Here is a 72089-nt window from a genome sequence, read left to right on the forward strand (position 1 = left end):
GCTGATCCCCAACGAGCATGAACCGGCCGGCTCTCATCCTCAGTAGCTGGGCTTCCTCCCGATCGGACGGCGTGGCCTCCGAAAGCAAAAATTCTATTATGGTTGTTCTCCAATCGCTCGGGAATGTGAGGCCTTCCATCCGGTCGATGTGTGCCACCAAGTACACCTGCTCAATTGGTTGTTGGATGATGATCGGTGATATTGAGCTGGCGAGCTTGGCTAATTCATCCGCCGGCTGGTTCTCTGCTCGGGGGATTTTCTGTATGACAAGCTCGATGAAGTTACTTCAGAGCTTTTCAAAGGCCTCTGCATAGAGCCGGAGCCTTACGCTGTTTATCTCGAAGGACCCCGAGAGTTGCTGAGCGGCCAATTGGGAGTCAGAGTACAGTATCACCCGGTGGGCTCCCACATCCCGAGAGGCCTGTAGGCCGGCTATGAGGGCCTTATATTCCTCCTCGTTATTTGTTGCCCGATAATCTAGCCGGACGGACAGATGCATCCGCTCTTCTTGGGGAGAGAGCAGCAAGATGTCGATCCCACTCCCGAGCCGAGTAGACGACCCGTCCACAAATACCTTCCATAAAGCTTCAGGTTCAGGATTTTGTACCTTCGTTATGAAATCTGCCAAGGACTGCGCCTTGATCGTCGAGCGGGGTTGATACTGGATGTTGAATTCACTGAGCTCCGTCGTCCACTTAATGAGCCGCTCGGACGCATCAGGGTTTAGGAGTACTCTTCCCAGCGGGTTGTTTGTCATAACGATGATAGTATGCGCCAAGAAATAAGGACGGAGCCTCCGTGCGGCCAGGACTAGGGCGAACGTGAGCTTCTCGAGACCAGTATAGCGGAACTCAGCATCTTTTAAGATGAGGCTCAAGAAATACACTGGCTGCTCTTCTCCGCCTCCCTTTACCAGTGTCGAGCCGACAGCATGCTCGATTGATGATAGGTATATGCGGAGCGGCTCGCCCACGTTTGGTTTAGCCAATACAGGTAGTGAGTTGAGATAGGCTTTTAGCTCTTCGAACGCCCGGTCGCACTTCTGATCCCACTAGAACTTGGTGGCCCGGCGCAGAATCTTGAAAAATGGCAAGCTCCAGTCGGTTGTCTTAGAGATGAATCTTGACAATGTCGTTATCCGGCCGGTGAGGCGTTGCACTTCCCTTATATTCCTGGGAGGCCGGATGTCTTGCAGTGCTTTCACCTTTCTAGGGTTCGCCTCTATGCCCCGCTCAGTCACGATATATCCCAAGAAGCGCCCGCCTTTTGCTCCGAACAGACATTTTTGGGGGTTCAACTTGACTCCATACCTCCTCAGTGTTCGGAAGGTTTCTTCTATGTCTGTACAAAGATCGGCCGCTCGGAGTGACTTGATTAGTATATCATCCACGTAGACTTCCAGGTTGCACTCGATCTGCTCCCGGAATACTTTTTTATCAGTCGTTGGTAGGTAGCCCCAGCGTTCTTGAGTTCGAACGGCATTACGTTGTAGCAGTAGGTGTCGTCCGTAGTAACGAAGCTCACTTTGTCCTGATACTCCCGAGCGAGCGGCACTTGGTGGTAGCCCTGGTATGCATCCAGCATGCATATCAGCTCGCACCCCGAGGTAGAGTCTACCAGCTGATCGATCCGGGACAAAGGGTAAAAATCCTTTGGGCATGCCTTGTTTAGATCCCGAAAGTTGATGCAGACTCTCCATTTGTTGGTCGGCTTGGAGACTAGCACCACATTGGAGAACCAGCTCGGGAATTGCACGTCCCGTATGTGGCCGGCCTCCAGCAGTTTCTCAACTTCAGCTCGGATGATGACATTCTGTTTAGCACTGAAGTCCCTTTTCCTCTGCTTCACCGGCCGAACGTCCGGTCGGATGTGGAGTTCATGCTGCGCTACGCTCGGCGAGACCCCCAGCAGTTCATGAGTTGACCAAGCGAAGGCGTCGCAGTTTCGTTGGAGACATTCGATCAGCTCCTCCTTCTAGCCTGCCTCCAGGTCGGACGCTATGAAAGTCGTGGCCTCCGATCGGGTAGGGTGGATCTGTACCTCCTCCTTTTCTTCATAAACTAGAGAAGGTGGCTTCTCGATTATAGCGTTTACCTCGACTCGTGGCACTTTCCGAGCGGATTTAGCCTCGGCTCGGACCATCTCTACGTAGCATCGCCAGGCTGCCAGTTGATCCCCTCGGACTTCTCCAACTTGGTCTTCTACTGGGAACTTGATTTTCTAGCAGAAGGTGGAGACGACCGCTCGGAACTCGTTGAGAGCTGGTCACCCCAAAATCACATTGTACGCGGAGGGAGCATCGACTACAATGAAGTTAGCAGCCCGCGTTCTTCTGAGCGGCTCCTCTCCCAGCGAGATAGTCAGCCGGACTTGTCCGACCAGCAAAACTTCATTACCGGTGAACCCGTAGAGGGGGGTTGTCATCCGCAGCAACTCGGCTCGATCGATTTGCAATTGGTCGAATGCCTTCCGGAAGATTATGTTGACCGAGCTGCCTGTATCAATAAAGATGCGGTGAATAATGTATGATCCTGTTCGAAAGATGAATCAACGGACGCTGGGCACGTGGCGCTCTCCGAGTCGCTGATGTAGATCTCCGACGGGTCGTACGAACTTCCGGCGAACCTGCACAGAAGTCGGACCGGGAAGGGGTTCCCGGCGACGACCCTCCGACACTCAAGTCAGGCAAAGCTCGACAACAAGAAAGTGGCTCCAAGAATTGTAGAACGCATACCTCCGGCAAAGTATAAGGCTCCTTATATAGAGCGATGAAAGAGCTCACGCACATCTACCGAGGCAAATACGTGTCCTTAGCCCATACCTTGGTATGTGTTTGTCAGAAAGCTTACTTGACACCATACTGCTATAGTCCAGACACGTCTTCGATGGGACAGCAGAACACCTTGCCACCAGATTTGGAGTATGGCCTAGTCATAGGACTTGACAACTGTCATAAGATGTTCCTTGTCCTTCTCTCCCTACTCCATGCCGGGGCGTCCGGCCGGCCGACACTCATCTCCCGTCCGGCCGGCCGGCACTCATCTCCCGTCTGGCTAGCCGACACTCATCTCACGTCCGGCCGGCCGGCACTCACATCACGTCCGGCCGGCCGACACTCACATCACGTCCGACCCTCCATATGCATCGGTATGCTGGGGAGATCCTCGGTAAGGTGCTATGTGGGGACTGCTAGCAGTATGTTACCTTATGTCTACGACCGAGCATGACTTCCGCTCGGCCCTTCGTTACTGTTCAATCGAGCGCCGGAACCCCGACCCCTGTCGGGGCGCCTTTTGCCATCGGTTATTCACCGGTTGACAGGCCGGGAGGTCGGCCCATCCTTCTCCGGTCGGCCGATCGGTCTGCCCTTCTCCGGTCGGCCACCTGGCCTTTTGACTTCCACGCGGCGTTGACCCCTCAAAATGGGGGTCCCCTGTTCTAACCGTCGGATCAAGTAGTTAGCTATTATCGCTCGGATGATGAGGGCGTCATCATGCGGGACTTCGACTCCCTCGAGGTCCCTAGGCCCAAAGCTGATCTCGGGCCCGTTCGCTCGTTCCTGACTGCAGCTAACTGCATGGATCGTGAGCTGCCTTGCATGCGATTTTCGTGCCCTGTTGGAGTCGCCTCTGGTCGGCCCTCCAGCGATGATGTTGATTTCACCCCTCGACACATTGCCTCTATTCTCCTCCTCCCGAGCGGATGGTCGGGGTCTTTCATGCGATGCCCGAGGAATGACCCTGTGTTGCTGGTTATGTTGTCGCTCGGGCGATCTCCTTTCTGTACGCCGACCAGGACTTTGGTGTTGACGTCGTCGGCTCGGCGAAGGTGATCGACAGCGATAACTCCTTGGTGTAAGATGAGTGATTGGGGGAGGCTCCGACAGTCGCGGGTGTTGTGAGTTGTTGACTGATGGAGTGAATAAAACATGGGAGTCCATACCTTCCCCTTGGGCTTAGGCCGATCGGCCGCTACTTGTTGAACGACATGCGGCCTTGCTTGCTGATGAGGATGGGCTACCTCTGCGCGGGGTCCTCTCGATGGTTGATAATTGGAAGGCGGCTTCTGCTCGGCATGAGCAGGTGGCTCGAATGGTGCTTCCTGTTGGTGCAACATCCCTCAGGTCAAGGTTGACCTGGGTGACCAAGCTGAGTCTTGGTTTGAGTTTAGATGTTTGACAATAAGAAATTGATTGAAGAAGAGTCAAGTAGGTCAAGGTTGACCGGATACTTGACAGGGAAGTCCTGGTGAGTGAAGCCAGGCAGAAGGAAAACCCTAGTGAGTGAAGCTAGGTGAAAGTCCTGGTGAGTGAAGCCAGGCAGAAGGAAAACCCTAGTGAGTGAAGCTAGGCAGATGGAAAACCCTAGTGAGTGAAGCTAGGTGAAAGTCCTGGTGAGTAAAGCTAGGTGAAAGCCCTAGTGAGTGAAGCTAGGCAGATGGAAAACCCTAGTGAGTGAAGCTAGGTGAAAGTCCTGGTGAGTGAAGCCAGGCAAGGGAAAATCCAAATGGATCAAGGATGATCGGACATCTGGTGTTGGGAAGTCCAAGTAGGTCAAGGGAGTGACCAGATACTTGGCATGAATAGAAAAGTCTAAGTGGGTCAAAGGGATTGACCAGACACTTGGTGGGAAGTCCTAGCAGGTCAAAGGAGTGACCAGATGCTAGACATGATGTACCAACAGGTCAAGGTTGACCGGATGTTGGTTTGAGAGGCTTGGAACTTGGTTTTGGGCAAAAACCAAGTGTTGGATCGATCAGTGGATCGATCCAGGAGCTGGATCGATCAGTGGATCGATCCAGGCTTCTCCTAAGCGAACAGAGAGCCTCTGGATCGATCCGTGGATCGATCCAGATGTTCCAATCGATCAGTGGATCGATTGGGACGCGGCTGCTTCGCGCGATAAGCGCTGGATCGATCCGTGGATCGATCCAGAGCACAGAGGCGCTCTGGATCGATCCGTGGATCGATCCAAAGCCTCCCCGATCGATTGGGAACATTCGAATCGATCGGGATCCGACCGTTGGCGTCGATAAAGGCCGCAGGCGTTCATTTCCTTCGGTAGATCTCTTCTCCGATTCACTCCAGATCTTCGCCAGCTCCTCCACAGCACTCTCAAAGCTCGTGATCGCCAGTTCTTGAAGGTTCTTGGAAGCTCTCCGAGTCAAGAGGCGGATCAAAGGCAAGAAGAGAAGCTAGGGTTAGGGTTTTCTGCATTCATTGTAAGCTTTGTGCTTGTATTTTGTTTCCCTTTCCTTCTTCTTGTACCGAGAGTCTTGTAGGGCTTCTCCGCCCTCGGTAGTTACCGAAAAGGAGTGTTTCATAGTGGAGGGTGCGTGCGTGGTGTGGATCCTTGGATTAGTCACCTCCTTTGGAGGTGGATACCAAGTAAAATCCTAGTGTTAGCGTGGGTGTATTTGTTTTTGTATTTTCCGCTGCATATTCTTGAAGAAACAATCAACGCCAAGCAACGCCAAGCACCGAGCGAACGCGACGAGCTATTCACCCCCCTCTAGCTACTTTTGGTCCTAACAAGTGGTATCAGAGCGAGGCCGCTCTTCACCGGAATCATCGCCGGAAGGGTCAAGCATAACAAGAAGAGCTAGAGGGTGAAGAAGTTGAAGCAAAGTTGTCAAAGTCAAAGAAATTCAAATGCTCAACTTCTACAATGGAATTCCGAGATGGGCTCGGATTCGACACGAGGGTGGCTCCTCCATACACTTCCACGAGCTTCGATTCTTGGAAATCAAGAATTGAAAATTTTCTTATGATGGAGATAGAGCAATGGTTTGCTCTTATGGAAGGCTTCAAGACTCCAACAAACTCAAAGGGCAAAGTTCTCAAGAGGAGCAAGTGGAGCCAAGAGCAAGTCCAAAGGTGCGAGGCCAATGACAAAGTGACCAAGCTTTTGGTAAATTTATTGTCAAGCACCATCCTTTGCAAAATTGGAGAATTTGAAGATGCAAAGGATTTATGGAGCAAATTGGCCAAGCTTCATGAAGAGATCCCCTCCACTGTACAAGAGCAAGAAGTATCCAGAGAGGGTGACTCTTTGGAGCAAGACCAAGAGGAGGACTCCGAGGTTGAGAGATGCTCAACCTCCGAAGAAGAAGTCCAAGAAGAAGCTTCATCCTCAAGGGAATGCATCGAAGGGAACAAGGAGGGAGCATACTCCTTGTTTCATATTCAAGATGATGAAGCCTCCACCTCTAGGATTGAGGGGGAGCAATCCTTGGTGACGCCGGATGAAGAAGAAGGAGAAGCTTCTACATCCGGGTCAAGAGATGAAGAAATTGAAGAAGCTTCTACCTCCACGAGTCAAGAAAAATCAAATGGAAGAGAATCAAGATCGGATCAAGAGGAAGCTTCTACCTCCGGATCCAAAGGGAAAGATGCCACCCCTACAAGCAAAGGTATAAATATTTCAATTAAAAATAAAAATCATATTATATGCTTTGAGTGTAGGGAACATGGGCACTACAAGAGCAAGTGCCCTAAATTGGCCAAGAAGACGGGCCAAGTGGCACAAAAGGGGGGCAAGGCGAAGCCCAAGGAGACCATCCCCGGAACAAAGAAGAGCAAGGAGCACATTGTGTGCTTCTCTTGCAATCAAAAAGGGCATTACCGAAGTCAATGCCCCAAGGGGAAGAAGATGGTCAAGGCTCAAGGAGGCATTCGTCAAGGGGGAGCCTCCAAGGTAAAGAAGAAGGTAACATTTATTGAGCCTACCCCCTTACATTATGGTGAAAAACATGATAGTTCTAACTTTTATCATTTTAATGCAATTTACCATAAGAATAGAAAGCATGAGGGCTTTAAGGAAAAACATGTGGCCCTACATGCCAAAACTACCCAACCTAAGGTTAGGAAGGTAGATAGACACTTGGGCAATAACTCTAAAGATTTTAGATACAAGCCCAAAAACAAATATGCTCATGAATCAAATGAAAAATCTAAAACTAAGGACTTAGTGATAGAAAATCAAGTCTTGAGGTCAAGACTTGATAAAATGGAAAAGACCCTAAAAGGATGGAAAATATCCTATTAGGGCAAAATGAGCATAACCTAGGTTTAGGGGTACAAAAGCCATCCAATGGCCATAGAGGTTTGGGATACAAACCAAAGGCTAAGAAGGATGTGCCCTCTTACCATAGAGTTCCATATAGTTATGGAACAAACCCTAGGTCTAGTGGTCAAGCCAAAAATACTAGGGAAGTCATCCCTAAGAGTATTTTTACAATAAATGTGACTAAGACTTCTAAGAAGTCTAAGAAAGTCACAAACAAGGTCACAAGGGAGGTTATCCCTAGAGTTGACCTAGAAACTGTGACCAAGGCTTCTAAGAAGCCCAACAAGGTCACTAGGAAGGTATCTAGGGAAGTTATCCCTAGTGAGTACCTAGAGCATCCAAGGAGCACCAATAGGTGTTGGGTTCCTAGGAGCATCTTCTCTACCCCATAGATGGGTTAGAGAGTGTCAACTCCGATTAGAAGGGTAGTTAACCCAACTTTGAGGAAATTGACACTCAAGGAGTATTTTCAAGGTTTTAGTTAACCTTTGAAAATGAAATGGAATCTTTGTTTACTCCTTGAAAGAGTAAAATGTGCCTAATGATGGAAGAATTGATTTTTATCTTAAAATGGCACAAATTGGGAAAACCTTGAGAAATACCAAGTTGGGATTTTGGTATTCTCTTGGAAATTTAAGGCAATCCGGACCTTGATTTATGTAATCACTCTTGTGGAAAAATGGAATATGCCAACATTTGAGGACATGTTTATTTTCAATTGGCATACATTAAATCAAGGAAATTAGAAATGCCAATTTAGGCTTTGACATTCTCTTGAAGCACTTTAGGGCAATCTAGGTTTAAGTTGTAAGTTTAGCTAAGAGTTTAAGAATACTTAGATAGTTAATCTAGGTATATTTTATTTATGCTAAATCTTGTCATGATTGTTTGCCCATCATATGCCATGACATCATGTCTAGTTTTGCATTCATGTTTTATTATGAAAAATCCAAAAATACCATGTCATGACATTCATACATCATGTAGTAATAGGATATTTTCTTTTGAAAATTATTTTCTTTTGATGTATGCCATAACATAATCATGCATTAAGTTTAATTCCTTGTAATTAAGGACAAATGGCATTTAACGACACTTATTGACAAGTGACATCCTAGGTGGATGTCTAATATTTCTAAAATGCCTAGATAGATATGCATGATCCCTAGATTAGGGCAAAAACCAAAATCTACATCTCACAAAGACTATAAGGTGACTTGTATGTGATTAGTGCACATTAGATACAAGTGAGATGTTAGGAAGATGAACAAAACTCAAGATGTTGATTTAGTGCATTCTTTTGAGTTTTAGGTTCATCAAAACACATAGTTATGTGTTTTCCCATCATTGGGAAAGCTAATGTACAAGTCATGTGCATTATGCCCAAGGAACATGATGGGATATTGGTTTTGAAAATGTTTTTAAAATGTTTTTGGAAAACCTTGGTGAAGGCTATCTTTTGATAGTAATCACCATTGAATAGTTAGACACAAACTTGAAGAAAAACACTAAAGTTTTTGCAAGTTTTCAAGTTTGTGTCAATCTTTGAAAATATGATGTATTTTCATAGAAATCTATTTTTCCATGATTAAGTATGTCCTAAATAATGTCTACACGAAATTTCATGTTTTTTGGATTTTTGTAGAATTTTCTAGGGGTTTCTGAAGTTGACTGAAATGGAATTTCAGCAACTATCAGACCTCCGATCGATCCATGGATCGATTGGAGTGCCCGAATCTATCCGTGGATCGATTCAGAAGGCAAGTCTCCCGCGAGCAGAAGCTCTCTGGATCGATCAGCCGATCGATCCAGGTAGTCTGAATCGATCAGTGGATCGATTCAGAAAGGTTCAATCGATTGGAACCCAACTCCAATCGATCCAAGTTGCTGATTTTGGCTGGGAAGGCTTGATTTCAGCATCTTTGAACCTCTTTAAGTCTAGGTAACCATTCCAAACCCCTAAAATACATTTGTATACATACAAAGGGTGTTTTCATGTGAAAACAAGGATGGATTGGTTAAGGAAGGCTTCATTGAAGTTTAGGTTGAGATTTGTTTCAAATTTTGAGTATTTGAACCTCAAAACTTCTAAATTTGGGTTTCCTAAAGGTTTAGGGATTCCAAGTCATTGTTGGTGCAATGATAGAAGTTACCACCATGTCTTTAAGGGGAGGGACTCTTTAAAGACATGAAAAATTACTTTTCATGAACCTTGGAAGGTGGTTAACCTTCTTTAAAGAAAATGCTCATGTATGAGCCTTTGAACTTGAAATGGGGAGTGGATATCCTCATTATTTCAAGTGGGAACTCAAGTGGTTAGATAATGCTCAAGGTTGGGTATTTGTCTACATTGAGGGAGAAGTTAAGGATAAATGAAGGGTATGGGACCTTCATTATCGTGTTGATCACAACGAGTGATGTTGTGAACAATGTTGAGTAACTCTTCAGGGGGAGAGTCGTCAACAAATGGATTTGTTGATGTGTACCCAAAATTGAGGCATGGGTTGATGTGTGCCCAAAGATGGGTTGATGTGTGCCAATAGGGGGAGAATGAAAGGACCTATGAATGGGTGTAAGTTAGGCTTTCATTACCTAGAGGGAGTGTGCCCTCGTAGGGGGAGAATGAAGAGCTTAATTTATATGTTCATTACCTAGTGGCATGAAGATTGAGGCTATAGGATTAGCCTAACTTACATGTGGTATTGTAAGTGTTATTGTGGTATTGTCAAACATCAAAAGGGAGATTGTTGGTGCACATCCCTCGGTCAAGGTTGACCTGGGTGACCAAGCCGAGTCTTGGTTTGAGTTTAGATGTTTGACAATAAGAAATTGATTGAAGAAGAGTCAAGTAGGTCAAGGTTGACCGATACTTGAAGGAAGTCCTGAGTGAAGCCAGCGGAAGGAAAACCCTAGTGAGTGAAGCTAGGTGAAAGTCCCGTGAGTGAAGCCAGAAGGAAAACCCTAGTGAGTGAAGCTAAGTGAAAGTCCCGTGAGTGAAGCCGGTGAAAGCCCTAGTGAGTGAAGCTAGGCGGATGGAAAACCCTAGTGAGTGAAGCTAGGTGAAAGTCCCGTGAGTGAAGCCGGTGAAAGCCCTAGTGAGTGAAGCTAGCGGATGGAAAACCCTAGTGAGTGAAGCTAGGTGAAAGTCCCGTGAGTGAAGCCGGGCAAGGAAAATCCAAATGGATCAAGGATGATCGGACATCCGGTGTTGGGAAGTCCAAGTAGGTCAAGGAGTGACCGATACTTGGCATGAATAGAAAAGTCTAAGTGGGTCAAAGGGATTGACCGACACTTGGTGGGAAGTCCTAGCAGGTCAAAGGAGTGACCGATGCTAGACATGATGTACCAACAGTCAAGGTTGACCGGATGTTGGTTTGAGAGGCTTGGAACTTGGTTTTGGGCAAAACCAAGTGTTGGATCGATCGTGGATCGATTCAGAGGCTGAATCGATCGATGGCGATCCGCCGGATCGATCGTGGATCGATCCAGCTTCTCCTAGAGGAGCAGAGCCTCGGATCGATCCGTGGATCGATCAGATGTCAATCGATCGGTGGATCGATTGGGACGCGGTTTTGCGCGATAAGCGCCGGATCGATCCGTGGATCGATCCAGCGCTTCGAGCACGGGCGCCGATCGATCCGTGGATCGATCAAAGCCTCCCGATCGATTGGGAACATTCGAATCGATCGGGATCCGACCGTTGGCGTCGATAAAGCCGCAGGCGTTCATTCCTTCTGCATCTCTTCACCATTTCATCTCGGATCTTCGCCAGCTCCTCCAAAGCACTCTCAAAGCTCGTGATCGCCAGTTCTTGAAGGTTCTTGGAAGCTCTCCGAGTCAAGAGGCGGATCAAAGGCAAGAAGAGAAGCTAGGGTTAGGGTTTTCTGCATTCATTGTAAGCTTTGTGCTTGTATTTTGTTTCCCTTTCCTTCTTCTTGTACCGAGAGTCTTGTAGGGCTTCTCCGCCCTCGGTAGTTACCGAAAAGGAGTGTTTCATAGTGGAGGGTGCGTGCGTGGTGTGGATCCTTGGATTAGTCACCTCCTTTGGAGGTGGATACCAAGTAAAATCCTAGTGTTAGCGTGGGTGTATTTGTTTCTGTATTTTCCGCTGCATATTCTTGAAGAAACAATCAACGCCAAGCAACGCCAAGCACCGAGCGAACGCGACGAGCTATTCACCCCCCCTCTAGCTACTTTTGGTCCTAACACTTCCTTTTTCCTCGCCATCTGAGCTTCCTCCACATTGACGTACTCGTTGGCCTTGTTCAACATGTGGTCGTAGCTGCGAGGCGGCTTTTTGATGAGCGAACGGAAGAAATCCTCGCCCATGAGCCCCTGTGTGAACGCATTCATCATGGTTTCTGAAGTGACCGTCGGGATATCCATGGCCACCTGATTGAAACGCTGGATGTAGGCTCGGAGCGACTCCTTCGAGCCTTGTTTAATGGCGAACTGACTGGCGCTGGTCTTCTGATAGCGCCTGCTGCTCGCGAAGTGATGGAGGAAAGCCGTGCGGAACTCTTTAAAGCTGGTGATCGATCCGTCCGGCAACCTCCGGAACCATCGTTGCGCCGATCCCGAGAGGATGGTGAGGAACACCCGGCACTTCACACCATCCGTATATTGATGCAAAGTGGTTGTGGTGTCGAACATACCCAAATGGTCGTCCGGGTCGGTGGTTCCGTTGTATTCCTCGATCGCCGGGGGCGCGTAATGCCTTGGTAGCGGATCGCGCAGGATGGCCTCAAAAAATTGCCTATTGATCCGCTCGGGGGACGAGTCTGTCCGTGGTGCCTTGCCCATTCTTGTGTCGCGAAGGGGCGCCTCATCAGACGAAGAGCACCGCTCGAGGTTGGCTTGCGCAACTTCTGAGGGAGTTTGGAATAAAGCCCGATGGAACGGTATCGGGGCAGGTGGGGCTTCCACCTGAGTGTTGGTCGACCCTTTGTTCTGGCCCCATATTGAGAGCTGCTCCGGCCGGTCATCTTGTGCCGCCCGACCGCCTGATGCCGACATTGCCTGTTGTGCCATTCACTCGGCTTGAGCTTTCTGCTGTTGCTTGACCATCTTGGCTACCCGCGCTTGGATGAGCGCGTCTAGTTCTTCGGGAGAGAGTGTCACCATGAGTTGGCGTCCAGCTTCTTCCATCGTCTATGCTCGGATTCAGGAAGGTTCCCAGAGACGGCGCCAATTTGATCCTGTCTGAGCGCTGAGTCGACGGACACTGGGGGCGTGACACTTTCCGCTGTCTCCAACTGGCGATATGGATCTCCGGTGAACCTGCAAAGAAGCCGAGCCGAGAGGGGTTTCCCGGTGACGACTCTTCGACGCTCAAGTCAGGCAGTGAAGAAGGAGCAATGTAACGCTACTGTGGCTACAGTGACGAGAATCACATACCTCCTTATATAGGACCCTGGGAGGCGTGGGCACGCTTCTCGATGCATGCACGCTTCCCCAAACATACCTAGGTAGGGTTGTGTCAGAAAAGCATGCCTAATGTCATTCCGTAATTGTTCGAGTATATCCCTGATATGACGGTGGAAACTTCCACCGTACTATACTCCGTCCGCTCCGGCCGCCAGCCATGCTGTTTGTCGGCGGCAGGCATCTCGAGGATGATGTTACCAGCTGTCTCTTTTGTCTCCTTGCGCTCTTACCTGTTCCCGGGTCGACCGAACCAGCCGCTCGGCGCTCATGACCTCCGGAAATGCGCATACCTCGGCCCGGGCGGGGAAGCCGTGCTCATGTGCTCGGATGGGATTGTGCCTTATTGCCCTGTGGCTTGGTCGAGCGGCCTGTCCGCCCGGCCCATAGACTCTTTCTCCTTGAGCATCGGAAACCCGACCCCTGGTCGGGCTGTCTCTCGTCCGGTCTGGGAGACCCTTGGCCGGATGTCCGGTCGGGCGGATGCTTGGTCGGCTTGCCACTCCGCTCGGCACGACCTCTATCCGCTCGGCATGACCGTGGGGTTGATCCTCTTGACCATTGACCTCCACGTGTCATTGACCTCCCGTTAACAAGGGTCCCCCGTCCTTACCACCGGATCATCGTGGTTTTTCATTTTCTGTCCGATCGTGTGGAGGTCGTTGAGTAGATCTTGGATTGGGTGTATGGTTAACTTGCCGATTCGGCATCCTACATTTTGATGTTATACAATTTATTAAGAATTAAATCTCTCTTACTTACCTTAGTGTCGGAGGTGCCCTTGTGCAGCTTGATCAGCTTTTGTCATAACTCCTTGGCGTTGTTGAAGGGAACGATCAGGTTCAACTCTTCTTTGGTTAATCCACATTGGAGGGTCTGAGTTGCTTTGGCGTCAGTCTCGATCTTCTTCATTAGACTTGAGTCCAAGTTTTCGCACAATATTGGTTTTCCATTGCCGTCGAGTGGAAGCGCAGAGCCGGTTTGGATAATGATCCACATTTCGACTTACATTTTGAGGTGAAACTCTATTCGGCTCTTCCAGTAGTCGAAATCTTCGCTGGAGAATAATGGTTGACATGCAGTACTATAGCCTTCTTGGTAGGCCATCTAGAAAAAGATTCTTGCAAAGACAAAAAATGATGAAACTTATTCCAAGACTTAGTCTTGGATTAGTAGTGCGATAGGAAAATAAGGTGATAAATCGGCTCGAATGGTATTGTACCAATTTTGAGAAAAAATTCAACGAATCAACAAATTTGTTAGAAGAGGTTATTAGACCAATTCTGACTTATAGCAAAAATTTAAAAATAGAAAAAAGACGTAAGAATTTATTTTAAAAGAAAACGGACAAAAAAGCGATAAAAAATGTTCGAACGGTAATTGTACTGATTCAGAGTGGCCCTGCTTTAATACCAATTATTGGATCGAGACGTGCTAGAGGGGGGGGGGGGTGAATAACACTCATGGTTTTTTCACATTTTTTAGAAAACAAAGAATAACGTAGCAAAAATGGAAGAAAGGAAAAGGCAAACAAATTTTGACACTTTTGGTTTACTTGGTTCGGAGCGTTTGACGACTCTTACTCCAAGTCTCGCAATCGTCGATCACTTTCATTGGGCAATCCACTATCAGTTCGAATATTACAAGTATATTGAATTACAACTTTGCATTAAGTAAAATATACAAACAACTTAAGGATCTTGAAAGTCGTGCTTTCAGTCATTGGAGTTGCGTCGTAGAGTCGTAGGATCGTCCTTGAACTAGTGCACAAGTGAAAGATTGTAAGAATGAGTTGTTATCAGCCCTGTGCTCAAACTAGCCTTTTATGGGTTGTTGAAGGTGTCTTCGACCCCATTGAAGGCATCTCCAGCTTTGCAACTTATCCCCATCTTCTCGGTATCAATAAGCTCCGTAGCTTGCACTGTTTATCCATCTGAAGGTGTCTTCCAAGTCCATCCCAGCTCCAAGGCGCATTCAGTCACACGGAAGGTGCCTCCCCGCCTCTCCACGCGAGCTTCTAGCCAAGGTGCTCGAGGCGCCTCCTGTAAGGAACTAGGGCACTAAACACGTAAAAATACAGCGAAAAACATCTAGTTCTTCTCCAAAAGATCCATGCGAAAGGAAACATATACTAAGTTTCTACATGAAGTAGGGAGTTATACCTTTGGTGCGTGCACACGATCTCCCGATAGTTAGGATCTCAGTACGATCATGTGTCCATGCCTCTAACAGTATCCACACGAACAAGCATTCGTTTGTCTCACAAACTCACAAAGTGGAGAAGGCAACCACCTAAGGTTGTGCTAGCAACCAAGATAGGAGGTTTCGGCCAAGAGAAGGAAGAAGATGGAAGAAGACTAAAAGTTTTTCATCTAATGAAAATTTTATCCATAAGTCATATTTATATCCATCTCATGAATACTAAAGGGTTTTGCCCTTTGGTCCTCCAATCCAATGGTTCAAAATTGACCATTCAATCCAATGGTTCAAAATTGACCATTCATTTCTTAGTTGAATTCAAGTTCACCTAATGAGTCTAACTCATTGAACCATCACCCAATGAGTCTAACTCATTGAATCATATCAATTCAAATTGGCTCCATGAACATCAATCCAAATTGGCTCCATAAATCTAATTTGAATTAGACTCAATCCAATAATTGGATCCAATTGAGTCTAACTCAATGAGTCTAATTCAGATTATATTTAATCCAATAATCAATCATATGAACTCATCTCCAAATCAACTTATTCTTTGTGTGTGACCCAATAGGTTCTCGTAACGTTGGCAATGTATCCAAATCAACATTTAGATACATAAGTAATGAGTGACATCTAGCAAGATATCATTGCTACCCAAGTGACAAGAATGTTGAGATCAGACTTAACCTTTTTCGTGTCTATTATCTTGTATAACTTGGTCCTTCTATCCTTGATATCTAGATTGATCAATGAGACATAAACCGTGTCATCCTCTTATTAATTTTTGTGTTTCTTGATCTCCAAGTAGACACACTAAAATAAATAAGCTCAATATTACATATTGACTCATTTGAGCATGGTCATGGATTCTTGCGCCCTACTAATCAAGTGACCCACAGATATTGCTTCCGTCATATGGAAGAAATAGATCTCATCTATATCACTTACATCCCTCTGCATAACTCATTGCATACTCAGTGATCGAATTTATAGTCCACCCTGTTACAGGTGACGTTTACTGATACCAAAATATACAACGTCTTATGTAGGAAACTGTAATGATTTCAGGTATAAGGACTATTCATACCAATAGTTACATGAGAATGTTTATGACACATATAACGATCCATGAAATATTCTCATAACGGGTCATTCAATATATATTCTCTAATATATACTCATGTGTCAACCTGATATCTTATATCCATAGCTTGTGAGATTAAGTTATCCGTTGACCTACATGCTAGTCTCAACGTATTAATATTGTCATTGCATATTAATGTTTAACTAAGAATAGTTAAGAGTAATGTTCTATGTATATCTATAATATCTCACTATCAATTCAACCAATTGATATGTTGTAGATTAGAACCTCCTACTCTAGGATATTATTATACTTATTAATTTGGCATTGAATTGAAGTAAATATAATAACTAACTTTACCTTTATTAATAATGAAATATGATACAAAAGGAGCACTTTACAATCATCTCATAATTAGTACTAGGGCTAATACTAACACCTCCAACCTCCCCGGAGGCGCCATAAGCACTGTTCATCTGAGTTTATTTTGTTCTTTTCACTCCCTGCAAGCCATGTTAGTCCAAAATACAAAACATACCTTGCAAGATAAAGTTAGCACAATGAAATGTGAATAAAAGAACTTCTTGACAATCTCTGAATTGTCCGATTCTGACTTTCATATTTTCCAAAAATCGTAGGTCGAACCAACGCCTACTGTTCCCTCAATGAAGAACGCGTCCTCACCTACTCCTCTTAAGAGAAATTACCTTTTGCCAGATCGGTCCTCCAAACCGTCTAGACTTTTGCTCAGCGTTTGAGACGTCAGAACTTCATGTTGAACATCCGATCCCGACCCTTCAAGTCTTCCACCTAGTGTCTACGACCCCCAAGATTTTCACCTAGAATCCTCGACCCTAGGATTTCGCTCAATGTCCTCAACCCGCTAAGGCTTTGCTCAGTCCCCCGAACCAGGACTTCGCTTCCTAACCGCAACTAGGACTTTCCACAACCTAGGGTTACCACCTCCTAGGACCTAGAGTTACCTCCTCCTAGAGTTTTCCACCTACCTAGAATCTACTAGGACTTTTGCCTAAGAACACTTAGGATTTTTCTGCAAGCTCAGTCATACTTGTTAGATTACAAGACATCTTAACTTTTGAACCCTTTGTCATAATCAAAACTCAAGTTTGATCGTCTGGTGCTCCCTACACCAACACCTTGAACTTTCATCTTTCGAAAAATATCAATTTTTTTATTTTCTAAATGGTGAAGGTTTATCAACCGGTTTCATCCAAAAGTGACTGATAGATTTAGAGAACTCTGATCACTTTGGATCAAGATCGATGTACTCATCTGAAGCTCCTTAATATATCCATGCTCTTAAATATCAATGTGTATACTATATTAAGAGTAGTTATTTTTTCAACTCATTCCAATAATTTTGTCAAAGGTTATTATAAGGGTACAACGATGATACTCATTAACTAACGCCACAAATGAGTTCAATTAACTTCTATCTTTCAGAAAATATTAAAATTTTGATTTTATGAATGACGAATATCCATCATTCGATTTCATCCAAAAGTAGTTGATAAACCTAGCTAACTTAGAATCACTTCAAACTTTGACTGATGTACTTGTCTAAGGCTCAATAATATATTCGTGTTCTCAAAAACATCAATGTGAGAGTAGTGATTTTTTTCAACTTGATTCAAACATAAGAAATTTTGTTAAAGGCAAGTTATAAGGGTTACGATGATAATACTCATTAACAAATATCATAAATAAATTCCTTGAACTCTCCTTTTTTTTAAAAAAATCAAAATTTTAATTTTCTAAATGATAGAAGTTTATCAGTCGATTTCATCCAAAAATAATTGATGGATTCAGAAAACTTTAAATCACTTTAAATCAAGACATATATACACACCTAAGATTTTTTTAATAAATTTATGTCCTCAAATATCAATGTAATACCCCATATATATATTCATGCTCTAAATATATAACGTAGAGCAAATATCTATTTACAAAAGTACTCATGTGATAAAATATCAACAAAAATCTTTTTTCAAATAAAAAAATAAGATTATTTTATAACATATCAAATATCAATTTACTATATACAAACTAGAATTTTCAACCAGAAATTAGGCACATTAATTTTCAACAAAAAAAAAGAACAAAATTTATAACACAGAAAAAGCATCAATTTACAACTGTCATACCATAAAATTACACTAACAACAAAAAAAATTTTCTTCGGTATGTATCAAATCAACCAGGTTGTTGCAGGTATAATATATCCACTTAACACAGATGATTGTGAACCCCCAAGAATTGATGAGAGAGTAAATTCCAGCTCTAGTCACAACAAATATGTTAAAAACATATATCAAAAATCAATTTTCAATGGTCGACATGTTAATTTGGTTGTGAAATAACCTTTTAGTAGATTAATGAGATGTGTTAGAGGTGATTCGTTTAGTCTTAGTATCTCTGTTAATCTATTCCTAAATTAATATGGAAAAAATAAATCATGAATGACTGCTAATCATTAGTACAGATAATCAAGACATACTCAAAAACATTAAGTTTCGACCTTAAAATTTTATATAGTAATATCTCATACCTTAACCATTACATCGTCCCAAGAGAATAATACACCGATTGATGATAGTAAGACTGGTGAGTTCAACTATGTCCTGCAAAATAAAATAATTTTCAAACCAAAATATAATAACAACACAATAAATATCAATTTACAACCAACAAATTACAAAATTTAATAACAATAATAATTCAATAAAAACATGAATTTAAACATTAATTTCCAACCCAGATACCAAGATCTATAACAAAAAAAATATCAATTTATAACAAATATATTATAAAATCTCAATAACAACATCAAGCAACAATCCGATAACAACTAACAATTTATACAAAATATTTTGCAAACCAAAATACAAGAACAACACAACAATTAACGGTCTACAATAAACATACAACAACAATCAATAACAACAAGAATTTAGATAAAATAATATTCTAAATCAAAATACAAGAACATGAAGCACTGTCGGCCCCCATGAACGCGGATGCGGATGCAGATATCGACCCCATGAAGCGCTGTCGGTCGAGGAGGAGGATGGGCTTGGAGGCCTACACACAGAGGATCTTCGGCTTCATCAGCTGATAGGCACGCCATTCAACTTGATCAGTATATGCCCGTGCTTGCATTAAGAGGACAAAAAGCATTAATGTTTTCTAATTTCTTCACTTGTCGGATATCCTGCTGCAGTCAATCGGTCTTTTCTTACAAGAGGAATACACATGGATCACAAGAAATGCTTTGAATAAGGATGCAAACTCACAAAGTTATCAGTTTATGCTCGTGTATACCACAACAGTTACTTGAGATAGTTTCACTTCCCCATGTACTTTTATGGTCTGTTTGGGAGGAGTTTGTGAGGAGGTGAGGGAAGGGGAAAGAAGGGGAAATAAGGGGAAGGAAAACTTTGAACCTCGTTTGGGAATGAGTGAGGAAAGGGAAGGAAAGGTAAAGAAGGGTAAGCTTTAACCTTTGTTAGTTGTTACCTATGGAAAGGGAGATTTTCTTACACCCCGAATTGGGGTGTAAGGAAGGGGAAGGGAAAATAAAATATTTTTTATTTCAATTTTATCCTTGTTCTTAATAGTTTAAGAAATATTTCAATTTCTAATTTTACTATGTCGCCGGAGTTCAATTTCCTCGCCTTCTTCACAGTTCGCTTGTTACTAGATTATTAGAAGAGGGGATTCGACACGTCTTCTAACTGAATTGAAGGGAGAAACTATTTTTATCGTCAAAATTTAAGAGGATATCTACTATTTTTTAATTTTTCCATCAAAATTTAATAAATTTTCAAAGAATAGGAATTATCGTTATCCGTGTTATCTTTCAAATTTTTTTATTTAAGATTTATAAAATCATTATTTTCATTATTTCTCATTTAATTACTTGATTATCGATAATTCATTATTTTGTTATGAATAGTATAAAAAATTAATTTTTTATTAAAAAATAGCTAATTTAAATGATAATATAAAAAATTAATTTTATTATTAAAAATATCTAATTTATATTTATAAAATAAATATTAATATTATAAAATTTTTCTAATTTTAAAAATAAAAGTATTTTTGTAACTTTATCTATTTAACCTTCATTCCCCTTCCTTTCCACCCAAACAAAGTAACGCATGTTACGTTAATGAACCTTCCATCTCTCTCAAACAAGGAGAAGTTAAATACTTTACTTCCTCTCACTTTTCCTTCCTTCCCCTCCCTTCCCCTTCCGTTAATAAACCTTCCCTCACTCCATCCAAACAAAGGGTTAGGATAACAATCGAGAACCCTATATTCCTAGGAGTTAATAAACTACCTAGGACCAGACGCTGATCAACGTAGTTGAAACGAATTAAATTTCACAAAAATCCTAGACTTAGTAAATTGTGACTATGGAGTTGAAACTGATTGATCGACAATTGCGACAAACCAATGTGTCAAGTTTCGAAAGAACCTATTGAAGAATAGGGGTGTAAATGAATTATGTCTCTCATGAACTATTCGAAACTCGATTCGATAAAAACTCGTTTGAGCTCATTTAATGAGGCTCGTTAAGATAAACAAACTAAGTTTAAGATTTACAATACTCGGCTTGTTAGCTCGTGAACACGTTCGTTAAACTCATGAATCAACTTTCAAATAAAAAAAAAACAATAATTTTGATATTAAATTTATAGATTTTATACACTACTTATGAAAAATATAGATAAATATATTAAATTTATTTATTAGAATAAAATTATAAATTTTAATAAGAATATTATAATTTTTACTAAATATATAATTTAGTTTTTAATGAATATTTAAATTTATAATTTATATTTATTAAACTCGTTTAGGTTCGATAAAAGCTCAAATAAGCTCGTGAGAACATGAATATATTCGTTAAATAAAACTCGAGCTCAGCTTGATTATAAAAAAGTCAAACTCAAATATTCAAGAGTTCAATTCGACTCGATTACCTCCCTATTGAGAAACTCTATAAAAAAATAATGGTTCTAATGAAAAAAGGTTCCTCCAAGCAGAACGGCATACAAAGGAAACCAAGGATCAATAGTAGACAGGCCACCCTGGAATCCTGGGAGATCTGAGGCCTTGCTCTCCTCCCTCGAGCTTCCCTCTTGGATCGCTCCAACAGGACAGAAACACAACGACCGAAAAGACTAATAGATGGGATATCTAAATTTTGGATCTTCGGCCAAATTCTTGTGCAAGCATCAAGAATAGAAGTACAACAAAGGACCCGAGCAAAGGAGGGTTCGAGCACGAAGGGACAAGGGATAAAACGAGAAATGGATATCAATCAGATTTCAATTTTGCGGCAACTGAAAACCAAATGATGTTATGTGATATAATGAATTGAATACGAGAACAAAAACAGATAGATAACATCAATACTATAAAGTGTGCAAACTTTAGAATATATATTTTGAAAATAGTTATCATGCATAACACAATAAGAATCATAAATACAATCAATGCATGAATTCAATGGTCCAAACCATCAACAAGGACATTTAGATCATAGTTAATAATTCATGCCACAAAACAAAAACAAACATAGTTGATATGATCTAAGCTTATCGAACAGAATAAAAAAAGATTGGAATGGATTATAATAGGTGAGTATCAAGCCTCCTCTTGATATTCACCTTCCTCCTCGTCTTCATATTCAACATCATCAGCTGTTGCATCCTGGTACTGTTGATATTCAGCTACCAGATCATTCATGTTACTTTCTGCCTCAGTGAATTCCATCTCATCCATTCCCTCTCCGGTGTACCAATGCAAGAAGGCCTTCCTTCTGAACATGGCAGTGAATTGCTCACTGACACGACGAAACATCTCCTGGATCGAAGTTGAATTTCCAATAAAGGTTGATGACATCTTTAGTCCAGTTGGAGGTATGTCACAGACAGTTGACTTCACATTGTTAGGGATCCATTCTACAAAGTAAGATGAATTCTTATTCTGCACGTTCAGCATCTGCTCATCCACCTCTTTGGTACTCATTTTGCCACGGAACATGGCTGATGCAGTCAGATAACGTCCATGGCGGGGATCAGCTGCACACATCATGTTCTTGGAGTCCCACATTTGTTGAGTGAGCTCAGGAACTGTAAGGGCCCGGTACTGCTGGGATCCATGAGAAGTGAGGGGCGCAAATCCAACCATGAAGAAATGAAGACGAGGAAAAGGGATGAGATTAACGGCAAGCTTTCGGAGGTCTGAGTTGAGCTGCCCAGGAAATCGGAGACAGCAAGTAACCCCACTCATAGTAGCCGATATAAGATGATTCAGATCACCAACTGGTTTTAGTCAGTCACCAAAACACTTATCAAATTAGAAATGCTGAATACGAATTTTAACATGATAGTAGAAAATAATAAATTCAAGCTGCCAAAACTTACAACTTGGAGTTGTGAGCTTGAGAGTACGGAAACAAATGTCATACAGAGCTTCATTATCCAACACCATGCATTCATCAGCATTTTCAACAAGCTGATGAACAGAGAGAGTAGCATTGTAGGGTTCAACAACTGTATCAGATACTTTAGGTGATGGAAAGACAGAGAACGTCATCATCATGCGATCAGGGTACTCCTCTCTTATCTTAGAGATCAGGAGTGTCCCCATTCCAGATCCCGTTCCACCTCCAAGTGAATGGCAAACTTGGAATCCTGATGAATTTAACTGCACAAATATTAGTTCAACTAATTTTCACTTGGGGTTTTCTTCATCAACTTAATAAGAGCAAGAAGGAAATGTAGAAACGATATAGCTTCAAATAAGTAAGCATAGATATGGACAGACGAAATAAGAATTTATAGAAAAATCATGAATCTGATTCATAGACAAAATGGAATGAGTAGACAAATTGCAGGTATGTTATCTCATGAATGATCAAAACCAGGGGCAGGCACAATATAAAAAGTGAAACTTAGAACGCATGTCAGCAAGCACATATCATTATATAGAATAGAAAAAATAAAATAGTCAAAATGGGGAAACGAAGGAGATCGGACCTTGAAGGCAATCGCAATTCTCGGCCTCCTTTCTGACAACGTCAAGCACGGCATCGATGAGCTCGGCTCCCTCCGTGTAGTGCCCTTTGGCCCAGTTGTTCCCGGCGCCGGACTGGCCGAAGACGAAGTTGTCGGGGCGGAAGATCTGGCCGTATGGCCCCGACCGAATGCTGTCCATGGTGCCGGGCTCCAGATCCATGAGCACCGCGCGCGGCACATACCGGCCACCGCTGGCCTCGTTGTAGTACACATCCACCCTCTCCAACTGCAGGTCGGAGTCGCCGCCGTAGCGCCCGGTGGCGTCGATCCCGTGCTCCGCGCACACCACCTCCCAGAACTTGGCGCCGATCTGGTTCCCGCATTGCCCACCCTGGACGTGCAAGATCTCCCTCATATTGATCGCGGCGACTCACGAAGACGAAGGGGAGAGAGAGAAGAAAGAGCAGCGGCTGAGAGGACAAGCCTGTAAGGGTTTCTGTTGGTCTCTTTAAATAGAGCGAGGAAGAAGATAACGGACGTTGACGAGAGCAGTCCGGTGCTGCTTTACGGTAGGTCCCGTGAGTAACGGACGTTAAGGTTTTAGGGGGAATTTTGAATTTTGAATATAAATAGAGAGTCCTCGGAACGCCGAGTGAAACCCTAATTAATTGCTAATAATAACCGAAAAGTAATGGAGATGCGTGTTTTAACCATAAACAAACCAAACGTGATTTTTTAAATAGTAGGCCTTATAATAGAAAACTAAATCCCCAAATAAAACGTTCTTAAACATAAACCTCTTTCTAAGCGAAAATGTCCTCTACGTTTAAAACAACAATTTTAATTTTTATATTTAACAAAAGAAAACAAGCAACAATAATTATTTAAAAGAGTCTGATGACTATTTTAAATTAGTTAATGTTATTTTTCATATAAATAGGAAAAATAAATAAATTTGAGATTCATCCATTACCAAACAATTTAAATTAAAATAGTTGACATGAGTTTTCTGATGATCAAAGTTCGATTTTTAAAAATTAACAATCTAGAATTTATCTTAACAATCTAGGATTTATCTTACCATATGCTTAACACCTATGTATTTATATTTATTTCTATTTATATTTATAGAATGAGAAATCGTTAATATAATAGATCTATATTTATTTAAGAAGTTTTACTCATTATTTGTTATCCGAATGAATTGGTGAACTTTTGTATAAATTTATAAAAGTTGTAAGACAAGTAATGATAACTAAGCTAAGGATTGATATCAATGTTGACAGTGTTGGATGTTGCATCAGTTACAATATCAAGAAAATAAAGGAGTGTTCATTCACCTTCATCTTTCTCCATTGAAAGCCAAGTCATCAAAGCATCGGTTAGTAATCGATGTTTTGCTGCCTATTTAAAATGACGTCCAAGAGCAATTGAAAAGGAGAAAAAAAAATAAATGAAGAGGCGACGGTGATCACTATGCACAACGGAAGCGACAGTGAGCAAAGAAGAACATCCAAGAGGAAAGGGATTTGGCTCATGAACCTTGAAGTACTTTCCGGTTACCTGTGATCGTGCTTCCGACAGTAGCGACGTCTGACGACTTTTTCGATTTCTTCGAGAGATCACTATAAGTGGTTAAAGCTTTAATTTTGTGTTTGATTCATGCTGTCAGAAAGACACAACAATGGTATCAGAGCATTTTTAAAAGCATGAATTTCAATGTGCGGAACTGAGAAATCACGACGTTACGATTTCACTCAATTTCTGCAAGAATCAGCATCCCCAAGTCACGATTTCCACCCGATTACATGGAAATCGTGCAGTCCTTAGCGGCATAATGTTGGTTGCTACTCGGAAAACCTAGAGGTTTCACTGTACAAAAATTTTGTACAAAGATCTGAACCTTTTCCTAGCTACCATGTGTTCTTTTAAATTAAATTTGGGATCGCCTGCGGAACTTAACACGTTTGATCCAAAACTTAATCTATTTGTTCTTTTAGGTTTTGACTTGGATCTCCTGCGGAACTTAACACGTTCGACCCAAGTCACTTTAAGTTATTAATTCCATTAAATATTAATTTCCATAATTGGTTCCCAGTACTGACGTGGCGAGGCACATGGCCTTCTTGGATATGGGAGCAACCACCACCGACTAGACAAAACCTTTTATGGAAAGCTAATATTTAATTTCCTAAAATAACTTTAGGTTAACCGAAAAGAACAATCAAATCACAAGGAAAAGAAAAACAAAAGAACACTATATCGAAAATAAATTTGAAACTCTAGAATCGTATGCCTATTGTATTTAGTATTATTTCCAAAAATAACTAGTATGATGCGGAAAGAAAAAATACTAGTTATACCTTTTAGAAAAACCTCTTGATCTTTTACCGTATTCCTCTTCTAACCTCGGACGTTGTGTGAGCAACGATCTTCCGAGATGAGAAACCACCAAAGCACCTTCTCCTTTCTTCAAATTTCGGCCAAGCATAAAGCTTCCAAAAGATGAAGATCTTTTCCACCAACCAAGCTCCAAGGGATGTAGGCTTTCTCTCCTTCTTCCTCAAGCTAGATCCGGCCACCAATTAAAAAACTCCATAAGCATGAAAAGGTTCGGCCACAAAGAGAAGAAGAAGAGAAGAAGGAAGGGCCGGCCACACCACCAAGGAAAAGAGGAAGAAAAATAGAATAGAGTCGTTCACCTTGAAGTCTCCTCTACCCCCTCTTTTATAATCCTTGGTCTTGGCAAATAAGGAAAATTTAATAAAAATTTCCTTAATTCTTTTTCCATTGAAAAGAAAAATTATTTAATTAAAAATAATTTTCTTTTTCAAATACAATGGTCGGCCTCCTCAAGCCTGAAATCAAGGAAAGTTTTAATTAAAACAAGAATTAAAACTTCCTAATTTGTTTCCAGAAATTTATAAAAATTTCTCCAATAATTTAATCCCTTCATGATTGGTTTATAAAAAGGAAATTTAATAAATTAAAATCTTTCTTTTAAACATGTGGATAAGAAGAAAATTATCTCTAAGAATTAAAATCTCTTTTAATCTGCAAATAAGGAAAGATATCAAATCTTTTCTTAATCTTTTGTAGAAACTAATAAAAGAGAATTATTAATTTTTTAAACTTTCTTTTAAATCATGAACATGGTTTAAAAGGAAAGTTTTTACCAAAATTAAAATCAACCTTTTAATCTACAAATAAGGAAAGAGATTTAGCTCTTCTCTTAATCTTTTGTAGAATCTTATAAAAGGAAGTATTTAAATTTTTAAACTCTCTTTTAAAACATGTTATCCACATAAGAAAAATTTAAAAAAATAAAAATCCTTTTTATTTTAATTTGGGCCGGCCACACCAAGCTTGAACCCAAGCTAGGGCCGGCCACCTTGAAGCACCCATGAACCAAACTTTGGCCGGCCCTAACTTGGTCTCCAAGCTAGCTTGGCCGACCCCTTATGGGATGGGTAAGACGGTGGGTATAGTACTCTATAATTAAGAGGCTACGATAGGGACCGAGAGGAGGAATTGGTTTTGGTCTCCCGATAAAATTAAGCATCCCGTGTTCGCCCCGAACACACAACTTAATTTTATCAATAATAATTCATTCCACTAGAGAACTATTATTGAACTACCGCACCAATCCCAAATTACATTTTGGGCTCCTTCTTATTATGAGTATGTCAGTCTCCCTGTGTTTAAGATAACAAATGTCCACTAATTAAGTAAGTTACTGACGACTCACTTAATTAATATCTAGCTCCAAGAGTAGTACCACTCAACCTTATTGTCATGTCAGACTAAGTCCACCTGCAGGGTTTAACATGACAATCCTTATGAGCTCCTCTTGGGGACATTCTCAACCTAGATTACTAGGACACAGTTTCCTTCTATAATCAACAACACACACTATAAGTGATATCATTTCCCAACCTATCGGGCTTATTGATTCATCGAACTAAATCTCACCCATTGATAAATTAAAGAAATAAATATCAAATATATGTGCTTGTTATTATATTAGGATTAAGAGCACACACTTCCATAATAACTGAGGTCTTTGTTCCTTTATAAAGTTAGTATAAAAGAAACGACCTCTAATGGTCCTACTCAATACACTCTAAGTGTACTAGTGTAATTATATAGTTAAGATAAACTAATACCTAATTACACTACGACCTTCCAATGGTTTGTTCCTTTCCATCATGGTCGTGAGCTACTGTTTATAATTTATAAGGTACTGATAACATGATCCTCTGTGTGTGACACCACACACCATGTTATCTACAATATAAATTAATTGAACAACTACATTTATCATAAATGTAGACATCTGACCAATGTGATTCTTATTTCTAAATAAATGTTTATACCAAAAGCTAGGCTTTTAGTATACACTCTAACACATAAATCGTGGCAGAGGAGTGTCGATAACCGTGTTCAAATATCGATGAAAGTCGAGCGCGAGAAGTCTCGCGTTTGTCACGAGGAAAAGATGAATAGTGCACAGTTTTCTTTATTTGAATCGATTGCTCAATCAATTCATTCATTTTAATCGATTGATCAATCGATTCATTTATTTGAATTGATTGATAAGGAAATTGAATCGATTAAATTCATGGTACAGTGAATCATGTATTCAATCGATTTATCAATCGATTGAATCAGTTTTAATAGATTAATCAATCGATTCAATTGAATTATAATTGAATCTCAATCAATTCCAAGTTTTAAAAAAAAAACGAGATAAACAGTAAATGTAACGAAGTACAGTAAATAAAAAAAAAACATGTTTGATGCTTTGTTTTTTCTCCATGCATGAACCGTGTTTGAAATTTAATTAAATATATTTATTGATTAATTAAATACATATAGAAATATATTATTAATTAATAAATACATATTTAATTAAATTTATGGTTCAATTAGTTGACAATTGAACTAGATCAACTTGTTCAATCAAACTCAGGTCTAGTTTAAATCATTAGTTGATTTAAGCAGACTAGTTGGATTCAATGATACCTAATTTTGGTTCAAATTATTTGTTGGTTTAACCGGTTCGATTTATTATTGAATTAATTGGGGTGATTTTGATTACATAAGTTGGGATGATCGAATATGACAAGATTAGTTCTATTATGTCAGATTTGATCAAAAATATTAGATTTGTTCTAATAGAACGAACTTAATCCAATAGGTATTGGATTAATCAAATGGACATGAATTTGATCAATAAATTTGAATTGACTTAAATGGACTTAGATTAAAAAAATAACAGAACATAAGTCAGAAATCCCTATTCAATTAGATTAATTCTAATGAGGACAATAAACTAAGCTTAGGATCCAGATTCTTGATCGACCGGTTCAATCAGTCAGTCGACTTAAACTCCTGAAAATCAAGAAGATTTATTTTTCTTGATTTATAATGATGATTCTATATCTGTATAAATTGAATTAAACTGGTTTTGTACTGGTTAGTCGATTTTGTACTGACTTATTTAAATTCAATTTTTCAGATGACACAGACAATTACCACATTGACTCGTCGCGAAGTGCGGCGAAACCAGATTCGGGAGGAGATTCAGGAGATAGAGTATAAGTTTGCTTATGGAGTCGACAAACATGTTAGAAGGCTTGATAGACTATTCTGGAAACTTGAGCAAGAAAAGTTTCCAGTCTTGGACAGTTATAGGATCTGAGCATTGATGCATTTATTGCTAGAGTATCCTAGTGTAATAGCAGACTATGTATGGGGATGTCATGAAGGACGCGTCACATATTCAGAACTGTGTGAGGAATTACTTCACTGTATGGGTGAAGAAGAGCCTGAAGAGTCTGAAGAGGAGCAGGAAATGTTCGAGGAAGATCTAGAAATGGATCTGATGAAGAATCCTGAAGCTGCCCCATCTGAGATGATCCCAAATGAGTCTAGGTTAATAGGGATAATGTTGGCCGCTGCACTAGTATTTGTCCTAGTGGGAGCGGTATTGGCCTATCTAATTTATTAGTATTCTGTTTACTATCGTTATATACGAACAGTATAAGCTCATTTAGTTTTTGAGTCATGTAGTAATTTCTGTCGTTATGTACGAATAGAGTTATGGTATAAAAATAGTTATGTTATGTGTTAACAACTTACCCATGATTAGTTCATGTGAAAATGATTAGTTCATTTCATGATTTATTTATGTTAAATAATATGATTAGTTCATATATATATGATTCGTTCATATTAAATGATTCGTTCATTAGATGACATGTGTGTTATATAATTGATCAATATTGATTAGATTAGAACATACAAATGATGAGTGGAAATAAAGTTATCACTTGATTTTGTAAACTAATTCTAATTTACACTGAGTCAATAATTAATTGCATACATATGAATTACACTAAAATAATAAATAATGTGTTTATTTGTGTAGATCATGACAACTAAAAACATCATAGCTGAACTCAATAAGGGAGAGAAATTATATGGGGATAACTACAAAATCTGGCACATCAAGATACAATATGTTATTGAGGAACAAGAAGTTCTAAAGGTTGTAAATCAATTCATGGAGGAACCGACTGATGGTTCTACAACACAACACAGATGTGACCTTGATGCCTATAAAACATGGAAAAGGAAGGACTCCATTGCTAGGGGAATATTGATTAGTTCAATGGTGGACGACCTAGTATTTGAGTATGAACCATTAACATCGGCTCATGCTGTCTGGTTAGCCCTTAGAGAAAAGTACAGTAGAGTAAGTCTCAGTAAGCTCCGTCAGCTAACAATTAAGTTTAATAGCTGTAAAAAAATGCTTGAATGTTACCATGACTCAACATCTCAGGGAGATGTGTAACATGATTCGAGAGCTTAATACTGCTAGTCATGTGTTAACTGATGAACAACAGGTTCAGACAGTTATCCGTTTCTTTCCTGATTCTTGGGAAACGATGAAATAAAATATGACTCATAGTGAAAGTATCAAGACTTTCACTAATGTCTCACGCCATGTTGAACTTGAGGTGGAGAGGATTGAATCCGCAAGGATTTCTGGTCAAGATTTTGTAGCTGAAGGTTCTAGTTCCAAGAATAAGAAAAGATGGTTTAAGAAAGGAAAGGGAAAAAGAAATGAGGCTAGTGTCGTTGCTGTTAAAAACCAAATCAAGAAGAAAGGAAAGAAATATGGACAAAAACCTAAGAGTAAGTTGACTTGCTTCAATTGTGGCAAGAAGGGTCATTTTGCTCGGGATTGTAGTGAGCCTAAAAAGGTAGATCCATCTTTAACTTCTTTCCACGAGCATTATGTTGTAAGTACAGTATTGGTGGTGGATTCTTATTGTTTGTGGATTGTAGATTCAAGAGCAATGAACCACGTAGTACGTGATCAAGCTACATATGTGGAGTACTGTCGGGTATCAGCTGGCAACAAATGGATATATGTAGGAAATACTGCAATAATTGAAGTCAAAGGAATTGACACTTGCAAGCTCAACCTACGTGGTGGGCATACCTTGTTTCTACATGATGTCCTGTATGCTCTTAAGATTCGACAGAATCTGGTTTCCGTTATTTGTCTTCTTGATTTAGATTATTATGTAAATTTTTATACTCGTTGTGTGGAACTTCGAATTAACTCTGTGTTAATTGGGCATGGTTATGTAACAAATGGTTTATGGTTCTTGATGTTGAACCAAATAATAATGATAGTTATTTTTTAAACATTGCTCTTACTAGTAATACTGATGTTAATGATGAAATTTGACATGCTAGGCTAAGACATATAGGACAAGAATGAATGACTAGATTAGCTAAGGAGGTCTTTTATGTGCTCATGCTAAGATTAACTTGTCTATATGTGAGCATTGTCTTGCTGGAAAGACAACTCGAAAATCATTTGGCAAGACTATTAGGGTTGAATCACCAATGCAATTAATTCATTCGGGTATTTGTGGTTCAATGAATTGAAGGCTAGAAATGAGAGTCCTTATTTCATTATATTTATTGATGACTTCATACGTTTTTGTCATGTGTATTTGATTTCTCACAAATCTGAAACATTAGATTGTTTTATTCATTACTTGAATGAAGTTGAGAATTAATTGGAACATAAGGTTAAAACCTTGCGCATTGACCGTAGAGGTGAATATTTGTTTGATTAGTTCAAGACAATATGTAATAAGAAAGAGATTATTAAACAACTAACTATCCCTAGAACTCCACAGTAAAATGGGGTTGCTGAAAGAAGAAATAGGACTCTTCTTGAAATGGTTAGGTCTATGATGACACAGGCTAATTTGTCAATCTCCTATTGGGGAGATGCTTTAGTAGTTGCGACCTATATACTTAACAAAGTATCTTCAAAGTCAGTTCTATCTACCCCATATGAACGTTGGATGGACAGAAAATCAGATTTAAGTAATCTGAGACTTTGGGGGGGCAGCTACCTACATTTATGATAAGACTCACAAACATGGAAAATTATGACCCAGAGATAAAAAGTGTATCTTTATAAGGTATTCTAAGACTTCTAAGGGTTATGTTTTTATTGGTAAGCGACAATATAGAACCATCTTTGAAATAGAGTCAAGAGATGCTACTTTTCTTGAAACTGAGTTTCTAACACGAGGTGAAGTTAATAAGACAATTCTTCTATATGAGATAGAGGAGGAGGATAATGTTCCTTTATCAACAAACCAGGAGATGTCTGGATCTAGTCAACCTAGTGGGAGTAATTTATCACTGAATGAGTCAACTTCTCAACAGTCTAACCTACGAAAAAGTAGTTGTTAGGGTTGAAATGTAGTTAGACCGGGGGGGGGGGGGGCAGGGGTGAATAGTTGGTCGCGCGCTTGTAGCTTGCTTCTTGGTGATGATATGCAGCGGAATGTACAAGAAACAAAAAAACAATGCTAATACAAGGATTTACTTGACATCCACCTCAAGAAGATGTGACTAATCCAAGGATCCACACACACGAGCACTCCCCACTATGAAAACACTCCTTTACGGTAACTACCGAAGGCAGAGAAGCCTTGTACAAACCCACACAACAAATACAACTCACACAAGAAGAAAATACAAAAGATACAAGCAAAGAGCTTATTCTTCTTGCTTATTTGTTGCTTGTTGTTCCCTTTTGAACCTTGGAAGTGTACCTACACTTATCTCCAAGAGCCTTTAATATCTGGCTGTGAGAGTGGAGAAATCGCTATGGTCTTCGTTGTGATCGTGTGTAGAAGAGAATGGAAGCCGTATGCAGAAAATCGCTCGCCAACGGCTTTAACCTGCACTAATGGTCAGATTCCAATCGATTGAATTGCTCTCAATCGATTGAGGAGGCTTTGGATCGATCGATCGATCTAGAGTACCTCTGTGCTCTTGGAAATTGCTTGAATCGATTGTCCAATCGATTCAACATGTCTCGCGCGATTTCCAAGGCAATCGTGCGATTTTCTAGCCTCCCAATCAATTGGCTGATCGATTGGAGGTTTCAATTGATCGATTTAGAAGCTCATTGTTCGCTCAGAAACTCTTCCAATCGATTAACCAATCGATTGGGGAAGTTTTGATCGATTACCTAATCGATCCAGACCTTTTCTGCACAAAATCGCGTCAACCAATCGATTGACCAATCGATTGAACCCCTTAATCGATCGGCCAATCAATTGGCAAGCAGAAAATTATGTAGATCTTGAAATGAGCTTCGTTTCACATCCAAGATCACCTCATTCCGATATCCGAGTCAAAAGTTATGACCTTCGGAAGTTTACTACGTCCGAACTTCCTAATTCCATGTCAACTCCCTATTGGACTTACGACCGCTAACTGTTCGATCAACTTTTGACCCATCTGGACTTTTTCTCCTCATGCCAAGTGTCCGGTCAACCTTGACCCACTTGGACTTACCATCTCGTGCCAAGTGTCCGGTCCTCCATGACCCACTTGGACTTCCTTTCACCAGATGTCCGGTCACCCTTGACCCATCTGTATTTCCTCGTGCCTGGCTTTACTCACCAGGTCTTTCCACTGCCCCGCTTCACTCACCGGGACTTTCTCCTGCCTGGCTTCACTCAGCAGGACTTTCACTCTACCTAGCTTCACTCACTAGGACTTCCCATCTGCCTGGCTTCACTCACCAGGACTTTCACATAGTTTCACTCACTAGGACTTTCACCTGACTTCACTCACCAGGATTTTTCCAACTGCCTGGCTTCACTCACCAGGACTTCCCAGTCAAGTATCCAATCAGTCTTGACCTACTTGACTCTTCTTCATATCTAACTAGTCAACCTTGACTAGAGGAGAATTGTACCAACAATCTTCCCAAATGAATGATTGCACCTACAATCTCCATGTATTGTCAAACATCGAAACCCAAATATCAAGACTCAAGCTTGAGTCTTCTCAAGCTTAGTCAACCTGGTCAACCTTGTTAGTATAGGAAGCATCCGACGATCGAACCGTTGTTTTGATAATGGTAAAGGAATTCAAAGTTAAGGTTATGTTGTTATCTAACAAGGTTTATGGAGCTTGCAGGAAAGTCCTAAGTGGTACTTAGGCAAAAGTCCTAACTGCAGTTAGGAAGGTGGAAAACCCTGGGGGGTGGTAACCCTAGGTCATAGGGGGTTGTAACCCTATGCAGAAAGTCTTGGTGGGTCGAGGGCTTCAGGCAAAAGTCCTAGGGGTGGTAACCCTAGGTGGAAAATCCTGGTGTCGCGAACCAGGTGGAAGACTGGACGAGCCGGGAAGCAGGAGTCCAGCAGAAAGTCCTGAAGCATCGAGTGCCGAGCAAAAGTCCAGTCGATCTGGAGAATCAAGCTGGCATCAGGTAACTCTCCTGAGAGGAGTAGGAGAGGACACGTTCCCTGCAGAGGGAACAGTAGGCGTCGGGTCGACCTAGGATTTTCCGGTCGGAAATCCAAAGTCAGACCCGGACAGTCTGAAAATTGTCAAATTTATTTCTATATATTATCGTTTGTGTTCTAACTCTGTTTTGCAGGAAACTAATATTTTTAAGCAGGGTTAGGTCTGACCGGGATCGGTCAACCGAACATTGGGATTGGTCGACCGAACCCCGAAGCCAACATATCAAACTTCCAGAGATTGGACCAGGCTCGACCAGAGGATCGGTCGACCGAACCTTGGGATCTCTCGACCGAACCAAGGATCAGCGTCGACTGGATCAGGCCAGGTTGATCGGGTCAGAGGAGCTGATCGGTCGACCGAACCGAGGATGAGACTTGACCAGATCGAAGCGGAGCGAGCGAATCGAATGGGAGAAGACCGTCTGCTCGGTCGACCAAACACATGGATTGGTCGACCAATCCGCCTCGGGTCAAGCCTGATCCCGAAACTTGGGGATCTGGATCAGCTTCATAGAGCCTATAAAAAGGAGCCTCGGAAGCAGCCGAAGACAATCTCGAACAGAACAAGTTGTGCTCTTCCGTGTGCTGCTACAAACGCTCCAACAACGCTCTACTACTCCAACGAATTAAAGCTCCAAAGTTCTTTGTTCTCGTTTCGTTGGTATAGTTTTTTTTATTGCACTTAACTGTAATTCAAATTGTAATAATCTTTTTTGATATTATAGTTGTTGTCCACTGAAAGCGATCAACGATCGCGGGCCTTGGAGTAGGAGTCACCCTAGGCTCCGAACCAAGTAAATTCTTGGTGTCCTCTGTCTTCTGTGTGTTTGTGCTTATTCCTTTTATCTTTCCGTTGCTTTAACTCGATACATTTTTTACGATTTCGAAACGTGTGAAATAGTCACGAGCGCTATTCACCCCTCCTCTAGCGCTTTCGATCCAACAATTGGTATCAGAGCGGGATAGCTTTGATTTGGTGCAACCACCAATCAAGCAATTTTTCATGGTATTTTCAGTTTTTCGGAGTCGACCGAAATTAGTATAAATACTATATTCCGATCTATTTCTTCTTCGAATCGATTTTTTTTCTTGAAGTTGATGCAACACCACTCGAGTTCATTTTTTCTTTATATATCCCGCACTACTAATCCAAGACCCAGTCTTGGAACAGATTCCCTGTCTTTGTGCGCAGGTTTTAAAATGACACTTCAAGAAGGTTATAGCACCGCTCGACCACTACTCTTCACCGGAGACGACTTCGAGTACTGGAAGGGCCAGATGGAGGCATATCTCCAGACTCATTTTGAAGTCTGGATGATTGTCAAACCGGGCTCCAACTACCAACTGACAGCGCCGACAAACAACTACCATATGATGACTGGGATGCAACACTGATAAAGAAAGTAGAAGCAAACGCAAAGGCTACCTGCATACTCCAGTGTGGTCTGACAAAGGAGGAACTTAACAGAGTAGGACCATTCTCAAGTGCAAAGGAGCTATGGGAAAAGCTAATCGAGCTACATGAGGGTACATCAGAAACCAAGGTAAGTAAGCGAGATCTGCTTTTCAATAAATTATATAACATTAAAATGTAGGAAAATGAGACGACTAGTCAACTCCATGCCCGGATTTAAGATCTACTCAACGGGCTTCAGGCGATCGGACATAAAGTGGAGAACCGCAATATATTGAGGTATGCTTTAAACGCCTTCCCAAGAAATGCCTTGTGGGCATCCATGGTAGATGCCTACAAGGTTTCTAAAGATTTGTCTTCCATTAAATTAGATGAACTTTTCTCTGAATTTGAATTGCATGAGCAGACTAATGCACGCCCGGTCGAGAAGGGTATAGCTCTCGTTGCAGGTACTAGTAGAACGCGTGAACCGAAATCGAGGCGTAGAACCGAACAAGAGTCAGAAGAAGAACCCGACTCTGACGATGAAGATGACGAACTTACGACTGAGCTCATCAACCTAGTAAGGAAACTCTACAAGAAAAAGAAAGGCTTCACCAAGAAGGATCTCAAGAAGGCAATTCAATCCAAGAAGGCTCAACCAAAGTCAAAAGTAAAATTCGAAGTGACATGCTACGACTGCAATCAGAATGGGCACATCAAAGCCAACTGCCCAAATCAAAAGGACGCAAAGAAACAACAACAGAAAAAGAAGGCTCTGAAGGAGACTTGGGACGAGTCATCCTCGGAAGAGTCCGACGACGAAGAACTCGAACAGACGAGTTTTCTCGCGATGACAGCCTGGGAGTACATTCAAGAATCCGGAAGCGAGGACGAATCGGAAGCTTAGTCCGAGAGAAGCCACGGATCCGTATCCATTTCTGAAGGGCCTGACCTCGCTGTAAGTATCCCGCGTTTACACAATTTAGTAAATTACTTAATGCGAAAATTAGCAAAATCGAACATTAGGATCAAGTCACTTCTAAAGGAGGTAACAACCCTCAAAGAAGTGATCAACTTTGAATCCTTGCCTGACCTAATTCAGACTAGAAACTCAACTCAAGTCCAAAAGCTTGAGGAAGAAAACTCCAATATGAAAACTCAAGTTAAGGATTTGAAGAAAATGTTGGAACAGTTTAGAAGACTAGCTCAAACCTCCTTCTCGGTGGAGAAATATCACCACAACCTTGATCCAAACACTCTTAGATCACAAGAAGAGCTTAGAGGCTTTAGAAGACTATTAATAGGGGTTAACCACCTCTATTTTGTCAATCATGCCCAAGCACCCCGAGCTCTATTAAATAGAGCTCGAGAGGAAAATACTAAGCTGTTTTCTCACTACCAGTCAACTGGTGTATGCACCAGTCGACTGGTCCTTTAATTGAAGCCGACCGTTATCCAACAGTCGATTACCAGTCGACTGCTACAATGTATCAGTCGATTGTTACAGTGTACCAGTCGACTGCTACAATAATCAGTCGACTGCTACAGTAATCAATCAACTGCTACAGTGTCGTAACAACACTACTACAGTGTCGCTACAGTAAATCCTAAACACATAGGATTTTGCCCTAAGTACAATCGCTCAGCACTCTTCCTCACCTGACCAAACTAGACCTAGTCTTCTAGCCTCCTCCATCAGCCTCGCGTCCCTCGGATGTCTCCCCATCCTTCACATCTTGCCTTCTGGAGCTTCCTTCGGCCTTGTCCATATTGTCGGGTCTTCTTTTGCCAAGAGGCTCCTCACCTCTGAGACTTCATCCATTGTCAAGTCACACTTGGACTTACGTTGCTAAGACTACATGCTTGGACTTACACCGCCAAGACTCATCCTTGGACTTTTCTCCTTTGCCAAGATTCACACTTGGATTTTCCTCGTTGTACCTGTATCCTGCACACTCACAATGCATATCAAATACAACAATAAATCTAACTTAAACCTTTGCCCAAATATCAAAACCTAGGGCACCTAGATTGCTCCAACATATCTTTCATATTTTGTCTTTCTAATACAATCAATAATTTTTTACTTTTAATGTTGAACTATGGGTTGATCTATCTTAGCCTTGTACAAACAAGTTGGAGCATCTACGGTAATATAGCTGCTATAACACAAGTTTGACTTTATAGCAACTATTGTCCGGTTGCTACTACAACGAGGTGGTCTAGTGATTTTCATGTTATAGTAGCTAGTTTCGATTAGCTACTACACATTGTAGCAGTTATTGTTGGGTAGCTGTTGCAACGCCAAAGCGAAATCAAACTTGAATCATAATACATTAAAATATATCAAACATGCAACTATAATAATGGATAGAAACAATAACAACATGATAAATATAAATGTTTATTCTTCTTAACTAATTTATTCATGACTTAATACATCGTAGAAGATTTAAATCTAGAATACCTATAAATACTACCACTTTAAATACCATATCTATTCTTCATCACTAATTTGTTGAGAATCCAACTATTGCTCTATCCCTTCCAATGCATCTTTTAGTTTTCTAAATTTTTCAGTCTTTAATATTTTCTCTTTCAATTTGAACTTGATACTATTGGGGTTGCAAGATTGTAAACATAGTTTCACATTAAAAACACATAGGAAAGATCATGAGTTCATAAGAAAAAGATATCTCCATTGGTATGAGGCCTTTTGAGTAGGGTCCAAGAGCAAAACCATGAGGGCTTAGGCCCAAAGTGGGTAATATCATATCATTGTGGAGATATCTAAATTATTTTTTATCATTCCATTGGTATTAGAGCGAGGCCGCTCTTCACTAGACTACGTTGGATCGAAAAGGATTTAGATATCTCCACAATTGCATGATATTGTCCACTTTGGGCCTAAACCCTTATGGTTTTGCTCTTGGGCTCTCCTCAAAAGGCCTCATTTCAATGGAGATATCTTTCTCTTTATAAACCTATGATCTTTCCCATGTGTTTCCAATGTGAGACTATGTTTGCAACCTTGCAACCCCAACAATCCCCCCTCAAACAAAGGACCACAGGCTTCCCACGTTCGATCCTTGACCCACTAGGTCTTCCTGCCCCTCGGTCCACCCGACCTACTAGGACTTCTGTGCCTAGCTGCAACTAGGACTTCCTGCCTGGTGTCTGGTCCTCTTGATCCGAACATAGAAGCCCGCACTTTCTTTATTCGAGGTCAATATTGTACCTGTTAGAGTGTATACTAAAAGCCTAACTTTTGTAAATATTTATTTTTGAAATAAAAGAATCACATTGGTCAAATGTCTATTTTTATTTGTTAAATAATTATTCAATTAATTTATAAAATAGATAACATGGTGTGTGGTGTCACACACAGAAGATCATGTTATCAGCTCTTTATAAATTATAAACAGTTGCTCACGACTAAGATGGAAATGAGCAAACCATTGGTAAAGTCGTAGTGTAATTAAGTATTAGTTTATCTTAACTAATAAATTACACTAGTACACTCTAAGTGTATTGAGTAGGACCATTTTAGGTAAGTTCTTTTTATACTGAATTAATAAAAGAACTAGACATTAGTTATTATGGAAGTGTGTACTCTTAATCCTAATATAATAACAAGCATATATATTTAGTATCTATTTCTTTAACTTATCAAAGAGTGAGATTTAGTTTGATAAATCAATAGGCCTGATAAGTTGGGAAATGATATTACTTATAGTGTGTGTTGTTGATTATAGAAGGAAACTGTGCCCTAGTAATCTATGTTAAGAATGTCCCCAAGAGGAGCTCGTAAGGATTGTCATGTTAAACCCTGCAGGTGGACTTGGTCCGACATGACAATGAGGTTGAGTGGTACTACTCTTGGACTTAGATATTAATTAAGTGAGTTGTTAATAACTTACTTAATTAGTGGACATTCGTTATCTTAAACACAGGGAGACTAACACACTCATAGTAAGAACGAGCCCATAATGTAATTTGGGATTGGTGCGGTAGTGCAACAATAACTCTCTAGTGGAATGAGTTATTATTGATGAACTTGAGTTGTGTGTTCGGGGCGAACACGGGATACTCAAGCTCATCGGAAGGCCAAAACCAACTTCTCCTCTAGGTCCCTGTCGTAGCCTCATTAAAGCCTCAAGTTCATCCAAATATAAGCCCATCTTGATGTCCAAGACGGGGGCCGGTCCAATGCTTGGTGACCAAGCAAGGGCCGGCCACATTCTCCTCTATGGGGGTCGACCCTTTTGCTTGGTGACCAAGCAAGTAGGGGCCGACCATGATTAATTCAAATAGGAGGGGTGTTTTGAATTTTTAAAATCTTCTCTTTGTAGAAAACTACAAGTTTTTAAAAGAGAGTTTTTAAAATATAAAACTTTCCTTATTTGAATTAGGTCACATGGTTTAATAGAGAGTTTTAAAAGTTTTAAAACTTTCCTTTTTTAACCATCCTCATGGTTTTAGAAAAAAAAAGGAAGAGAAGTTTTAAAATTAAATTTTCTATTTTTGTAATCATGTTAAAAAAAAGAAATTTTTAGAAGAGAAGTTTTAAATTTTAAAATATGGTTTTAATTTTTTAAAACTTTCCTTTTATTTAACATCCACTTTAAGAAATTAAAAGAGAGCTTGTAAAATTTTATAAAGGCTTGTAAAGTTTTTACAAAAAATATTTTTTCTTTCCTTATAGTGGCCGGCCACCCTTGCTTGGTGCCCAAGCAAGGGGCTGACCAAGATTAAATCAAGTCAATCATTGATTTGGAGATTGATTCAATCAAGAGGAAAGAAAAGGAAAAATAAAAAGGAAAAAGGAAAAACAAGAGGAAAATTTTAATTTTTGTTAAAAGTCTTTCCTTATTTGCCTTGGGCAAGTAATATAAAAGAAGGGGAGAGGAGGCCTCATGGGATAACAACTCTTATTCTCTTGCTTGGTGATCCTCAAGTGGTCGACCCTCTCTCTCCCTATCTTCTCCCTTTACTCTCTTTTTCTCTTTAGTGTGGTGGTTGAATACTAGAAGGAGGAGAAGCTCTTTTGGGTAGTGTTCATCTTGGAGGATCGTCACCCACACGACGTCCAAGGCGAGGTGAGGAATACGACAGAAGATCTTGAGGTCATTAGCTTACAAAGAAAATGCATAACTAATAATTTTCTTCCGCATCATGCTAGTTATTTTTCTTTGTTAGAATTCCAAATACAAGAGACATTAGATTCTAGTTTTTCAGATTTGCTATTCGAATTTATGTTTTTGTTTTTCGAATTTGTGATTAGATTGTTTCTTTTGGTTAAACGTAAAGTTATTTAAGGAAATTAAATATTAGCTTTTCTTAAAAGACTTTGTCTAGGAAGTGGTGGTTGCTCCCATATCCAAGAAGGCCTTGTGCCTCTCCATGTTTAACCTGGAAGCTAATTTTGGAAATTAATATTTAATTGAATTTATAACATATGTGAATTTGGATCAATAGTGCTACGTTCCGCTTGCGATCCAAGTCTAAACCATTAAGAACAGATAAGTTAAATTTGGAATCAATAATGTTAAGTTTCGTTTGTGATTCCTAATTTAACTTCTAAAGAATACAATAGGTTATTAAGGAAAGGTTCGATACTTGTACAAAATTTTTGTACAGTGGAATCAGTACGATATTCATAGGACTAACCAACAGTACCCACATGGCTTAATCAGACCATAGCTCTTGTGCGCAGTCGGCTCTGGCAGTCCGGGCTCTGATACTAATTATTGGATCGAAAAGAATTTAGATATCTCCACAATTACATGATATTGTCCACTTTGGGCCTAAGCCCTCATGGTTTTGCTCTTGGGCTCTCCCCAAAAGGCCTCATTCCAATGGAGATATCTTTCTCTTTATAAACCTATGATTTTTCCCATGTATTTTCAATGTGGGACTATGTTTGCAACCTTTCAACCCCAACAGACTAACCGCTGGAAGAAGCACTAGCCAGGGCCATGATCCAAGATCGAACTATGTGGGTGAAACTTTGAACAAAGTAGGGGAGGCCTTGAGCAGGTCAGTAACCTAATGCTTGAAGGGAGACCCTGAGTATGTCAAGAGTGACTCGATACTTGAGGGGAGACCTTGAACATGTCAAGTATGACCCGATGTTCAAGGGGAGGCCCTGAGCAGGTCAAGTGTGACTCAATGCTTGAGGAGGAATCCTGTGGTTCTTTGTTTGAGGGGAGATTGTTAGAGTTGCAAGGTTGCAAACATAGTCTCACATTGAAAATACATGGGAAAAATCATGAGTTTATAAGAAAAAGATATCTCCATTGACATGATGCCTTTTGGCTAGAGTCCAAGAGCAAAACTATGAGGGCTTAGATCCAAAGTAGACAATATCATACTTTAGAATCACGTCTAAACAATATTATTATGATTAGAGGGAATTATAATTTAAAATTAAACAACTTACCAAGTAGCTGCTACACATTGTAGCAGCTAATTGTCTGAGTAGTTGCTACAATGTGTAGCAGGTAGCTCTCCAACTAGCTGTTACTTGTTGTAGTGGACGACTTACCAAGTAGTTGTTACACGTTGTAGCAATTAATTATCCAATTGGTTGTTACAATGACAATTATTCACATTAAAAGAAAAGATTGTTTGTCTAATATTTTTTATTAGGATTTATGCTACGACACAATGTGCAATCCCTAGCTACTACAATAAGTAGCAGATACTTGGACAATTAGCTATTGTACGTTAAAAACTAATATTTTAATGTATCATCAAGATTATCACAAAATCTGATGTATTTGTTTGACATAATCAAATGGAGAGCCGAAGTACTTCTTATCTTATTGTATTACAGGTGTGGATGTGTGAATATTAGCATCTAATTGAGCCTTACAGACACCGCCATGATATTCCAAGAATATGCTAGTTGACTAGCTAGTTGCCCTTCTTATCTTTTCCATTTCCCTTAGGGGTGAGCATTCGGTTAATTCGGTCCATAAATTAACCGAATTAACCGAAAATCGATTTAGTGTTGGCTAATCGAATCAAATCAAAGTTTTACTAAAACTAAATTAACCAAATTAGTTATTTCAGTTAACAACGAATTAATTAAATTTGTTTAAAATAACAATAAAAAGAATTTATACAAAATTAATATCAAATTAACCGAATGCTCACCCTAATTTCCCTCGCGTAGTGGTGGGAGAAGTTTAGGCCATAAGATCAACAGAAGAGCCATCTTGAAATTCATAAAGACACATTGTTTAGAAGATGAAACAATAACACATGGAATGATGTTCGCAGTAAAGATATTCCTTTTTGAACCCCAAATTGCCTGCGTACAACAATATGAAAGCTTACAATACATAGCAGAAGACAACATGACCACTTTGTCATTTTCGTTTTAGGAGGAAGACACACTACCATACTTCAGACATAGACAATGGATCGGATGCTATGAAAGGAATGACGAAAGTGGTAACGGGAAGATGAAGTCAATTCATAGTTATGCTACTCAAAAAAGTGTCATGAAAGGAACGACGAAGAAAATGAGGAGACTCATAAAAGAGTAATGAAACTGAAGCGAGAATGAGAAGCCTCCCTCTACCATTAATTTATAGAAAAATAAGGCCACTATAAAATTTGGGAATAGAAGGAGTATCATGCGCCCACAATTGTCCTTCTGACAAAGTTAGATTTTGCTTGTGTTCACGGACCATGATTTATAACAGGTATCAGTGGTCATTCTATGAAAGTGACGGATCAATGAACTGGAGTAGGTAGGTCGTCATTAATTAATTGATGCGTTACTATAAAATAATTGGTCTTGGGTAGCTGTTACAACTTGTAGCAGCTAATGTTAGATAGCTGCTATAATGTGTAGCAGCTACAATTGGGTAGCTGCTACAAGTTATAGCAGCTAACCAAATGGGTACCTGCTATATGTTGTACCAATTACAACTTGAATCATAATATATTAAAATGTCAAATATGCGTACAATAATACTATATATAAAAATGACAAAAGACAAATATAAATGTCTATTAACTAATTTATAATAACTAAGTAGCTAACTGCCTAAGTAGCTGTTACACGTTATGGCAGCTAGGACTTGCACGTTATAACATAAATCCTAATAATATATATTAGGATTAGAAAGAATTACAATTTAAATTGAAAAGATTTACCATCGAATGATTTGTGGGAAATGATGTTTGACAAGTTCCCTGTAAATTATATAACCAAAAAATAATAAGAAAAGGTTGTTTGTAGTATCCAACTACCTGCTACAATGTTGTACAGTTAACCGCTACAAGTTATAGTAGCTAACAGTCCAAGTTGCTACTACAATATTGTAGCAGTTAACCGTCCAAGTTGCTACTACAATATTGTAGCAGCTAACCGTCCAAGTAGCTGCTACAACGTTGTAACAACTAACTATTTAAGTAGCTACTACAACGCGTAGTAGCTAGTGCAGAGATTTTACGTTATAGCATAAATTCTAATAATATATTAGGATTAGAGGGAATTATAACTTAAATTGAAACGACTTACCATCAAGTAAAATGTGGGAAATTGAAACCACTTAAATTGGCAAGTATGTTGCAAATTATATAAACAAAAAAAAAATAAATTTTATCAAAAATAAAAGATTATTAACCTTGTAAGATAGTACGTTGTAGGTTTCAAAAGCTCTTATTACATCATATTTATTCTCGAAGAATTGGTGTATAGCACTCTTAAAACGATTAACTTCTGTAGATGCTTCTATTCAGATGTCATAAATACTTGGCTGACGTTCAATAAAGACAATATATGTTGTCTCCTATATTAATTAAATAGATCATTTAGAATTATGTATAAACCATATATTAAAATTAAAGAAAATTGAAACTTAAAATGAAATGATTTATCAAGTAGTTATAGATATTGTAACATTTAATTGGATACTTAGATTTAAAAAAAAAAGTCAAGTCACCGTTTGAATAAAAAGATGAAGGAGAGAGAAAATAAAAAGATTTTTTATTTCAAAGAAATTGAACTGGCAACTCTACCACATATGTGCGTCGCTCGCAGAGTACATGAAGCGTCAGATATATGAAATATGAATTATTTCATATAATTATGTTTGACTTCTGTTTTAAAACTTATAATTCAATTAAATTGAATAAACTAATATTATCAAAATCTGGATTTTAAAAAATCCAACACCACATTGTCATAATAGAAAAATAATCTAATTAAAAAACATATCATTATATAAGATAATTTATTTAACATGTATTTGATTTTTTTAATTGACTTTTTTCACTTGATTAGGAATAATTGCTAATTTAATATAAATTTGAAACCTTAAAGATTATCCATGATAGATTTTAAATTTCACAATAAATCTAACACATTATAATTCTAATATATTGCAAATATATGCTGTTAGTTTTATATGTCATCAAATTATTAAATTCTTGTGACCCCTCGAATTTTGGACAAATTTGATAATTTCCCTTTTGCTACGCCCCCATCTCACGGAGTCGCACGCATCCTGCCGCCGCTCTACTAATCCTTCTCCTCCGTCGCCGCCGCCGCCGGCTGCTCGCTCCACGGTGAGCTCATTGGCGTCTGACTCCTTGTTTCAACGCCCGCCAACATCCGCCTCTGTTGTGCCCTAAACCGGTCGCTGCTCCCAAGTCAACTCCGTCCTCTCCCGGCAATCCCTCCGTTTTGTGATTGGAACATTGATTCGTAATCGAGTTTTTTTTTTCTTTTTAAATCTTAAAGCTCCTTTTCCATTACGGAAAGTTTCTCTGCCTCTGCATCCGTTCCAGCCACGTGCCTCCTTCCTCGTGTCTCTGCTTGCGGTGCATCCAACATTGGACAGCATTGTTCGAGCGAGGTTTGCTTCATCCCTTCGATCGTGATCCGTCGAGGATGCTGCAGACAACTGGATTCGGCGCCCACTTGGTCTCCGCGTGTTGCTAAGAGGGGTCACTTGGCATTTCGCCGATCTTTTTCTTAGCTTAGGACTTTTAGGTTCTTTATCTTTACCCCCCTCTCTTCTCTTCATGCAGCTCGATGCGATGGGGGAGTAAGAGATCGAGCGATTGGAGATCTGATCCAGTCAATTGGAGGTCTTCTCTTGGCGCTGTAAGTCGAGGTTCCACACAATTTCCCCCAAATATTCACTTTTATTGTTCGTTTCTTCTCTTTCGTTAACCCGCATGTGATTGATCTCCAAACTTCTTCTAATTACTTGAGCCTACAAGGTCCAAGGAAATCGATGCATTGTTTCTGTTCTCAGTTGATTTTTCTTTTCATTTTGTTCTCCCTTTTTTTCCTGTTAGGTTAACTTGCTGACAAAAAATTGAGATTTTTTTGTTATTTTTATCAAACGATCATCTTCTGGCTTCTCTGAACTGTGTTAGCTCGCTCTGGAAGTTCATTCTTCATTCAATATGCTTTTGGTTGTTTGTTTTCCAAGATTACCAGTATGATCGATGCAGCTAATGATCTAGAAGGGAACATGTCTTCTCCCTGTTCGAGATTTGATCCACTCTTTTTCAACTTGAGACATATGAACTTGAGCATATATTCTGCTCCAAAATATTTAAATTTTCCCTTCGTTTTAAACCTTGATACCAGGGAGAAAGAACTAACCAATATAATGTGTCTTTTTTGAGGGAATTTCTCGAAAACTTATTCTTAAGAGTGAATTCCATGTTTCATTACTTACCTTGAACTATGAATAGCTAAATGAATAGTTGATAAAGTTCTCATCTTTGTTGCATTTCATCTACTTGACCCTCAGAAACCAAGGAATTCCTGACGCGCAACAGATATTTCCCTTCAGATGGGGGAACATCGCCTTGCCGAAGATAGTTCCATCAATGGTGGAGCTCCTAAACTGGAAAACATTCACAAAGTTTCACTCATACCTCTTGTCTTTCTCATATTCTATGAGGTCTCTGGTGGCCCCTTTGGGATAGAAGATAGTGTTCAAGCTGCTGGTCCACTTCTGGCTATACTTGGTTTTCTTGTGTTTCCCTTCGTATGGAGCATTCCTGAAGCGTTGATCACTGCCGAGATGGGTACCATGTTTCCGGAAAACGGAGGTTATGTAGTGTGGGTCTCCTCAGCTTTGGGCCCTTTTTGGGGTTTTCAGCAAGGTTGGATGAAATGGCTTAGCGGTGTCATAGACAATGCTCTGTATCCAGTCCTCTTCTTGGACTACTTGAAGTCTGGTGTTCCGGCTTTAGGAGGTGGACTTCCAAGAGTATTCGCTGTGTTAATCCTAACAATTGCACTGACGTATCTGAACTATAGAGGGTTGGCCATTGTTGGATGGATGGCTGTGTTTCTTGGGCTCTTTTCGATTGCTCCTTTCGTTTTAATGGGGTTAGTGGCAATTCCAAAACTCAGGCCTGCAAGATGGTTAGTTGTTAATTGGCGCAGTGTTGACTGGAATTTGTACTTGAACACACTTTTCTGGAACCTTAACTATTGGGATTCGATCAGTACTTTGGCGGGAGAGGTGGATAATCCAAAGAAAACTCTGCCAAGGCCCTTTTATGCACTGATTCTAGTGGTTGTTGGCTACTTATATCCCCTCCTTGCAGGTACCGGAGCCATCCCCCTCGATAGGGAGTCATGGACAGATGGTTATTTCTCTGATGTCGCCAAAATCCTCGCTGGGGTCTGGTTAAGATGGTGGGTGCAAGGGGCTTCAGCTCTGTCCAACATGGGCATGTTCATCACCGAAATGAGCAGTGATTCTTATCAACTCCTTGGAATGGCGGAGAGGGGCATGCTCCCGGAGTTCTTTGGTAAGCGATCCCGCTATGGAACACCTCTCGTGGGGATACTGTTTTCTGCTTCGGGTGTGCTCTTGTTGTCATGGATGACTTTTCAAGAGATAGTAGCGGCCGAGAACTTCCTCTACTGTTTCGGAATGATTTTGGAGTTTGTGGCCTTCATAAAACTACGACTGAGCTACCCGAATGCTCCTCACCCATATAAAATTCCTCTAGGGACAGTTGGTTGCATTTTGATGATCATCCCCCCTACGATGTTGATATGTGTAGTTCTGGCTTTTGCCACCTTCAAAGTAATGACTGTGAGCATTTTGGCGATGCTAGTCGGGTTCATTCTTCAGCCTTGTCTGAAACAAGCAGAAAAGAGGAGAATCTGGAAATTCCATACAAACTCAAACCTTCCTGAATTTAGGGAAGCTGAGCATGACATTAGTACTATCGAATCGTTGATAGATTAGGTTAGTGGGCGATGCTTTGTTTATGATGGAATTTCCCTGGATTTGCTGAACTCATTGTTGATTGAAGCTCATTTCCTAATATTTTCTCGCTTGGTTGCTAATAAAGTTTGATCTCTTCTCAAACTTCTGCAATGATTTGTTGTATCATCAGAGGATTTGCTCGGCGCCCTGTGCTTGTGAAGGCAAGAAGCCTTTCACTTGGATGGTTTCATAGCCGCCTTCATCGGAACTCTTGGGACTTATCTACGAGGGTACCGTCATTTTTGAACGAGGTGAATGTGTTTTTTCATCTGTATTGACACTCGCTTAGTTATAGCAGCCGCATTGTCGTGCAACACCCAATCATTGCCTCGGCGAGGCGACGTAGTGTGGAGCGGTTAGCCATTGAGGCTGCGGAGATGCAATGTGATTATTTAAACTGCTCTCCAAGCTGATCGACTTTCCAGTGCAGAAACAGCATTTTAGACGTAGAAGAGATCCACGATCCATTGTTTTAATTTCTAAATACCCAGAATTCTTTATATTCATGCATATAAAAGATATAATACGCATGCTTATTTTGAAAATGAGAAAATAAAATAACAAACTTAAACATGCCAAACCTCCTAATTCATAATGAGAGACATAAATTATATGCATGAGATATTATTATATGCCAAGATTTGACAACCTTTTTCGAGAGAAGCAAAAAAGAAAAGAAGAAAAATTAAACACTAGTTGCATAGACAAGGAAGAGTGGTAAAAACATCTAAATCAAAAGAAAATTTAAACTTTTGAACTCAATTTTAAAAGTTTAAATTTGATTAAATCGAACATATCTAAAATTCTTAATTTATGACACATACTTATCGGCCATACCGGGAGAATAGTTGATCAATCAGTTGCTGGGTTAAAAGTTGATTGGTGGACTTCACTATCTGAAAATTTAATTATTTCAATTTTTGATTAAATTAATCAATTTGGTTTGTTTAATTTTTTTTTTAAAAAATTGGTCGATTCAGTTTGTTAAAAAAAAATAATCGATTGTTTGACTTCAATTTTAATTGGTTTGATTATTAAATGATTGCTCAGGCCGATTGAAGTAATATTTCGTAGATAGATGTAGAAGAGATTCATGAGCCCTTCTTTTCATTTCTAAATACACAGATTTATTTTTATTCACATTACATTAAAGATATAACACACATGTATATTTAAAAAAAGAGAAAAATAAAATATATTTTACTTATTGAATCAATATTTTATAATAAATGATCCTACCCGAAAGACGATGAGATAGATACTGAGGATGTGGTGCTTCCATTGACCTCCTGGGGACTTCGCTTTGACCTGCAACACAACTGACGTCAGTGCCGAACCAGAGAATGCGCCCCCGGTAATGGCCCTCCGACACTAAGTCAATCTCTGACGAAGAAGAAGAAGAAGCAGTAAGCGGAGCAACAAGAAGACTGTAGCGCAACAGTAAAATATCACATACCTCCGCTGATGCTTGGATCCCCCTTTATATAGAGTTCCGGAAGCACGCGTGCACGCTTCCCAAGGCGAGCACACATCTCAAAGCTTTCCCTGAAAAGACTTGCCAGTAAAGTGTCTCTGACACAGTACTTTAACAGGTCGAGCATATCTCTGAAGTGATAGTGGGCGCTTCCGTCATACGATCCTCTGTCTGACCATGCCGTCTGTCAGCGGTACTAGCTCCTAAAAGAATGTCGAAAGATAGTCTATTGTGTCTGTTGTTTGGCCAAGCGGAATAGACGCTCGGTTGGACTTCCACTATCCACGTGTTGTTCGTTGTCAGGCCAAGCAGGATAACCAGCCGGCCGGAAGTCCACTGTCTGCATGCTCTGTTGCAGGATCGAGCGGGATAGCCGCTCGACCGGAAGTCCACTGTCCGCGTCAGGGTTGTCTCAAGATTCCTCGAGGCCTAGGGCAAAAATAAATTAAAAAAACCTTTAATATATTTTTTAAAAAAATTCTCAATTTTTTTTCATTTGAATTTGGGATTGAGAATGACCAATCTAAAAATTTTTCATTCATTTATAAAAAAAATAAAATATTATTTTTATATAAAATTTAATTTTCTCGCTAATATTTAGATAATTTTTTAATACTGTTAAATTATTTAATCTTGTTGAGACATTGAACGTAAATAAAACTTTATTAATTTTAATTTTTTTATCAAGCATTTTACTTTACGTTGTATGGATAAAAAAATAACTGATTCATGTTATTATCAAGGAAGAAAAAGAAAGAGTAAGAAAGAAATATTATCAGCAAGAGAGGAGAAGGGCGTTCTCTGATAGTATCACTAGCGAGAGAGCATAAACGTACAAAATTATTGATAAGAAAAGAAAAAAGACACCGGCGAGAGAATATAAACATATAAAATTAATGAGGAGAAAAGAAATATGCATGAAGTATTGGTGAAAGAACAATTAGGATTTTTTTAGAGATATTGAGAAGGAAAGAGTATATTAGTTTTATAAGATATATAATTAAATAGAATAAAATATTGACTAAGTGCAATCATGAGGAAATAAGATTAAATAAAATAAAATCTTAGCTACTTGTAATTACGATGAAATAAGGATGTGTGTAAATAGGAATAATGAATTAATTAATAAGATGTCATTAATGAGTTAACACGATATTTATTAATGTGTATGTTATCATTAATTAATATTAATGACTCAAATTACTTTTTTTTTAATGTCTTTACTTAATTATTTAATCAATGATCCCAATAATATTGAGCCCTAGGCATAGGCCTTAATGACCTATGCCTTGAGCCGGGCCTGGTCTGCGTGCTCGACTGATGTCGAGACTGTTGTCAAGCCGAGCAGGGTAGCCGCTCGGTCGAAGTTGAACTCTGTCGATGCCAGACCTCGCTGGTTGGCCGAGTGGGGTAGTCGCTCAGTCGAAGTTGAACTCTTGATGTCATGCATGTTGTCTTACCGAGTGGGGTAGTCGCTCGGCTCGGCTTCTGCGCGCCATCTCCCTTGAGTGTCGGTTGTTTGATTGCTCCCCGTGTCGAAGATGGCAGGTTGGAGCCTAATCCCCGGTCGGTGCATAATTAGCCCGACCACTGATGTCATCCACTCATTGACCGTCTTAACTTTGATCTCCTTTGACCTCCACTATGATAGATGTTGGTGCGGGAAGCATCCGACAATCAAACCTTAGTTTTGATAATGGCAAAAGGGATTCAAAGTTAAGGTTAATTGTTATCTAACGAGCTTAAATAAGGTTTCAGGAAAGTCCTAACCGCAGTTAGGCAGGTGAAAACCCTAGGGAGTGGTAACCCTAGGTGGAAGAAAAACCCTAGGGGGTGGTAACCCTAGGTCTTAGGGGGTGGTAACCCTAGGTGGAGGAGAAATCCTAAGGGGGGGAGGGGGTAACCTTAGGTCCTATGGGGAGGTAACCCTAGGTGGAGGAAAACCCTAGGGGGTGGTAACCATAGGTCATAGGGGGTGGTAATCCTAGACGAAAAGTCCAGTCGGTCTGGAAGATCGGACTGCATCAGGTATGCTCTCCTAAGTGGAGTAGGTGAGGGCGCATTCCCCGGAAGAGGGAACAGTAGGTGTCGGTTCGACCTAGGGTTTCCGGTTGGAAATCCGAAGTCAGAATCGGACAGTCCGAGACTGTCAAACATCTCATTTATTTATTATGTGCTAAAGTTGTACTGTAGGGTATTTTGGATTAACATATCTTGCAGGTACTAAAACACAAAGTTTACCTCGGATGAACAGTACCCAAGGCGCCATCTATGGAGCTTGGAGGCGCCTCGGGTGCAAGGCAGGATTGGCTATGAAGAGGAGTTGGAGGCACCCTCAAGGAAGCCTGAGGCGCCTTGGACTGCTGGTTGAAGGCCCCTTGGACTGGTGATGGAGGCGCCTCTAGGCGGATAAACAGCAGCGACGTGAAGGCTTATCGCAGCGGTCAACTCGGGATAGAGTTTAGGTTTGAGGCGCCTCCATGGGGCATTGGAGGCACCCTTAACGACCAATAAAAGGCAGTCTCGAGCAGTACTTCAAACAATCAAGTATTAAGCGATCTGTCTGCAACCTGCTGCTAACAAGACGACCCAAAAGTGTTGCAGCAACACCCCAACAACCAGGAGCCTCAAATTACTATTTTTTTTATTGTCGGTATAAGATTACTTCTTGTTTTATTTGTATCGTATTTCTGTAAACTTTACACGATATTATAGTTGTTGTCCACCGAAAGCGATCAACGATCGCGGACCTTGGAGTAGAAGTCGCCCAAGGCTCCGAACCAAGTAAATACTTGGTGTCCCTTGTGCTTGTGTTTGTTTTTATTATTCCGCTGCTTTACTTATTGAGTCTTTTGATTACAAAGCGCGTGAAAGCCACGAGCGCTATTCACCCCCCCCTTTAGCGCGATCTCGATCCAACAATTGGTATCAGAGCGAGGTAGCTTCGATTTGGTATAACCACCAATCAAGCACTTTTTCGTGGTATTTTCAGTTTTTCGGAGTTGATCGAAATTAGTATAATTGCTATATTCCGATCTATTTCTTCATTCGAATCAATTTTTGCTCGAAGTCGTTGCAACACCACTCGAGAACGTAATTTATTCTTATTTTTATACCGCACTACACTGCTAATCCAGGATCAAGTCCTGGGATATTCTTTTTGTTCGTTTTCTTGGTGTTAGATCTAGAATGGCTTTCCAAGAAGGTTTCAGCACTGCTCGCCCACCGCTCTTCTCCGAAGATGATTTCGGGTACTGGAAGGGTCGGATGGAGGCGTATCTCCAGACTCACTTTGAAGTCTGGATGATCGTCAAAATCGGACTGGAAATACCAACTGACGGCACCAGCAAGCCACTACCGTACGAAAATTGGGATGCGACCCTCATCAAAAAGGTAGAAGCCAACGCTAAAGCGACCTGCACTCTCCAATGTGGACTGACGAAGGAGGAGCTGAACCGCGTCAGCCCGTTCACAAGCGCCAAAGAACTTTGGAAGAAGCTGATCAAGCTTCATGAAGGAACGTCCGACACCAAGGTAAGTAAGAGGGATTTATTATTTAATAAATTATATAATATTAAAATGCAGGAAGGTGAGACGGCTAGCCAGCTCCACGCCCAGATACAGGATCTACTCTACGGTCTACATGCAATCGGACAAAAAGTAGAGAACTGGGACATCTTGAGGTATGCCTTAAACGCTTTTCCAAGGAATACCTTGTGGGCATCTATGGTAGACGCTTACAAGGTTTCCAAGGATCTCTCTTCCATTAAGTTAGATGAATTATTTGCAAAGTTTGAATTACATGAACAAGTAAACTCATGTCCGACCGAGAAATGTGTTGCTTTGGTTGCAGGTACAAGCAGAACCAAGGAAGCAAAAACAAAGCATAGAACTGAACCAGAATCGGAAGAAGAACTGGACTCTGACGACGATGACGAACTCACAACCGAACTCGTCAACCTGGTGAAGAAGATCTACAGAAAGAAGAAGGGCTTCAACAAAAAGGATATTAAAAAGTTAATTCAGTCGAAGGAGGTCCAACCAAAGGTAAAGTTTGAGGTGACGTGCTACGGATGCAATCAGAAGGGGCACATCAAGGCGAACTGTCCAAACCAGAAGGATGCGAAGAAGCCAAGGAAGAAAGCCCTGAAGGCAACCTGGGATGAGTCATCCTCGGAAGAGTCCGACGACGAAGAACTCGAATAGATGAGCTTTCTCGCGATGACGACCCGGGACTGCATCAATGAATCTGGAAGTGAGGACGAATCGAAAGCTGAGTCCAAGAGAAGCCACGGATCCGCATCCATTTCCGAAGGGCCAAACTCCTCTGTAAGTACAAATCGTCTATATAATTTAATTAATTATTTAATGCATAAGTTAGCAAAATCCAATGTTCGGATCAAGTCGCTTCTAAAGGAGGTACCATTCCTTAAAGAAGTGACTAATACCGAATCCTTGGCTAACCCTGTTTAGACTGGAACCTCAACTCAAGTCCAAAAACTCGAGGAAGAGAATTCTAGCCTGAAAAGTCAAGTCAAGGATTTGAAGACTACATTGGAACAGTTTACACTGGGTTCCAAGAATGTTGATTTGATTCTTGGAAAACAGAAAGTCGTATACAATCGATCCGGACTAGGATTTAAAGTTAAAAAGAAACATCGGTCTTATTTATCACTTATTAACAGACCGAATAGTAAGATAGTCCAAGCATGGGTACCTAAGTCCAACTTGGTCAATCAAGTTGGACTTGGTCAATATTGGGTCCCCAAGGATCAAGTTCATTACCTTTATAGACCATATCGAGGCTATGATCCAAGGGGAGCCAATAGAAAAACTATCTTAATAAATAGATAGAATTGTTTGATGATTGTTTATTTAATTCCTTGTATTATGCATGTTTAGATTAAGTTAGACTAAGGACTTAGGCTTAATTTACACTTGTTTAGTTAAACCTAGGGGTCTCAAAAGGAAAATAAAATATATATTTTCTTTGAAAGACTCTGTCTAGAAGTGGTGGATGATCTCATATCTAAGAAGGCCTAATGCCTCGCCACAACCTGGGAACTGATCTTCGAAATGTATATTTAATTAACCAATTGGAAAAACTAAGTTTAACTCAAATGTAAATTAATTCTTAGAAATAATCTAAATCAAAGATAATCATCTCACAAAACTACTTAAGGTTCCCTGATTGATAAATTAGAATCGGGTGAGATGGATCTAGGCTGAATTTAATTAATTAACTTCTAAATTTAATTCATTTAATCAATTCTTTTAAAAACTTATTTAAAATTCTTTTAAAAAACTAATTTAATTTTTTTTAAAAAAAAATTATTTAAAATTCTTTTAAAAACTTATTTAAATTTTTTTTTAAAAAAAACTTATTTAAAATTCTTTTAAAAACTTATTTATTTTTAAAAAAAAACTTATTAAAAATTCTTTTAAAAACTTATTTAAAATTCTTTTTAAAAACTTATTTAAAATTCTTTTAAAAAAATATTTAAAATTCTTTTAAAAACTTATTTAAAATTATTTTAAAAACTTATTTAAAAATTCTTTTAAAAAAAAATTAAGCACCCAACGAGGCGCCTCTGTCATAACAGAGGCACCCTCGAATAGCGGCGGGAAAATTCCCGCCAAAAACCTCGGAGGCGCCTCAGACCGAGTCTGAGGCACCCTCAAAGCGGCATTGAAGGCGCCTTTAAAGGGATTGAAGGCACCCTCAATACCAAAATATGCAGCGAACAGAATGTTCGCTGTAATTCATTCTCTCACCAAAAACGACGATCCAAGGTGCCTTCAACTTCAGATTTCTTTCTTTTACCTCAATTAAAACCTCAGAATACCTCCTAGGTATAATCTTAACTTATCTATTGTTTGTATATATTATTTTTATGCATTTCTTTGTTGTACGGGTTGCTTGAATCAAAATAGGAAATGCTAAAACATTGGTCTTGCTCCCGCTAGTGTACCTTCCATCGATCCTAGGTTCCCAACAGAGCGACATAGGATTGAGTTCACCAGACATACATTTACCCCTATTAAGCCTAGGTACTTGAGTAGGTCATTTTTTGCTCAATATTGTCAGCCTTGTTGGTTGCTACTCGGAAAACCTAGAGGTTCCACTGTACAAAAATTTTGTACAAAGATCTGAACCTTTTCCTAGCTACCATGTGTTCTTTTAAATTAAATTTTGGATCGCCTGCGGAACTTAACACGTTTGATCCAAAACTTAATCTATTCATTCTTTTAGGTTTTGACTTGGGTCTCCTGCGGAACTTAACACGTTCGACCCAAATCGCCTTAAGTTATTAATTCCATTAAATATTAATTTCCATAATTGGTTCCCAGTACTGACGTGGCGAGGCACATGACCTTCTTGGATATGGGAGCAACCACCACCGACTAGACAAAACCTTTTATAGAAAGCTAATATTTAATTTCCTAAAATAACTTTAGGTTAACCGAAAAGAACAATCAAATCACAAGGATAAATAAAACAAAAGAACACAACATCGAAAAACATATTCGAAATACTAGAACGTAAGCCTCTTGTATTTGGTATTATTTCCATAAATAACTAGTATGATGCGGAAAAGGAAAAACTACTAGTTATACCTTCTAGAAAGACATCTTGATCTTCTATCGTATTCCTCTTCTAACCTCGGATGTTGTGTGGGCAACGATCTTCCGAGATGAGAAACCACCAACCACCTTCTTCTCCTCCTAGCTAGGTTCGGCCACAAAGAAAGAAGCTTCACCAAGGAAGAAAATCAAAACACTAACCAAGCTCCAAGAGATGCTCGCTTCCTCTCCTTCTTCTTCTCCTTCTCCAAGTAGTATCCGGCCACCACAAGAGCTCCAAGAAAAGAGAGGGGTTCAGCCACCACAAGAAGAAGAGAGGGAAAGGATGGCCGGCCACACCAAGGAACAAAAAAGGGAGAAAAATAAAATAGAGGTTATCTCATGAAGGCACCCTCACCCCTTCTTTTATATTCCTTGGCCTAGGCAAATTAGGAAATTTAATTACAATAAAATTTCCTTAATTTCCTTGACATGATTTAATTGAGAAAAATAAAATAAAATTTCCCCAATTAAATTCAAGTGGTCGGCCACATCATGAAGAACAAATTGGACAAGTTTCAATCAACAATTAAAACTTCCTAATTTGTTTTCGGAAATTTTAAAATTAAAATTTCTCTTCAAAAATCTCTTCATGGTTGATAAAAAGAAATTTTCATAATTTTAATTTTACAACATGTGAATAATTTTTAAAGAGAAAATAAAATATCTCACCAATCTACAAATAAGGAAAGAGATCTAATCTCTTTCTTTAATCTATTGTAGACCTTTTACAAGAGAGATATTTTAATTTTAATTCTCTTTAATAAATTATATCTTCCACATAATAATAAAAATTAAAATTAAAATTCTTTTTTAATTTAATTTGGCCATCCCCCACTAGCTTGGGTTCAAGCTAGGGCCGGCCACCCAATCTTATACCTAGGCCGGCCCTAGCTTGGTTCCCAAGCTAGCTTGGCCGACCCCCTATTGGTGGGTATAGAAGGTGGGTATAAGTGGGTATAGTACTCTATAAATAAGAGGCTACGATAGGGACCGAGAGGAGGAATTGGTTTTGGTCTCCCGATAAAATTAAGCATCCCGTGTTCGCCCCGAACACACAACTTAATTTTATCAATAATAATTCATTCCACTAGAGAACTATTTATTGAACTACCGCACTAATCCCAAATTATATTTTTGGGCTCCTTCTTATTATGAGTGTGTTAGTCTCCCTGTGTTTAAGATATCGAATGCCCACTAATTAAGTGAGTTACTGATAACTCATTTAATTAATATCTTAGTCCAAGAGTAGTACCACTCAACTTTATCGTCATGTCGGACTAAGTCCACCTGCAGGGTTTAACATGACAATCCTTATGAGCTCCTCTTGAGGACATTATCAACCTAGTATCTCTAGGACACAGTTTCCTTCTATAATCAACAACACACACTATAAGTGATATCATTTCCCAACTTATCGGGTTTATTGATTCATCGAGCTAAATCTCACCCATTGATAAATTAAAGAAATAAATATCAAATATATGTGTTTGTTATTATATTAGGATTAAGAGCACACACTTCCATAATAACTGAGGTCTTTGTTTCTTTATAAAGTCAGTATAAAAGAAACGACCTCAAATGGTCCTACTCAATACACTCTGAGTGTACTAGTGTAATTATACAGTCAAGATAAACTGATACCTAATTACACTATGACCTTCTAATGGTTTGTTCCTTTCCATTTTGGTCGCGAGCTACTGTTTATAATTTATAAGGTACTGATAACATTATCTTCTGCATGTGACACCACATACTATGTTATCTACAATATAAATTAATTGAACAACTACAACTAAATGTAGACAATTTGACCAAATATGATTCTTTATTCATAATGAATGTTTACAAAGCTTAGGCTTTCAGTATACACTCCAACAAGCCTATAGTCCAGATGATAGAGCACTATCAGCTTGGTAAACTGGTTAACTGTAGTAATGCATTAAATCAGGACCTATGTGCTCAGTTCTTCAACAACCTCGAGAAGGTTGATGACCTGACCTATTCCACAAGAGTTGGTGGACAGGATATCCAGTTTTCTCCTTCCTTGATTTGCACTAGTCTAGAGCTTAGATCATCTGCATGCCCCTTTTTTTATTACCCGACTAAGGATTTGTCATTTGGTGACCCCTATTCCCACATCACATTAGACACCATCTACATGTATTTTTTTTGGGGAGGATAGACCAGAGGTCCTGATGGAGTTCAGGTCACTCTCTCTTAGGATTCAGGACTATGTTATGTACAGAGTCCTGACAGCATGTATTTTGCAGATCACATCTCGGGATGTCCCGAAGATGCGACCTTCACATTCCTTTTTCCTGTATGCATTATGCCACCGCTTAGACATAGATATGGCATTACATATGTTCCATAACATCATTCATGTATCTAGTTTAGTCACATTCCTTGAGATCCACATGCCCTACTGTCACATTCTGACGTTCATCTTCTCGACCCTTGGGATTGACACCACCCAGGGGGCAGTTGTCCCTCTGAGGCCTTATGATGTGTTAGGGCAGTGTCATCTTAGATTAGCCCACATTGATGTCATAGCTGAGGGGATCATAGCTTGGAGGGGTAGACCATAGCCAGCCGCTGCTCCGATAGAGCCCGAGCTGATGATGAGTTTGTTGCCTTCTTCGCTCTAGCCGAGGGAGAGGACTGATTAGAGTTTACAGCCGAAGAGATTCATGGACAACCCTCCACTTCGGCAGGGCCCTCGACCTCGACACAGCCATCCACCTCCTTATCGATCGAGGTCTGACTTACGCGTCTTGAGGTTCAGTCCGCACAGACATGACGACTTGTCCTGGACGGATTTCGCATACTTCGCGCAGAGATAGCCTCCGGCTTTACCTCTCTCCGAGACGAGATTCGTCAGGGGTAGCCTGCACCCGAGCAACCCCCACCACTAACTGACGATCCTCCAACTGACGATCCTTCTACCTGATTCTATCTTTCCATGCATTGTATATTGGACCTGGACATCTCACTAGTACTTTGTTTACTTAGATATTTGATTAGTCGAACTTACTTCTTTTTGCTTAATAGTACCTCTGTTTTAAAACTTAGTACTTAGTTGTTGTTAGAATTTTCAGAATCTTCTTTACTCCAAAATGTTGTTAAAACTATAGGAAAAATAATACTTTTAAAATCCCAATTTCTTAGATTTTTAAAATTTGGACTTAGCCTAGGCTTAACCCTAGAAATCATGTTCCCCCTAGATTTCAGCCAGAGCATCTCACAAGCACACTAGGCTTAACTTGTTTGTGTTTGAAACACTTAGAATGGGGTGAGATGCATAGGGTACAGTCTAGACTTCAGAATGCTTATTTCTGTACATCGCAGTAAGTCTGGACAATAAATACCAAAATACAGTGATCAAGTTAAGTTATCCAGTCCTAGTTAAATCTAACTGGAATTCCAAGCTTAACTTGACTAACCAAGTGAAAGTTGTTGCCCTCTAGGTAATTAGCTAGTAACTAATGGTTAGACATGTGGCCAAACAATTTAAGTATTTAACGCTCAGTTACTCATGCTTGTACTTTAGGAATATTTTTGTATGTTTTATTCTCCAAAGTGAAAATGGCCTTAGTTAAAATTTTACAAGTTTTCCAAGTTAAGCATTTTTCAAAATTATTTTAAAAGTTAGTTAAATATATTTCAAAGGCTTTTTCAAAATTTAGTTAAGTATTTTTTTCAAAAAGTTTAAATAAGCTTCTCAAATTTAGCTAAGTATTTTTAACAAAGCTTTTTAAATTTAACTAAATATGTTTCAACAAAGCTTTTCGAATTTAACAAAACTTTTTCAAATTTAACTAAGTTTTTTTTATGCTTTACAAAGTCTTAGCTAAAAAGTATTTCTCAAACTTAGTTTCTTTTTAAAAGAAAAATTATATTTTCCAAATTTATGACATTTTTTTTTATTTCACTTAGCTAAAAGTTTTGCAAAAAAAAAAAATCTAAACAAAGCTAAGTGTTTATCAAAGTATGATTAATCCTCTATTTAAAAGCCTTTATGTTTCTTAAATTTTTTTTTCCATTCCCTCTTTAAAAGCTAAGTGTTTACTTGGTGTTTATTTGACGCTCTTTGAAAGATAAGATAAAAATTATTTCTGAAAAGTTAAGGTTTCTCAAATCTAGCTAAGGCCATTTTTAGCTTTCTTCTTTACTCTCTTGGTTATTTTGATATATGGCAAAGGGGGAGAGTATAAGAAAATTCAAAGAAAATTTTTTTAAATTTAAAATTTCTATAGTCTAAAGGGGGAGCTGTTATTAAGGAGGAGCTTTGTATGCGCTAAATTTGTGCTTGTGCTAGCTTTATATTTGTGCTTATGTTAGTGATGCTTTGTATCTTTTCATTATTATCCTTTAGCTTAACTTTGAATTTTAGTTGTCATAATCAAAAACGGGAAGATTGTTGGTGCAGGAAGCATCCAACGATCGAACCTTAGTTTTGATAATGGCAAAAGGGATTCAAAGTTAAGGTTAATTGTTATCTAACGAGCTTAAATGATGTTTTAGGAAAGTCTTAACTGCGGTTAGGCAAGTGAAAACCCTAGGGGGTGGTAACCCTAGGTCCTAGGGGATGGTAACCCTAGGTGGAAGAAAAACCCTAGGTCTTAGGGGGTGGTAACCCTAGGTGGAGGAGAAATCCTGAGGGGAGGGGGGTAACCTTAGGTCCTAGGGGGAGATAACCCTAGGTGGAGGAGAAATCCTAAGGGAGGGTAACCTTATGTCCTAGGGGGAGATAACCCTAGGTGGAGGAAAACCCTAGGGGGTGGTAACCCTAGGCGAAAAGTCCAGTCGATCTGGAGGATCAGACTGACATCAGGTATGCTCTCCTGAGTGGAGTAGGTGAGGACGCGTTCCCCGGAAGAGGGAACAGTAGGCGTCGGTTCGACCTATGGTTTCCGGTTGAAAATCCAAAGTCAGAACCGGACAGTCTGAGACTGTCAAACATATCATTTATTTATTATGTGCAAATGTTGTACTGCAGGGTATTTTGGACTGGCATATCTTGCAGGTGTTGGTGCGGTTAGCACTAACGATTTAACCCAGGTTTTGATGAATGACAAATCAGGTTAAGTTAGTTTGTTGGGATCTAACACTCTGACCGAGTGTGTAGACGAAGTCCAAGTGGGTCGACGGGCTGACCGGACGCTTGGCGAGAAGTCCAGCTAGGTCGACGGGCTGACTGGATAGCTGGCGAGAAGTCCAGCTAGGTCGACGGGCTGACCGGATAGCTGGCGAGAAGTTCAAGCGGGTCGACGGGCTGACCGGACGCTTGGCACGAAGTTCAAATGGGTCGACGGGCTGACCGGACGTCTGGCAAGTAAGTAAGGTAAGTCACTAGAGGGGAGTGACTGCGAGGACGCGTTCCCGGGAAGGGAACATTAGGCGTCGATCCGGCTTAGATCCATTTCGGATATCTAAGTCGAGATCGTGACTAGATTCCGGTCTCGGAAAGACGGAATCTAAGTCATACTCCTTTTTGCTAATTCATACTCACTTTGCTTTTGCTAACAATCTGTGTCGCAGGGTAAATTTGCCTCCGGACTAACGTTTGTCTTGCAGGACGGATTCTGCGAGAAAACAGGATCCGGACGCCCAGAAGGAATCCAACAATCTGTGATAGTTTTTTCTTTATTCCTTGAATTTTCTATATTAAAGTGGATACATACAGAAATTATCTCATCCAATAATGAAGAAATACTTCTCAGTGATCTATCTAATATCTAATATCAAGCAAACAATAAAGAAAAGTAATCAATTATATAAACAAAACTAATCAAATTAATTAATAAACCTGTTAATAAATTTAATCATTTTATCAAAATAAAAAATAGTAGTTGACTCATACAGATAATATCAAAAGAAAATAGACCTACGGTAATGGTCACACGGATGTTACGTGCTATTCGAGAGAAATGATATCACGGTTGTACTCGTCAAGTTACTATTGGATGTTTCTACAATACATGAATATGAAATATCAAGTGAATGATAATGTAAAGATCTTTAAACAATTAAGAGATTACACTGTTGAGAAAGGAGCTCGAAGGAAATACATTCCAAAGATGAACAGATTTGCTTTGCTCAAACCCAGTGACGGAAAAAGATAAAGAGAATTGAAACCAAAATCTTTTGCACCTGTGATGCTGTGGTTGTCAGGAAGAATAAGGAAGGCAGCAGCACCTATTGTTTGTGCGGCGTGTGACAAATAGAATGATGCGTGAGGGTATGGAGATCAGGGGCGGATCTACATTAGGACATGAGGGGGCCACAGCCCCAATTTTTTAATAACATAATTTTATAGAGAGGTTTTTTAAAATTTTATTATTATATATATTATTTTACCCTAATTTAAAACATATGTATAGTTGGTGTAATGGTAAATTTTATTTTTATTTTAACACACCTCTTGAGTTCAAATCTTTGTAGGACTGAATTTAAGTTTTTTTCTCCTTTATTTTTCATATTTCAAATAAATATACATTATGCATTTTGAAAGTTTGGAGAGGTCATTATTATATAATACATTTAATAATTATTTTCGTCACTTAGTATACGGCTCCCCTAAACTTAAAATCTTAAATCTGCCCCTGATGGAGATGAAGGGTCATGCATAATTTTTTATTTAATTAAAATTCATAATAAAATAATAATAAAGTAATGTGTACTTGGAGCTTTAATTAAATCAAATAAAAAAATTTTGATTTAATAAACCGCATGCTACAAGTAATAGGAAAAAAAGAACGGGGCTGCAAAATTTTTTTGGTTTTATTTTTTGTAAGATGAGTGGGGTTGGAGCCCACCCTAGCCCTAGGGTGGCTCTGCCCATGATGCGCGCAGCATTTTCGAGGGACGAAAATCTGGAGTGGAAGTTTGTTTGAGAAGAAGGCCAGTGTTGGATTTGGGGAACTCAACTCTGGAAGGTCTGAGTGTCACCCAAGCGTCCGGAGCGGAAGATTGGATAAAAAGTCAACTCTGAAGTTGACACTTGTTTGGGTGCCCAAAGCTGGTTTGGGTGCCCGGTGCTGGTCTAGGAGCCAAGAAACGGTCACTTCAACCAGTGAGCCTATAAAAGGAGCCATGGTGCTTTTCATTTTAACAACACTTTCTGTATTCGAGTTATTTCACTCTATTCTTCAAAGTCTGAGCTGTCAACGTCCTGTACGAAGTTTCTCCACCTCTGACTTGTGTCGAAGAAGTAGTCGATTAGTTGAGATTCATTTGCTTTTGATTAGCAATCTCCTCGGTTGCAACCAAGTAAATCGTTTGTGTCTCATACTTATTTTATGCATTTCAGTTTTGCTTATTAAACTTATTTTTTCTAATCTAAAGTTGAAAGTTTCAGAAAGGGTATACTTATTTTTTCAGGGAAATTAATCCCCTATTGTCGATCGCATGAGACCTACAAGGAATAAGTAAGAAGGTGTACAAACCTGCATTGGTGAGAACTCCCCTAGACCACTGGGATATCGAATATGTTGGTTAGTCCTAGGAAAATGTACCAGTTTCACTGTATAAAATTTTTTTGTACAAGTGTCGAACCTTTCCTTAAATAACCTATTGTGTTCTTTAGAAGTTAAATTAGGAATCGCAGACGGAACTTAACATCATTGATTCCAAATTTAACTTATCTGTTCTTAATGGTTTAGATTTGAATCGCAAGCGGAACTTAACACTATTGATTCAAATCCACCTATGTTATTAATTCCATTAAATATTAATTTCCAAAATTGGCTTCCAGGACTGCATGGCGAGGCACATGGCCTTCTTGGATATGGGAGCAACCACCACCGCCTAGACAAAGCCTTTTAAATAAAACTAATATTTAATTTCCTTAAATAACTCTAGGTTAACCAAAAAGAACAATCGAATCACAAATTCGAAAACAAAGAAAACACAAATTCGAAAAACTAATTCGAAATACTAGATCTAATGTCTCTTGTGTTTGGAATTCTTATAAAAAGAAATAACTAGCATGATGCAGAAAATAATTGCTAATTATACTTTCTCTTTGAATGCTAATGACCTCGAGATCTTCTGCCGTATTCCTCGCCTCGCCTTGGACGTCGTGTGGGCGACGATCCTCCAAGATGAACACCACCCAAAATCTTTCTTCTTCCTCCTCTAAAATCCGGCCACCATCACCAATTTAGGAATCAAAGAGAGCAAGGGAAAAGGAAGGGGAGAGATCCGGCCATCATGAGAGAGCACAAGCAAGAGACTAGAATTAGATGCCTTCTTCTTCTTCTTCTTCTCCTCCTTCTTATATCCGGCCACTTAAAAGAACCACAAGCAACATGTGGTCAGCCCTAGTATGATAAAGAGCTAGGGGTCGGCCCTAAGGAGGAGACTAGAGAAAAGAGAGAAAAAGAATTCATTAATCCATGAAATCTCTCCTCCCCTTCTTTTATAATACTTGCCCAAGGCAAATAAGGAAAAACTTTTTACAAAAAAATAAAATCTTCCTCATATTTTTTCTTTTCCCTTTTAATTTTTCCTTTTCTTTCCTCTTGATTAAATCAATCACCAATCATATATTTGATTGGATGATGATTTAATCCTATTGGCCGACCCCTTGCTTGGGCACCAAGCAAGGGTGGTCGACCCCTATAAGGAAGGAAATATATTTTTTTTTAATAAAATTTTACAAGAAGAAATCCTCTTATAAAATTTTACAAGCTCTCTTTCAATTTCCTAAAGTAGGAGTTAAAAAAGGAAAGTTCTAAAAATTAAAACCATATTTTAAAATTTAAAACTTCTCTTATAAAATTTCCTTTTTTTTAACATGATGTTAGAAAATTTAAATTTTAAAACTTCTCTTCCTTTTTTTCTAAACCATGAGGATGGTTAAAAAAGAAAAGTTTTAAAATCTTTTAAACTTTCTTTTAAAACATGTGGCCTAATTCAAATAAGGAAAGTTTTTTTTAAATTAAAATCACTCTTTTAAAACTTATAATTTTCTACAAAGAGAAAATTTTAAAAATTCAAAACAACCCTCCTTGTTTGATTAATGTGGTCGGCCCCTACTAGTTTGTTCACCAAACAATAGGGTCGACCCCCATTGGAAGAGGATGTGGTCGGCCTTTGCTTGGTCACCAAGCATTGGACCGGCCCCCTTCTTGGACACTAAGATGAGCTTATATTTGGATGGACTTGAGGCTATAATGAGGCTACGACAGGGACCTAGAGGAGAAATTGGTTTTGACCTTCCGATGAGCTTGAGTATCCCGTGTTCGCCCCAAACACACAACTCAAGTTCATCGATAATAACTCATTCCACTAGAGAGTTATTAACGTACTACCGCACCGATCCCAAATTACATTATGGGCTCCTTCTTATCATGAGTGTGTTAGTCTCCCTGTGTTTAAGATAACAAATGTCCACTAATTAAGTAAGTTACTGACAACTCACTTAATTAATATCTAGCTCCAAGAGTAGTACCACTCAACCTCATTGTCATGTCGGACTAAGTCCACCTGCAGGGTTTGGCATGACAATTCTTATGAGCTCCTCTTGGGGACATTCTCAACCTAGATAACTAGGACATAGATTCCTTCTATAATCAACAACACACACTATAAGTAATATCGTTTCCCAACTTATCGGGCATATTGATTTATCGAGCTAAACCTCACCCTTTGATAAGTCAAAGAAATAAATATTAAATATATGTGCTTGTTATTATATTAGGATTAAGAGCACACACTTCCATAATAACTAAGGTCTAGTTCTTTTACTAAGTTAGTACAAAAAGAACTTACCTAAATGGTCCTACTCAATATACTTAGAGTGTACCAGTGTAATTTATTAATCAAGATAAACTAATACTTAATTACACTACGACTATTCCGATGGTTTGTTCCTTTCCATTTTAGTCATGAGCAACTATTTATAATTTATAAAGAACCGTCAACATGATCTTCTGTATGTGACACCACACATCATGTTGTCTACTCTATAAATTAATTGAACAACTATATTTAACAAATAAATGTAGATATTGACGAATGTGATTCTTTATTTCTAAATAAATGTTTATACAAAAGCTAGGCTTTTAGTATACACTCTAACAGAATATCGGTCTACAAAGTGAGCCACATTACTAGTCAACTTGGGCTAATAAAAATCAACAGAGATGAGGACCAATGTCTTATCACATCTGAAGTGTCCCTCATTATTAAGTGTAGGTGCAATCGACTTAGGATTGATTGGGTATGATCATGATTTTGATGTGTGTATCAAAGAATTTAAGTTAGGTTTTCATATTGGTTTGATATGTGTATTTTGAGTCATGCGGGACTTGGTGAAACACGCATGAGGAGCTTGGTGCAGTCAAGCTTGAAAAGCTCATCTTATGGCTTGGGTTCTTAAGATCAATGAAGGATGGTGAATCTGAGGGATCACCGTGTTGGCGCTGGGAGTTCCGTTCTGTGTAAATCCCCTGTACAAAAATTTGTACAAGCACAAAACCTTTCCTACAACCCATATGGTCGATCAGACATGTGTTTGATCAATCAAGCAAGTTCTTGATTGATCAAAGCGCACCTTGATCGAAGCACAAGATCGCTGGCCTCTTGTGTTGGTGTTCAGGATCCATACGAAAAAAATAAACTAATTGCGCTACGGAATAAGAATTAGTTGTACCTTTCCTCGTATGCTAAGACCTCTTGATCTTTTGCTATATTCCTCTCCTCCTCTTGGACATCGTGTGGGCGCCGATCTACCAAGACAAAACCACCCGACTCCTTCTTCTTGTTTCCAATCTTTCGGGCACCAAGAGATGCTAGAATAGGATGCCTCCTTCTCTTCTTCTCCTCCAAGCAACCGGCCACAAAGTAAACTCTTCTCCAAAGGGGCGCCGACCCTAATGAAGAGGAAGGGAAAGATGTCGCCGGCCCTAGGGAAAGAAGCAAGGGGAAAATAAGAGAGGAGGGGCGCCGACCACAAGAGAATAGAAGAGGATTCTTAGGTTAGTTTTTGGGCACCATCCTCTCTTCTTTTATAATCTTTGCAGGTGGCTAAAAAAGGAAAGATTTTAACAAAATTTTATTTTAAATAAAATTTCCCTTTTATTCCTATTATGGATGGTCACAAAAAAAGAAAGATTTTAATAAAATTAAAATATCTCTTTTAAACCATTGTAAATAGCTATAAAAGGAAAAATTTTAACAAAATTTTGTTTTAAATAAAATCTCCCTTTTATTCCTATTGTGGTCGGCCCCTTGCTTGGTGCCGCTTAACTGACCCTTATCTTGGGAACTAAGCAAGGCTTGGTCGGCCCTATGCTTGCCTGCTTGGGCAACAAGCAAGGCTTGGTCGGCCCCTTGCTTGGGTAAGAAGTAGGGCTTGGGTGGAAATGTGAGACTTTATATATATAGAGGCTACAACAGAGACCGAGAGGAGGAATTGGTTTTGGCCTCCTTATAGACTTGAGCTTCCTGTATTCGACCCGAATACTCAACTCAATTTAATCAATAATAACCCATACCACTAAAGGGTCATTATTGAACTACCGCACCAATCTCATATTACAATATGTGCTCCTACTTATCATGAGTGTGTTAATCTCCCTATGTTTAAGATATCGTATGCCTGTTAATTAAATAAGTTACTGACAACTCATTTAATTAGCATCAGACTCCAAGAGTAGTACCACTCAACTTTATTATCATGTTGGACTAAGTCCACCTGTAGGGTTTACATGATAATCCTTTTGAGCTCCTCAAGGGGGCATCATCAACCTAAATAAATAGGATACAGTTTCCCTTTATAATTAACAATACACCATATAAATGGTATTATCTCCCAACTTATCGGGTCTATTAATTTAACGAATAAATATCACCCATTGATAAGTTAAAGAAATAAATACTAAGTATATGTGTTTGTTATTATATCGGGATTAAGAGTACGCACATCCATAATAATAGAGGTTTTGTTCTTTTATATAGTCAGTATAAATTGAACAACCTCAAATGGTCCTGCTTAATACACACATAGTGTACTAGTGTAATTATATAGTCAAGACAAACTAATACCAAATTACACTACAATCGTTTCAATGGTTTGTCCCTATCCATCTTAGTTGTGAGCTACTATTTATAATTTATAAGGAACCGATACATGATCTTCTATATGGCACCACACACCATGTTATCTACAATATAAATTAAATGAACAACTGCATCGACATATATATAAATATAAAATGCAGACATTTGACCAAAATGATTCTCATGTCAAAATATCTCAAAAACATATGTTCATACAAAAGCTAGGCTTATAGTATACGTCCCAACATGTCGAACGAGGAGCAACAGAGTAGAGTCGAGGGAACCGAACTTCAAGGCAACGCGAAGGATGCATGGAGAGGAGTCGTGGGCTCGAGTGCATGTGAGGGACAAAGGCCGAGTAAGAGGGCTTCAAGGGTGACTCTGGAGAGGATGAGTGTAAGTGTGTAACCAGGACCAGTCGACTGATGGAAGTTGTAGTCGACTGGGAGCGAACAAAAGCATTCTGTTTGCTCAACCAACAACGACCAGTCAGCTAGTACTTTCACCAGTCGACTGATAAGTGGTTGTTGATGACCGTTAGCAGAATTCTTGATTCTATGAAAGTAGCCATTGGCTACCAACGGTAGCACCAGTTGACTGATGGTAGTGTCAGTCTACTGGTGCATAAGAAATGATTTATCTTGTGATCAACTCTTTCCACTCTATTTAAGGAAGCTTTGAGGGATGGAGGAGGTTAATGATTCTTGCTAGAATACATTAAGTAATTCCCTCAAGCTTCCAGGTTAATTCTCTTCCTCCTAAACCTAAGTCTTATCTTGTAAAAGAGGAAGAGAGTTTTGTGAGAGGTTTGCTCCACCGAGAAGGAGAAAGCATTAGCTAGAGATTACCGAGACTAATCTACTAAGGGATTGAGGGATCATCCACCTCAAGGATAAGCCGTGGAGTAGGAACAAGTAATCTCCGAACCACGTTACATAATCTTGTTAGTGTTTGCTTTCTCTCTTAATTTTTATTGTTATCATTCCGCTACGCACTAACATTGTAGGAAGGCAAATGATTTGGGTGACCAAGTTTGTAAAATACCGAAAAATAGGCAAATATTAATAAGGGAATTTTCCGGAATTTTTGGAAATTTTTCGAGAATTTTTCGGAGCTCGTATGGACGAGTTAACGGGGACAAAAATGGGGCCCGGAAAAGCCTGTTTAAGCTACCCGTTTTAGCGAGAAAATGTTTATTTATTTATTTATTTCCTTTCCTTTTCTTTTTCTCTCCCCGCGTGACCTAGCCCGACGCCGATTCCTCCTCCCTTCCTCTCCATCCCGATTCTCTCCTCCGTGCGGCGCCGAGCCTTCATCTTCTCCCAAATTATCGCCGTGGCGCCTCTTCTTCCCCTCTGGTACAAGAGCAGTGGCCAAGCCTCACGCCTCTTCCTTCTCCCTAGTGGTGATCGGCCAAGGAGTCCAAGCCTCTGCCGATTCTCGTCGCTTTGATCTCCGACGCCACAGACCGCCGGTTGCCGATCTCCTTGCCCTAGAGCCTCTGTCCCAATTCTTTCCTTCCCCCCTTAGTCGAGCTCGCGCCATAGCCGACGCCGACGTGAAGATGCCTTAGAGCTTCGAAGGTGAGCAACCGAAACCTTCCTTCCCTCTTGATCTATTTCCGGATTCCCTAGTTGGTTTACGGATTTCACTAGATTACTATGTTAATCCTTCTTGTTTGGATTAAGGGAAGTGTTGGACCACTCCATTCCTGTCCCTCCTGATCAGATCTTGCATCTTCTTTTCTGTGCTACGGATGGAGGTCACGGGATTAGGGGAAAAGAGGTAATGTGTATAATTGTTGCTGGATATTAGTTGGTGATAGGTTGCTTTGTTGAATTCTCATCTCTTCTTCTTAATCCGGTTGGTGGACAGCAACTTGATTAGGGTCGTGAGGCAAGGTTTTGTTCTGTGGGATCTTTTCTTGGTTCCGGCAGAAATTCCCTCTAGCAGCACCTGGTTTCCGCAGCGACGGTGAAGTGAGGTAAGGAATGGAAGAATTCCTCATTTGTAGAAGCATGCTCAGGATTTGAAAGGTTAAGAATAAATTGTACTCGAATTTATTTAAGTAGGTTGGTTATATATATAGATCTGATCAATTGAATAAGGGAAGGGTTAAGATTAATGAAACTAACCCTAATTAACTTGAGTTATATTTAATTAGGGATTTGAGATTTATTCATTAGTTGACTTCTTTAGTCGGACTAATTCAAGGATGTGAACTATGAAGAAAGGGTAAGATAATTAAATTAAATGGAGTTAAAACGTAGTTTCCTAATCGGATTAGGATTTTGTTTAGCTATTTTATTTTTAGCTAAACTGTACGATGTATTACAGAACTTTGATACGGGACGAGCATCTCGATGTTGGACTGGACTGAATTGGACCTTCCTATTGAAGGCGGGTACCTTGACTTATCTATTTTGATATGTCTAGTAGATCATAGCTTTTAGTAATAATTATGTTTGTCATTCTTTCGGTATGTCACTTTTGGATACCTGTAACATGCTTGTTTGCTCACCAGATATGCATTTTATGCTAGTACACACATGATTATATATATATATATGCTCAGTGAGGTAGGGACATACCATGCTTGTTATGTTCAGGACTTAGGTTTTTGATATCCTATCTGACCTGTATACTTTAGTTCTTCGTATTTGACCATCGATACTACGATACTCATGCTATATATATGGATATAGTTATGCTAATCAGTTTATGGCTATGCTTAGTGTCATGCATCATGATTGCATGCTGCGCGATTGTCGGCTCCACTATGGTAGAGCACATCGCCAGTTACATATACTGCACACACCACCACTCATGGATTAGTGGTATATCAGGCAGGTGTGTGGTGGTTCTGCTGTTTGGCTCCGTTGGTCAGATGACTCAGCGTGGTAGCCGGCAGACAGTTTCGCTCTGTTTGGCTCCGTTGGCATTTAGTGTAGCAGCGTAGTAGCCGGCAGACGGTGGACTCTGTTTGGCTCCGTTGGTCAGGTGACTCAGCGTGGTAGCCGGCAGAGATACCTCCCCGTTATCGTATACCGGGAGATGAGAGCATTGAGCTCCCCCATTTATGATTTGGGGTCAGAGGACATGAGTACTCCGACAACATCCCGTCCACTCACTCACTCATCAGGTGTAGTGATGGTAGAGTGCACGGTTGTCACAGCCCTACCCACTCGGTCTCACCATTGTGTGTGAGATGACTGACTGACATCAGGGGTGACCAGGACGCATCATTGGCATCATACGTATTTTTGCATTTACTGCTTGTGTTTGCTGCACTTATATGCTGCATTTGGATGGATGCATATGTTTGACATGCATTCAGGATTTATGACACTTCCGGTCTGACGACCTGATTATTCTGATAGGTGGCCTCGGTGAGTGCAGTATTCTTCAGCCTTTTCTATTATGCATTACCTTCTTTTGTTCAGGAGACTGTACTTCATAGTTATTACTATTTGATATAGTTTACTATACATGTCAACTAGGTATCTGCTGAGTTGTTGAACTCACCCCCGTGGACTCTATATTTTTCAGGTACTAGGTTGTTATGATGTCGCTTGGAGTATCCTGTTTGCTGGTCCCCACGTCGCATCAGAAGACTTATCGGTTTCACGTATGTTTTGTTTGTTTATGTATCGGTTTGTTTAGCTTTGTACTCCGGTTTTGTTTCTGGAGTGTTGATGTTGTTATATGGTATTTTGTATTTGTTGTTGGTTGTGTAAGCCTAGCCGGCTAGCAGTTTTTGTGCTTTGGTTTGTATTGGGTTTTCTATCATTTTCGTTGCGTTGGTTTTGTTCCAGCCGTGTGGGCTGATGATATATATATAACTGCGTGGTTGTGTGTATATTCCAGCTGCTTGTGGCTGATGTATATTATGCCTGTAGAAATACTTCAGATTGTCACCCGTACAGGGGAGGTGCTGCCGAAATTTCGTCAGACAGGGACTCCTCTGGGGCGTGACAATTTAGTGGTATCAGAGCAGGTATACGATACTTGCTTTGTGTTCTGGATTTTCGAGATTTATCTGATACCAATTTATTTGGTATCAGAGCACGGTATACGGGTTTTATGTTCCGTGTTTTGGATTTCGTGTTTTAGTCTTCTTGATGTGACTTTTCGTGTTTTGGGACCTGGCAGCAGCAGGACATCTCCAAGCTATAGGAGGTATGTTGGTATACTGTTATCCTACTATTTAGTTAGAGTATGCATTGTTGACTGTGATAGTTATGACATTTTGTATCTGGTATCTGTCTGATGTTGTAGCCATATTACATGTGAGGGGTTAGCCACTGACGATGTTCGACCTTAATAGTGATTGAGGGATTACTGTTTCTAGTGATTTTTCATATCTTACACCAGTAGTTTTAACTTCTGTTACGATTAGTTGGTTAGAAGATCGAGGCACATACCAGCCTCTGTTATTATTAGCTGTGTATTGGATAGTATTTATATCTTCATGTTGACCTAAACAGTAGTATATCATTTTATCTTAATTAATTTTATTAGTAGATAATTGATCTACTCTTGTTAGATCGG

The 72089-nt window shown here is 39.8% G+C and overlaps 2 protein-coding genes across 6 annotated transcripts; one reads left to right on the forward strand and one right to left on the reverse strand.

Moving 5' to 3' along the window:
- Window positions 1-21276: 21276 nt before the first annotated feature.
- LOC122031300 (tubulin beta chain-like) lies at window positions 21277-23312 on the reverse strand. Its single transcript, XM_042590428.1, has 3 exons — window positions 22854-23312; window positions 22239-22508; window positions 21277-22136 (listed from the first exon to the last, which is right to left on the reverse strand). The coding sequence occupies exons 1-3, from the start codon at window positions 23245-23247 to the stop codon at window positions 21457-21459; spliced, it is 1344 nt and encodes a 447-aa protein (XP_042446362.1). The 5' UTR covers window positions 23248-23312; the 3' UTR covers window positions 21277-21456.
- Window positions 23313-44566: 21254 nt separating this feature from the next.
- Window positions 44567-47470, forward strand: LOC122031309 (probable polyamine transporter At1g31830). Of its 5 annotated transcripts, none has more exons than XM_042590437.1 (4): window positions 44567-44823; window positions 44907-45065; window positions 45150-45225; window positions 45887-47470. In XM_042590437.1, exon 4 carries the CDS (start codon window positions 45929-45931, stop codon window positions 47345-47347), a length of 1419 nt encoding a protein of 472 aa, XP_042446371.1. In that variant the 5' UTR covers window positions 44567-44823; window positions 44907-45065; window positions 45150-45225; window positions 45887-45928; the 3' UTR covers window positions 47348-47470. The 5 variants fall into 5 exon arrangements, with proteins under 5 accessions (XP_042446371.1, XP_042446382.1, XP_042446376.1 ...); XM_042590448.1 differs by having other exon boundaries at window positions 44567-44768; window positions 44860-45065; XM_042590455.1 differs by having other exon boundaries at window positions 44580-44684; window positions 44860-45065.
- The last annotated feature ends 24619 nt before the right edge of the window (window positions 47471-72089 follow it).

Source organism: Zingiber officinale, chromosome 1A (genome assembly GCF_018446385.1).
Source record: "Zingiber officinale cultivar Zhangliang chromosome 1A, Zo_v1.1, whole genome shotgun sequence".
Classification (NCBI taxonomy): domain Eukaryota; kingdom Viridiplantae; phylum Streptophyta; class Magnoliopsida; order Zingiberales; family Zingiberaceae; genus Zingiber; species Zingiber officinale.

Coding starts and splice junctions, on each gene's coding strand:
- LOC122031300 (XM_042590428.1), bottom strand. CDS start 23,247: ATGAGGGAGATCTTGCACGTCCAGGGTGGGCAATGCGGGAACCAGATC. Junction 22,509..22,853: donor GAATTGCGATTGCCTTCAAG/GTCCGATCTCCT, acceptor TAAATTCATCAG/GATTCCAAGTTTGCCATTCA. Junction 22,137..22,238: donor CAAGCTCACAACTCCAAGTT/GTAAGTTTTGGC, acceptor GACTAAAACCAG/TTGGTGATCTGAATCATCTT.
- LOC122031309 (XM_042590442.1), top strand. CDS start 45,929: ATGGGGGAACATCGCCTTGCCGAAGATAGTTCCATCAATGGTGGAGCT.